The sequence below is a fragment of the Poecile atricapillus genome, chromosome 3, assembly GCF_030490865.1.
Source record: "Poecile atricapillus isolate bPoeAtr1 chromosome 3, bPoeAtr1.hap1, whole genome shotgun sequence".
NCBI lineage: Eukaryota > Metazoa > Chordata > Aves > Passeriformes > Paridae > Poecile > Poecile atricapillus.
In genome coordinates this window covers 99,408,114-99,469,061 of record NC_081251.1, presented here as the reverse complement: position 1 = coordinate 99,469,061, position 60,948 = coordinate 99,408,114, and the positions used below count along the sequence as shown (strand labels likewise).

Below are 60,948 nucleotides of genomic sequence, written 5' to 3'. Positions count from 1 at the left end.
GGCCTGACCTTAACAGCTGACCTTGTTTTGAGATGAAGGTTAGATGAGGCTTGGGTTCATTCCAGCTGGAATTTCCCTGCAGTCCATTTTATGAGTTTGATTCTTCACTTTAAATATCATGGACTAAACCCACTGATTCTTATTTACTTTAAGAATTTGCTTTCCTTGAATCAATGTCAGTCCTAGAACATCTCAGCCCAACTGAAGCCGCTTTTCTTTGATGTCTGCCACAAATGAGAAATGGCAGATGTGTTTCCCTAGTCAGGCTGGTTAATTTCAATGTTCTTCACTGGGATACTGTCCAAGGAAGGAATATGTCCCAGGACAGGAGCAATGTAATCCAGAGGAGGGACTGAAGGGTCCTGAGCACATCTCCAGCTGTGTAAGCGTTTCCTGGCACTCATCCAGATGTCTGCTCTCTCTGAGGTCACCTTAAGTCGCTGACGTGCATGTGTGGAAGAGAGAACGGATGTCATGCAAATCACACTCGGATTAAGATTGCTGTGAAAACCCATCAAACACCGTGCAAGCCTGGGGAATTGTCCTTCACCACCAGGGACAGACCTTGTTCTAAGTGCTGAAAGAAGTCACTTTGGAAACAAAGATTCAGTGATTTGAACTAAACAAGAAAAACTCTGCTTTATTCACCCCCAAGCCTCCCCATCAGAAAAGATACGGAGTCATCTGAATCTCACACGTCATGTGAAAGAACACAGCGTTTGCTTTTAAAGCAGAAGGGACTCACTGTTCTCCAGGCGATGTAAAAGGCTGCATTTGATGCATTCGGTTCAGTTAACACACCTCTTTATATGCAAAATCACTGCCAAATGAAAGAGTTGTAATAGAAACTTAAAAATCCTCATAGCTCATTTTATTGTATAATTCAAAGCAGCAGTCTGGTACGGCTGTCTTTGAAGGCCCAAATTATATGTTTGGTTTCAAGCTGCATATTTTATCTAAAATGGCACTAAATGTATTTAAAATAATAAGTAATTATTATGGTAGTAAATAAGTAATTTTAAAAAAAAGGGGGGAAAAAGCAATCATCTGAAGTACATGTTTTTTCCCCTGGGAAAATTTTGACTTGGCATAGTAGTCCTGCACAGATGCTCTTTGGGTTCAGTGTTTCAGATCTCTGTAGAAGATACCTACCTATGTTTTATAATTATAGGGTGAAACACTAAATTAGCTAGATGGGCCTACTGCTGTAGTGCATAACCGTACCACTTACCTTTTTTCTGCAGTTTCATGTGCCACTTGTACATGTAACTTATGCTCTACAGCAGGAAACACGAGAGAAATGACACAGCAGAACACTGCTGGACCTTTATGAAGCCTGTTGAGCACTGCAAACCAAACTGTTCTCAGTGTTACGTTTCAGAGCTGCAACAGCATAAACCCAGCACAGCTCAGACTATTTTAATAGAGAGCAATTGTTGTCTGAGCAGCGTCTGAGGTTTTCATTAAGGCAACTCAACAGGACCGGCGTTCTGGTACAGTATATTACACTCTGGGAGCACTACAACAGGATCTGCTCGGGAACAGAAGAACAAAAGGCACAAAGCAGCTTAAGGCTGACCTAAATAATCCAATATATTCCTTTTTAAAAACTCTTGCCCTGCCATCTGGGGGGTCGATTCCCGACAGATTACTTGAAACTTCCTTTTGTTCGGAAAGCCCCTGGCTGCAGGGCGGGTAGGAGCAGGGCGAGAGCAGCGCTCAGGAAATCATCGGGGACGCAGGGACCGCCGCTGCCAGCGCTGTCATCGGCCACAGCACAAAAAAAGTCCAATAAAAAACTGAACAAAACCCCTGGCCGCTCGCCCCACACCTCTCAGGTGCCACCAGCTTGTCCGGGGGGCCAGCAGGGGCCGGATGAAGTTGTAAGCGGCGCTGCAGAGGCTCGGCCCCGGAGAACTCATTTCCTGCAGAGCGGGGCTGAGCCGCGCTCCAGGTCCGGCCCCTCCTGCAAACTCCGGCCGTGAACTCGCTCTGAACCTCACTCGCAGTTTCCATACTCAGCGTCTCCTCTGGTTTTCAGTAGCAAAGCCCTCCTTGATAATCCGAGGGCTGGGGAAGAGGCTCTGAATTCCGGCAGCCCAGGGGGAGCAATGGATGGGGAGTCCTGAAGGTACGGCTGGTGCCAGTACCTCGGGTTAGCTGTGCTTTGGGAAGGTCCTGCCCTGGTTGTTGGAATTACAGGAATTTAAATACGTGATGTTTAAGTGTGTGCTGTTTATTCTGGGGAACGGGAGGAAAGCAAGCAGTAAATGACCGTACTATGGGTATACCTGCACACAGAAAATCACAGGAACTAGCCTCTGTTCCTTTTTTCGGAGGCAGGTTCTTCTAGAACTCATGCTGCCCTGCTGCATATTTACCTAGAAATATCCCACTGTGAATGGGATACAATAAAACCTGGCAGGCTTTGGGGCATAGCATAAAATGCTGTATCTCATCCCAAAATCAAAATATGCACAAGTTGCTACCAAGTGCAGCTGATGAGGCCACAGGTGTAATGTTAAAGGGATGTTACTGTTTTTTCATGTGTAGCTTCCAGTATGTTAAAACTTTTAATTTTCTGAACACTGTCAATGCTTTAAAAATCTCTTATATGTATTTCAATAATCCAAAGTTAAATAATCATTCTGTCCCCTGAGTCTAAGGTTTAAACAGAATGATTCCCGCATTTTTGCCTAGCAACCTGAAAAACCTTCCAGAGAAAAATTTACCCCTGAATATATAAATCCATATTTTAAAATATTTCTAGTGCAGCTGAGGTCTGAAGTGATCTAGCTCAATTCCACACGTGAAGGAGTGGGGTATATGGGTCTGTTGGTAGTCTGAATTAGAGCTAGTCCTGAATGTGTAGATTATAGCCGAGATTGCATTTGAATTAAAATAAATGCCAGCTTGATTCCCTCCTGAGTTATCTTTCTACTCCTCAAAGCACATTTCAATAACCCTCTTGTTATCTTCCTCCGAGTTCCCGTATGCTATTATTGTTCCTGTCTATACATTCCCTTGATTATGGCACTGCCCTCTGAGCCTGTCATCTCTGTGGCTGCTTCATAATGCCTGCAATTATTGCTCTGTGGGCTGCCAGACCCACTAATGATGCTGTGTTGGCTGTTGGTGCTGTGAGAGGCGAGGGCTGCGTGCTCACCCTGCAGAACGTGCTGGGAGTGGGAGTGTGGCTGGGAAGAGCAATGTAGGTCACAGCGGTGTTGGGATCGCTTTGTGGGGGCAGTGATGGTGCCGAGGGGGGTTTGCATTGGGTTCACAACAACTGATTCCCTTGGAGTCTCCTGGGCTTTCAAAAGGAGCAGATTCCTGTGTGTTTATGCTGTACCTTTTGATTCGTGCGGCACCCGCAGCTTCTGCTGAGATCCCTCGGGGTCCTCAAGACTGGTGTTTTCATGGACTCTCTTCAGATAAAAATTCATTTGCTTGTTCAAAGTGTGCTGTTCTGAGCTGGATGCTGTTTCCTGATGAAAGAGTGTGCCCAATTAGTTCCTCCAATTTTCCAGCCAAAGCAGCCTTCCCTGCTTTTGGCACCACGTGGAAGCTGAGGGTGGATCCAGTAAGCACAAGACCAATCCTTTCTGTGTTGCTCAGCATCTTCACATGTGCATTAGCCTGTGTGCAAACAGTTAACCTCACAATTGTGAAATCACAGACAAAAACTGGTTCCTTTTATCACCACAGGCTGAAATTACTCTTGTAGAGTGGTAGACAAATATTTCTGTGTTTCAGGTCATCAAAACCATGCTGCAGAAGTACCATATAGTAAATAACACACTGGTGTTGTGGCACAGCAAATGCAGGCTTTGCTCTTGGAGGCCTTTAAGGAGCATCAAGTACAGGTTGGGAAGGAACAGACCATGGAAGAAGCATCAGAGCAAGATTTTATACTGTAAGTTATTTCCCACAAACAAGGGTGGGAAGGGAGAAGGAGCAGGGATGAGAAGTATCTTAGCCTTGGTTTTCTTTTTTTTGGAACAGCCTGTTAAAGACCAGCACCTCGTAAATCAGACTCGGTTTTACTTGGCTAAGTGGGGCATAAACCCAAGAACAACATCTAAAGTAGGCCAGGACGAGGTCACAGCTGTGTGCTGGGGAAGGCAGCACAAGCCCTGGCTCCCAAATACACCACACACACACATTCTCTCACAGACTCCTGGCTTTGGAATCGAGCCCAGGGGTGCATCGGGAGACCACTGCAGGGAGTGAAACCTGGGCCATGCCTTGGTGGCAGCCAGGTCAAACCTCTTTGCAAGGAAGTGTTGCCTTTCTCGGCCGATGAGCCCTCGGTGATCTGCCAGTGACTGAAGAAAACATAGAGGAAAATGAAGAAATTCAAGCCTTTTGTTCAGTCCTCCCTCTACGAAGCAGTGGCTTCCACTTCCACTGAAAATAGGAAAAAAAAGTTGAATACCGTGAGATACCTTGTGTCCAGCAAGTACTTTCTCCCCTTCCCAGGAGAAGGCAGGGCTGGATGCCTTACAGCAGCTTTCCTCACAGATAATTAGCATGCTAATTGCGATGTGTTTAACACACACCTAGTGTGAGAGGTCACAGCCTGCACTGATTGCTTTCCCCTGTCTAATTGCAGCCTGTCAAGCCAGAAACCACATGTTCATGGTTCGTGCTCCAACGTGCAAGGCAGGGTCTGGTAAATAGTCTCTTGTGCTCTGAGAGTGTTAGCCTCTCTGGTTTTGTGTGTGAGGATGCTGTGGATGAGGGCTTTGCTGAGAGAAGTGTAATTTACCTTGAACTCTCTCAGTACTGTGTGGTCCTCCATCAGAGAGGGCTGCTAATGATGCAAACCCTGCCCACAGCCCTGATCTTTACAGCCTGGCTTCGTGCACACACATGTGAACTGCTGATTCCTATGGATTTTTAATGAGGGGAGTGAATCCAAGAATGAAGCACAGCCTTGGCCAACCTGCTGCTTGGCAAGACCCAGAGGCTATTGCAGAGTGCTGGTATTGGACACAAAAGCACCCAGAGAACATCTCTGATCCCCACAAGAGCTTTTGAAAAGAAAAAACTGTGAGGCCATTTCAACACTGGGAGGTATTTTTCAGTTAATAATATGTTAATAGCACTGGCACAGAGCAACATTTCTCAACACATCCCATTGCTGTATCATCAGCTTGTTAGATGTACACAACAAATAAATCCTACTGTTTAGGTAAAATGTGAAAAAAATAGGTTTACCTCTGTCTTCCTCAAGTTGCACTTGAGGTGGCTTTCAGATGGCTTCCTCAAAAAAAAGATAAAAGAAATACATATATTGAGAGGGCAGTAGATGCAGGTTCAGAAATCACATCCTGAAGTTATCCAATTATGGCTCTGCAGTCACTGAATTGTGTGATTTTATCCAGTGATAAATATTCCCTGCAAGCTTTAGTAATGAGAGGTCTTTGAAGGGAGAGTTGCAACAGACACCAAAGCTGTTACAGATGGAATTTGCTGCTACAATGTCAATAGATAAAATGGAAAGGAAACTTTGTTTCCTGGAAAATATAATTTATCAAGCTAGTGAAACAAAGCCTTTTTTTTTTTTTTTTTTTTTTTTTTAAGTTCCCAACAATTCCTGGGGTTGTCCAGATATTGGGACAAATGAACTGTGGTGTAAGAGTTGCTCTCTTTCTTCTTGTCTCTGTGAAAGCTTCTCCAAGAGGCCTCAGATAGCCCAGGAGAAGAAGAGCTGACTGTGGCAGCAGGAAGATGGATCCTCGCCTAAACCCAGCGAGTGCTAGTTCAGAGCCAAAACCCTCTAACAACCTGGTCCTGCAGGGGACAGCTGAGAGGTGCAACTTTGAGGAAAGGAGAGGGAAGAAACCAGAATAATTTGTGTATGCCTTTTCCTTCCAAGCAGTGAGCATTGTGCGGGCTGCTCATCCCTAAAAGAAGCTGCCAGCCTGCAGCAGCCAATGTCACTAGGTCACCAAGGCAGGCAGGCCCTCCGTGTAGGCACATAAAGTAGACAGGTGAGGGGGCTGTTGGGATCTGCTCAGTGACAATCACACACAAACTACAGCAGCTGAAATATGTATTCCAAAGGAACGAGGAATTATCCTAGTGAGGCATGGGGTAGCCCACAGTCTTAATGTCCTGTTGGATATGGATGATGCTCCCATGTTTCTTATCAGCATAGTACTCCAATTTAGGTGGAGGTCTTATTCTCATTGCCAAAACCAGATTCTTCCTAATTGATCTGTGTATTTGTTAATTTTACCTCTGCTATTTTAAAATTATTTTGTTCTGTATCCTGTATACCAGAGAACTAATACAGCCTAGATTAGACTGCATGGACTAGACTGCAAAGGTGCCACAGCTGTGAATAAAGTAGCTGTGTGTCTCGGTTTGGAAGACAGGTGCTTGCTAGGGAGGGCAGGAGCCTCCCTTGGAGTGAAAAGTGTAAACCCCCTTCCTCCGAATTATAGTGATTTTGAAATCAAGGGGCTCTCAGGCAGAGATCTGGGGATAAGAATAACAGTTCTTCACTAGTATGTGTAACAAGACAAACAAACAACAATAACTACAGCATTAACAACAAAACAGAACCAGGGACCCCATGACAGCCTTCTCGGCCGAGACGGGAAGGGATGGAGGAGAGGCTTTGCTTCACAAACCCCCTCGGGCAGTCAGTGCCGGCGCTCCTACAGGACACTGCCGGGCTCTGCGGAACAACCGGCTGGAACGGCAGGAATGAGCAGAAATCCCGGGCGAGTGAACGAGAGAGATGCAGCAGCAGCTCCGCGGCGGTGCCTGGCACTCCGAGAGTGTCCTGCTTTGAAGCCTAAGAAACCAGCCAGCACCCAGCTGCCCCCGCCCTCCCCCATCCCCTGTTCCCCTTTCTCCCCGGGCCCAGCCAAAACTCCCAGGCACCCAACAAGAACCAGCAATCAGGTTTCCCCGCAACTATGGGCAAAAAATTTCCAAAGGTGAGAAGGGACAAAAGGAAGAACACCCAACCCCCAACGCTGTGTTTTGTGCAAAAGATGTCTAATTCATTATAGAGTTTCTCCTCTCTGCCTTGTCCAATTTTTCCCCCCACCTGTACGGTCCTGCAGGACCCACCCCCTGAGACCGCAAGGTGAAGCCCAGAGCAGGCTCGCCATGATCTTGCTGTCTGTGGTTTCTTTGAGAACATCTCTAAAAGCTATTTCTACTGAGAGGTAACAGCTTGTATTAAAAAAAAAATAATTAAAAAAAAAAAAAAAAGAAAAAGAAAAAGAAAAAAGAAAAAAATATATATCTATATAGATATATAGATATATAGATACATAGATATATAGATATATAGATATATAGATATATAGATATATAGATATATAGATATAACTTGTGGGGATGGTCCCAAGTCCAAGCCCCCCAATACTTCAGGCTGGAAACTGTATGATTGTGGTGTCACTGCAGTAATGCTGCTCTGGGAAGGTCACGGTGCTGCCTCTTCCCTCCCTGTGCCCCTGCTGTGCTCTGCAGCCCAGCGCTCACACTCTGAGCATGAAATTTAGGGAGCAGGAATGGCTGAGGGTTTGTTTTGCTCCTCACATGAAGTTACATATATCCAGAGCACAACATGAAAGCTCAGCTCTGCTACTGTGCTGCTGGCGTAGGTGTTCAGCAAGTTTGTCTGCTTTGTAATGGGATAATGAGAGGTGGGAAGAAATATGCAAACAAGTAATTAAAGCAACCAAATAGATTAAAATCATAAGCTTGAAGTGCTTTCTTTTTTTCTCTTTTCTTAATTTTTTTCTTTCCTTTTTTACCCCCTTTCTTTTTGTGTTTTGTTTCACATTTGCACTGTGCCATGTTCTCAAACGGGGTAAATTGCAGGAGCTTAGGAGAAATTGGTGTGACAGGCAGCATGGCTGAAGACTGTATCTCAGAATTGCTCTCCCTGGAGCAGCTGCTCAGGATGCCAGGGATACAATACTTTTCCTGTCTGAGAAACAAAACAATAAGGCTCAAACACATGGCTTCTGGAAACACAGGCAAACTTCTTACACGTTGAATGTGCTGAAACTATAGACTAGGTTTTAAGAGGGTTGAGCAGATTTCAAGTAAAAACTACCTTCAGGAATTTCAGAGAAGGCTCATAGCTGTCTTTATCATATAAATTTTGTATTATAAAATTTCAAAAGTGTTTCTGTTGCACACACACATATATATATAACACATGGGGGTTTTATGTTATGAATCACATCATTCTGCATAACTGTATAGTTGTGAATTCTGTAGCAGTAATATGTTTGGGATTATTTGCAATATATAACCTATATAATGAGATAAATTTGCAGTTACAGATTTCTTATGTATTTATAAACAGTTAATTGCATGTTTATAAGCCTGTAAACTCTGATTTGTTTTAACTATTGAGTTATAGACAATTTGTCTCCAGTGTATGACTCCATTCCTCCCAGGCCCCTTGTGAGTTGTGTCTGTTTGTCTGTTTGCCTGCACATGAAAAGCTATGGCAAAGCCAAAACAGCTCTACCATGCTAATAAAAATAAGGCAGAAGAAAGAGGATGAGTAGGCATAAGTCACTAAAGACTAGCAGGGCTCTCATTTTGCAAAGCGAAGTCAGTGGAAATCTTTGGTGCTGATGTACAGACACCTGGGGAGCATGGAGGGAAGCAAAGCAGAAACTGGGCTCCCTTTGGTCTTAAAAGTGATGATTTTAACTCCTTTTGCATACCCCTGCAGGGAAAGGAAAGTTTAGACAAATACAACTAACAAGCAAAACAACTGAATAAATATAAAGTGGTCAAACAAGTTGTATTTCACATTTTTTTCCAGTTTTCTTAGAGGGTGTATAGAGTAACCAGGGACAGGCTGCAGTGTGGGGAGGGATTTGATGCTTTGAAAAGAGGAAATTCCCCTCTCGCAGCAAAGGAAATGTGCTGTGCCTCAGAAGGCTCAAGGAGTGTTTGGCTGCTGTGTGCAGGAAGAGAAAAACATTTCATTTTGAACTTGAAAGCAAAACTGGTTTCCAAGTGAACAGCAGAGCAGCAGTGTCACTGGCAAAGTTTGCATTTTGGGTGACCTGCACAGTTGCTTCACTGAAATGTAAATATGTAGGCAAGAAAGGACATACAAAAAGGCTTTTCCCCAAAGTTTTCCTTTGAAGGAATGAGAGAAGCCTCTCCAGACTTTGTGCATTTATGAAACAGACCTTTCTGAAGTGAGGGCTGCAGGGGAAAGGGGGAACTACGAGAGATGCTGGATCAATAGATGTCTACAAACTGGCATTAGTGGTCTGAATATTACGGTGTTTCTGAAAAACATATTTTCAAGCCAAGTGATGCTGATTTATGCACAGAAAAAAAACCTCGAACAACTCTATGTCAAACTTGAAAATGCTGTAAAACTCCAGCTTTGAAGCAAGGCTTGAGGATGCTGGGATGATCTCCTGATTTCTGTTTAGCCTTGCCTGCTGCAGCCTGCAAAAGCAGCCCTAGCTTTTTTGCCCATGAGGAGCTGCTCCACAATTCCACCTGGATTTCATCTTTTTCTCCCTCCTTCAGGTGAAAGCTCACACAGTGTCTCAGTGCTGAAGTGGCAGGTGAAGATCGGGAGGCTGCTGCACCTCCACAGAGCCTGAGCTCAGCTAGTCCAGGAAATGTGCAGCTACCACAGCTTCACCAAAGGCTGGTGCAATGTTGGTAGAGGTTGTAACTGGGGGAAATGTGCTCTGAGAAATGTCATTATATATAGCAGAGAGGAAGGGAACAGAGAAGTAACCAAGTGAGCTGGGTATCTTTCGATTGCTGTGGTTTTCAGCCCTGCCTACCCCATCGCCTTTGCACCACAAGGCCCTCCTGCCATGTGCCTTCACCAGGGCTGTGTAAGACAAGTAACACCAGTGCTTTACAGGAATAACCTCTGAGCCACACAACAGTGGATTTTTCTTCATGAAACAAGTGAGAAAAAGGGTAAATAACTGCAGTGCAGCACAATGTTATGCACAGTTAAGATCTGTGGGTGTTCCAGCAGGTGGACTTGGGCACCACCGCAGGCCTGGCCATTGTAGAAGGAGGGATCCATCCAGACCAGGTCAGCCAGAGCCATTTTGAAGGGAAAGCATAATTTAAAAGTAAAGGCAGTGAGTCATGTTGCCTGTTGGCACAAATGCAAAGTACTTAGGAGCAGGAAGTGTCTTTGTTTTTGCGCAGGGGAGTGGGCTCAGGTCAGGTTATCACTGAGGTGCACTTCTGGCTAGCAAAATAAGGTCTTGCCCCAGCAGCCTGACCATCCTACCTGGCAGGGGGAAGCAAATTCATGCAGCTCAGTATCAGGCACCCAAGATTTTGCTTTTTGTATTTAATGCTGTATTTAACTACACTGAATCTTAAACCAGCATCCTGCCACCTACTGCTCATGAAAATGTCAGATGTGGTGTGTGCACAGCAGTCTCATTTTGGCCTCAGAAACTTCATCAAAGCTCTCTGGGACTGGTGGACTGGTCAGCTCTGCACAGGTTGGGAAAAATATCCTGTGAGCCATCTGAATTCCCCTACTGGGACTCTCAGTCAATGTAATGATGTCTGCAGCACCACCAGCTTTCTTGGAGAACAAAGTACAGTTTCCTTTTGTGTGCTGAATAAACAAACATTGTGTGGGAATTGGTCCTTACAGAAATCTATTTTTTTTTTTTTAAATATCCAAGTCACTTTTTTTTTTTATCAGAACACTGACCCTTGGGAATGCCTGTGACTGTGAAACGCAAGAGCTACAGAGGTATCCATGGTGGGAACAGACAATTATTGCAGTAACATCAGGGATAGTTCTGCAGTTAAAATTAAGCATAGAAGTGTCTGAAAACTGTCAGTCTGCCTAGTGCCAGAATTCAATATGAATTTGGTGTTTAGTATAGTTTAGGTTAGGAATGATCCTATCATTGTTCCTTTAATTAAATGAGAAGTCTGCCATTAGGCTCTGCTTGCCATAACTCATGTTTTGGGCTGAGTTTGTCCTGCCTGGTAAATGGGAACAGTGGAGAGAAACAGGGGACAGAGACAAAGAGAAGACTCTGAAGTATCTCTGTTTGCTGCTTATCTGTCTCCAGGTACCAACTCACGGAAAGTTTTCACACTGACAGTGTCCTTCAGCAATTCTGTCCCAGCTGTTGGATGCTCAGTGCTTAATCAAGAATCTGGACACAAATTTGTTGTGCTAGAAATAGTTCACATATAAAGCCATAGCCAGAATATACGCAGGTAGACTGTAAAATGTAGGGAAGAAAGGTAACAGAGGTTTGTGGAGATGGGGGAGGTGTAGGCTTGTACATACAAATTCTGCCCTGAAGCATCTTGATTCATTTACTAAAATTGCTTCTAACAAAACTAAATCTATGTGGATATTTTTTGAAGCAAGGATTTTAAATGTTAAGCAATGAACAATGCCTAAGATCACACATATATTGAAGCCCTTCTCTAACATTTATTACTAATACTTCTGGAAATGCTGAACTTGATGCGTATATTCTAGTTTGGTTTTTAGAAATCTCTTCTAAAAAGTAAACACCAGGTCTAAATCAGTTTAAACCCTCCATATTCATAAACCACAGTGGATACATTAAGCACATGTATATATATCTTAACATGTTATTAGAAAGATAGATGTTTAAATTCAAAGAGTTAATTAATATTTAAATTACTGTGTTTTAAAGAATTATAAGCAGGACCAGTTGAACAGGTTTAATCAGAGAAGAAGTCAATTTTATTGAGAGTAGATATTAAGTGATATCAGCTCCTAAAGTCAAAGTATGTGAGCTCATCGTTCACTAGATGCATTGAGCTGATAACTTCATTTATCACTTCTGGTTTAGGCCTGCATGTTTGGAGTAATTAATTTTTTTTTTTTCTAGAATAAGATGAGAGGTAGGAGGATAGCAGTAGCACCACATACAAGAGACAGAATGTGAATGCTGTTTTAAATAAAATCATATCTTTGGTGTCTGTACTCTGATAAGAATTATCACCTATTCTACATATCCCAGTGTTATAAATATTTGTTACAAATTTTGTGTCCAAATTTACCCGAGTTATTTTCCTTAAATATTCCCCCACACTGCAGTGAATTTTTAACACAATTTAGAAAACTGGAGGGGGTTGCAATATTGTGCCTTGATGCAGGGCCTTGCTTGCCACTGGCCAAGTCAGCAGCCTCACTGCTGATCCCTGCCCGTCTGTGTCCCATGGCTCTGATGTCTCTTCAGACCAGCATCCTCTCCAGCCTGTTTTTCAAATAAATACATTTGAAATGTTAGTTTCATCCTACTGCAGAGAGCTGTGCACAGCCATGGGCAGAAAAATCATGCACTGGTTGCAAAAATAAGACTGGAAAGTTAATGTTTTCTTCATTCTTTATCTATCTATATATATATTTATGTGCATTATATACACATACACATGCACATACATGTATACTTGTTTGTGTTGGCACTTCAAAGCCTTTGGGGTCTGTTTTGCATTTGCCACGTGTTTCATTTGTTTCTTTTTCCTCAGGTACCAGTGTGCCTTCATGTTTAGGGATGTAACATTGTCAGTGTGCCAGAAGTGGGGATTGAGGCCAAGTTTCTCCCCTCATGCAGGGCAGGTTGTCACACAGGAACCAGGAAAAGGTAGGTTTTGTCCCTCCTATCCTTTGGAGATCCCTGCAGAAGTCACTCTGCTCTGTAACATCTTTCTGAAGACCAAGAATACAGGTTTAAAAACCAGAAGACTTCTGGGAAACTGCTTGTGAGTCAGTGAGTACCCAGGGGATGAATGTGGCTTTTCTTTGTATTCAGAATAATCTGTTTAAAGTTTTCTATCTTTCTCTAGGAAATAAGACACTTTCTGTTTAAACATTCACAGCCCTTTCAAGCATATAACTTTGCCACAAAGAAATGGGTCTGTCTTTCCAATACTCGGAAATCCTATATTCTGTGTTTTCCATAAGTCTTCAGAAACTCGACTGTCCCGAGGGCTTTCTGCTGGAGTAATTTAACAGCCATGCTGCAAAAATGGCAAGGTAAGCAGCCCAGCAGAAGATACAGTAGCCAAAACTCTTATCTCAAGACCCATTTCTCGGAGAATTGCATCAACTTCCCTCAGTCAATAATGAGTCTTATTTATAAATTCACATACAACACAGAAAGGAAACTCGTTGCACTGTTGTGGAGATCAAAGGTTCAATGTGCTTTTTTTCTCCTCCTGTTTAGAGAACTGGAGTCAGTTTGCATGTATCTGTGTCCCTCTTCTTCATGCTGAGCCCAGCATGGTTGATAGCCTTGAGTATTTTTTTAAAGCTGTTTCTAAAGATAAACATTTTGCAAAACCTCCCAGAATGCAAGTGTTCAACTTAATTTGCCCAGAGCACTGTTTGTTAGCAGGCTGCTCCTTTATAGGCAGGTTGAAGTTCCAAGCTACACCATCAATGAATATATAATGAGAAACTTTTTCCATGGTCAAGAGTGGAATCCCTGCCTTACTGAGGTCTCTGCAAACAAAACCTTTATTGATTTAGTTAGGTAACATTCAGAGGTTAATCCCAAATCTCTTTCTCCTTTAATAAGAAGCATTCTACCACTGAAAAAATAGGAAGGAAATTACATATCCTAATGGAATAATCCCCAAAATGCCTGATCATACTCACAACGCCTTTAAGAAGTGGATCATCAGCTTTTCAGTGTTTGAGAAGCAGAGAGAAGTGTTTTGTCCACATGCAGGATTTAGTCTGCCTTCCCTTCCAGTTATGTTTTGTGATGTGACAGTGCATGTGTTCTTCATCAGCAGCTTGGCTGAGCCAGGTAAATGCTTGGCTTCATGTCAGGAACACAGCTGCCAGCCTGGAATTTTCCTCCACTCTTGCAAAAAGTAGATATATTTTCATATATGGACAGGCTGGGATGCTTTGATCAAATATGATACTAGACAGAAGGAAAAAGAGAAGCACATATATATATATATATATATATATATATATATGAATTGGTGTTTATATGGCATATGCACATAGAATATACACAGACACATATATATGAATATGTATGAATACATGGGTTGTTTAACAGACTACAAAACCCTCCACATTACTATGAGTCTTATGGGTGTTTTCTTCCACTGAAGTAAAGGCCTAATCAGGAGAGGAAACAGAAGCTTATTACCCCACCCACCCTGTAGCCTCTGCTAAAGCCATTTATCAGAATGTTTCTCAACTTTCTTGTGTTGGCAGCTTTAGGTTTTTGCAACTTTTTAGGGGTTATGGGTGATTATCGCGGTGCTGGGGTGATGACTGGGTTAGGGGACATTGAAGAGCTCTTCCAACTTTGACAATTCTGGGATTCTCATTAAAATTAAAGGCTAGAGAATTATTTTCTTAGTTTTACATTGTGGGATTGAGATGCCTTATTAGATCTTGGCAAATTTCAGACCTAATTTGCAGCAGATAATTTTGGTGGTAGTGACGCTCACTGGATTTCACACTTGTCCCATTTTTATAGTTGTCCTGTGATAGTCCCATAAATATTTCTGAAATAATCTCTTAAATGTATACCAATTATCACTGACAGAATTGCAATAAACTGTTCTTAGTGTCCCAAGAGGTTTCTAATCCACTTTCAGTAAACAATCCCAAATCCAAACCATTTCTCTGAAGGCAAGTTTATCCTCTAAACAAGACTTCAACTGAAACCCTTCATATTTAAACATGTTAATTGTAGGCCTCTGCTGCCAATAAAATGAAGCAGGCTCATTCCCAGCAATACCTGCTGTAATTCAGACTGAACAGCTCTTAAAATTATAGTTGTAAACTTTGCAATAGTAAATAAAGCAGAAATCTTAGCTTGAGCCAAAATATTCATTATCTGAAACCAGAAATTAAGCTTCACTTGCATTCTTTTGTGTAGTAAATTATCAAATGTCTCTCAGATAAAGCTGATTGCCTTAACACAACTAAAAACAAAATTTACTCTGACTGCTTTTATTAAAGTCTATGCTTACATGTGACTCTGCTTTGACTGAGTAACTTTTAAACTCCTTTAGACATCTTTTACTCCATCATGTAGTGAAAAATACAATGAATGCTTGACAAACTAAACTGAACCTCTGTGGTACAAAAATAGGGGAGATACAAAATGTAATTTAAAAAGAATTGCTTGCGAAAATTAAAAAAATCAAGGAGAACATAAGCAGAATAAATAGTAAAAAATATATATTTTTTATAATTCACCCAGAAAGTCCCATTTCCTGCAACCACTTAGAGAAAAAAAGCTTGCCATACTCTTAATTCAAAAATTATAGCTAGAAACTTAAACCCCAATACTAATAAACAAACAAACCAACAACCATAAAAATAACCCCCAAATATAAGCAATTATGTCTCAGACAAGTTCAGCTCATGACTACCATGAGGCCTGCTCATGTCAGTTCATTTTGGCTGCGTTTTTTTTTTGTTTTTTTTTTTGTTTTAATTTTTTTTTCATTTCATGGTGATGTTGCTATTGTTTCAGGGTTCTTTTTTATCTGAGATTTTTGCTGTGTCTGCATGGCACTGGCAGTTTTCTGTATGGGACAATGGTGATCTTGTCTTTAGGGAATTTCCCTCTTTTAGGAAGCTTTATTAGGACAGAGCATCACTTGTTAGCTAAATTTAGAAAATTTGGGAGGTCCACAAAGATATATGCTTGTGCAGGCGCAAACATGTCTGTATTTCACTGTAAAAGCATTTCACCGCTTTTAAGATCCCAACACTGGAAACAGCTTATTTGAACACTAAACCTCAATGTTAAGGACTATTTGTTAACTTTTTCACAACACATTTTGTTTCTGCCTGCTCAAGTATTGCTTCGACTTCCTGATTTCAAAATCTGTCCGGCAACTCAAATGGCCTTTCTGGAAAAGTTGCCTCAAAAGCGCAGGGGTAACCACTCCACACGCTGCTGTTTTTTAGCCCCCTTTTTATTTCCGTTTTGGAGAGAGTGGGTGTGCTTTTACTGCACTTTTATTACCGTATTTTTACCACATTTTGGCTCTGTCGAGCGCTTGAGGCGCAGGGCTGGACGGAGCACAGCCTGTTGTTCTGTCAGAGCAGGAGCACTTGCCGTCTCACTGCTTCATAAGCCTCCTCTGCTTTTTTGCCCGTTTTTATTGTTCTTTTGGATAGTGTCGGGTGTTTTCAATGCGTTTTCACCACACTTTTACCACGTTTTGGCTTTGTTTAGTCCTGGAAGGAGCACAGCCTGTTGTTCGGTCAGTGTAGGAGCACTCGCTGCCTCGCCACCTCCGCTTTTTCGTCTTTTTTTTTCTTTTTGAGCGAGAGGGGATGTTGTTTTCTGCATTTTTACCCCATTTTGTGGTTTGTTGAGCTCTGGAGGCGCAGGCCTGGAAGAAACACGGGTTGTTCTTCGGAGAGCGTAGGAATACTCGCGGTCTCGCCGCCTCCAGCGCCGCGAGTGCTCCGTAAACAAAACCCTCGGTTTTGTTTACACGGGCGGCGGGGCCTGGGTGGCGCAGGCGGTCTGAGCCTGCCCCCATCGCCACGACAGCGACCTTTCCGCCCCGCTCCCCCTCCCGTGCGCTCCGTTCCCCTCCCGCCATCACCTCTGGGAGGGGCGGGGGGGGGGGGGGGCCGAGCGCGTCCCTTCGCCCCCCCCCTCACGCCGGGGCGGGGCGGGGCCGGGCGCGCGCCCCGGGGCGGGGAGGGCGGACCGCGCCATCGCTCGTGCAGCCAATGGCGCGCGGCCACCCCGCGATTCAAACGGCGCGTCCCGGCCAATGGGCGCGGTTGGCGGGCGGGCGAGGGGGCGGGGCCGTGCGCGCGGCCGTAACCGTCGCTCGGCGGGGCGGTTGTTCCCCACAGCGGAGAGCGGCGCGCGCGCTCGGGCCCCGGTCCCGCCGCTCCGCGGAACCGCCTCCGGCCCGGCCCGGCGCGGGCGGGCTCCAGGTAACGGGAATGGCGGCGCGAGCGGGCCGGGATACTCCCACCCCCCACCCCCTCCCCTCCCCCAGGTTTTCTTTGGCGGCTTTCCCGGCGGGAAGCGCTCCGGCCTATCGCGGCGCCCGCGCTCGGGCCTCGCTCCCGGTGGGCGGACGGGCGGCGCGGGCCCCTCGCTTGGGGCCCCGGAGGTGGCGGGGCCGAGCGCCCCCGCTTTGTTCGGCTCCTCCGCGTCGGCCTCCGAGCGGCGTTAGGCCGCCGAGGGGGGGCGCGGCCCCTCCCTTCCCCCGCGGCGGAGGCCCCGCGCCAGGCCCGGGCCGCGGGCGGGGCGGGGCCGAGGGGCCGGGCCTCCGCCGGCACGTGGGGCCCTTCCTGTCAACAGCGCCCCGCCGCTCTCGGGCCCTGCCTCGGGAGTTCAGGGTCCTGCCGTGTCCCCTCCGCTCGCGGGGTTTCTGCTGGAAAGCTTCTCTGAAGGGAAGATCCTCGATTCCCAGCCCGAGGGTTGATGGGTTGTTATTTTTGCCCCGAGGCTTATTTGCGCTTATTTAAAGTGGTGAAGTTAAGTTGGCTTGGATAGGGATCGGTGCCTCCTCCGTTCTGAAGATGAAGAGCTAGAAATGTGGAGAGAGTAATGGTGTTGCTGAAAACGTCTTGCGAAGCTCTCTTTGGTGTATTCAGTAGTAACTTTCCGTGTACTGTTAGCCTTGGCTGTCAGCATTTCATTTACTTTCCTGCATTTGTTCTTGCATTCAACTGGCTCCCTCCTCTGACATCAAGAACGTTATCTAACAGTGGTGAGATGCCAGAATTAGTAAATGGAGTCACTGAGTGTGTGTGAGCTTTGCTCTTCCAAGAGGGAAAACTTGTTTAGTGTTTATTTATCCTTAAAACTGTACCCAACTTCTGCTGATGGGGTGTGATCTCCCTGTGGCTACAAGGTAACAGTCATCACTTTCTCCACGCTGAAATATCTTCCCACATATCTAATGAGAGTCGTTAAGAAGACCAGAAATGCATGCATGGGGCAATGTGTTTCTCAGCCAAGTTTCTTTTTAATTATTTCATTCTTGTTTGAGTCAGCAGAAGCTTTTATTCTTTACCAACTTTTAAGCTTCAGGGAGATTTGCATTAATTGGCTTGGTATAGGATACAAAGTCCTTTTGATCCTTTCTCTTAGACTATAGATTCTTAAAGGAAAATAGGAATGGCTCAGAAAACATAAATTTAATCTCCTGATAAGTGACTAAACTTGCAGTCAGGTATCTGTACAGTGCAGGGTTCATCAGATGAGATAATTTTCTTTGGATTCATGTTTTGAAGCCCTGGGAATTCAGAAGTTTGTGCAGAACTACTGGGAATATTAGGCTGATGCCAGCTGATACTATGAAAATGATCAGGGGTGTGTAGAGTTTGAAACAGCAGTAAATTAAAAATGTAATCTCTAAACCAATTTTTTTTAAGACTTCCTGTCTTTTCTCGATGCCAGTAATTGTGTTTGTTATCTGAACAGATGAAGGCTGCCTTTAAAAAGTGCAGCTTTTTGAAGTGGGATATAAGGAATGAGGATTGCAAACCTCCCTCACAGGAGGCACTGGGTTGCAGAACAAGGCAGTAATTTTTGATAGGGTAAGAAGTTGCATTTACTTCTTTTAATGTTTGAGCTTATGATTAAGCTGTAATATTTAAAGAAACTAATTGAAAAATACCTAAGTTTTCCAATTAATAAGATTGTACATTACTTTTAAGTCAGAAGATATTTCCACTTGTTTATTTTGGAATCTCATATTGGTGAAATCTACCTCAGGCTGAATTATGTGACACTGATTTAACTACATGTCTTTCAACCACATTTTTCAATTTTTTAAAACTAACTTCAGCTCCTTTTGAGAGCAATGTTGGAGGAAGGGAAGGTCTTTCTGCCTTTCATAATAATTAAATAATCAAATTACTTTCTCATTGGGCTTTGTGGTTGCGTACAGAACTGCTGGGTTTTGAAATTTGGCAGAGAATTGCATTTTATTATCCCATGAAATTGCATCTAAATTCTGAAGTGCTTGCTATAAATTGGAAAAAACAGTGTAGGTGTCCTTAGTAACAACTTTAAGAAAAAATGTTTTCAAAAAATCCTTTTTGAAAAAGATTTATCCTCCAAAGGTTCTGTTTTTTACAACTTTGTCTGAGGATCTGCCAGCCTTGTCCTGGTCAGGTTCCAGGTTTGCAGCTGATGCCTGAGGTGCTGCAGGTCAGGAGAAGAAACAGTTAGCTGGGGTGTAGGAAGTGCAGCAGGCAGAGGGGAAATGAAGTCATGGGTCACGGTATGACATCTGGTGACAGCCCTGAGTGCACTCGGGAGAGCTCCAGTCTTCAGACTATTTATGGAAGAGCAGGAGGAAACTGTGGCTGCAAGGGACTAGGAAAGAGTACTAGTAGATGTGGATCTCCTAAAGTGCCTTTTGGGTAGACAAGACTGGGCAAGGAGACGGAAATGGGGATTGAGATCAGATTTAAGCAGAGGTGGCAAAGGGGAACTGCAACTGGTTTAGTGAACAAGGGCACAAAAGGCAGAAATCCACAAAGACTCCAAGATTGGGAGGTAAGGAGAGAATGGAGAGTTTGAAATGAAAATGTGGAAGTCACAAGAAGCAGGGCTATGAATTTGAAGGGGTAAGCTGACTGGCATAAAAGAAAGTTGGAGGAGTGGGAATCCAGAAAGAATAAGACAGAGACAAGAAACACTAGTTAGAAGTCAGAAGAGCTGGAATAGCACATGTCTAACAAGCACAGACTAAAACTCATAATTTTTCTGACTGGCAAGTGTCAGTGAAACAAAATTATGAAACTTTTTTTTCCCCCTTCAAATATTATACAGCAAAGGAGATGGCCAGATGTTTCTGTTCTGAAGCAGTTTGGAGTATTAGTAATAAAATCCACATGAGGGAATTCTGCTGAGTTTTTTGGGTTTTTTTGACCTGGAGAGCTACACAGGTGTAAAATTTAACAACAGCAGCGATGTCAGAAAATCAAATTAATATTGATTTTAGAACCTCACTGATCCCCATCCCCCAACATGTGATGAAGGTCTGTGATTGAATATTAACAGTATTTTTTCCCCAAGAATCCTAACTTTTCACTGCAGGTTAGTTAATGTGTAATGATTATCTAGTTAAAGGCTCGTATTTACCTTAGCTTGTGTGGCTTCATGTCTTATTGATAAAGCAAACAAGTTAAAATGAAATGCTTTGACACTAACATTTTGTCGTTTGTGTTTTGTCCCTGTCCCTGCCATCCCCTCTGAGTTCCTGTGTAGGTTGTACACATGGTGCCAGTACAGATGTTAGTGTATGTTTTACCTTAGACTTTTGAAGTAGTCTAACTTGATACGTTGAGATTAAAAGTATATTCTACTTCGGATATCTATTTTCAGAAGGAAATGACAAAACACAAAGCACTTTACAAACAGTTCTACAGGACTTTACATTCAAAACCAACTTTATTTATGTTGTAGTTGTGTTTTTTCCCAGCACCTGGTGGGGTGAACCAAGGGTAGTAGTCACTTAAACCACGTTTTGTTAATATCAAGTGAAAACCTGATGGTGCAGACAGGGGGATAGAATTTAGTTTTTCAGGTTACTGTGTCATTGCTCTGATGCTGTGCTTTGTTTTCCCATGGAGCCCTGGAAAAGGCATTATGCCCTTGTGGTAAGAGAGGTGGAAAAGAAAAATATTCAACCCAGACAAGAGCTTAAATTCCAAAGTTTCCTAACTTCTGAGTGTTTGACACAATACATTGAGGAAAGTGTGTAATGTGGATATAAGTGTTGAAGAGATTGGGGATCTTTGATGTTCAGAAATCGTTGCTTCTGTCATTTCTGTAGAACCACAGAAGGCAAGGTTAGAGGACACTTCAATACCATGTAATTTGCATTTCCCTCTAGATAAGATGAGCTTCATTATGTAATTTTGGTCAAAGGTGTGCTTTGCCTGATACTGGAGATTGTATATCATAGCTCAGTACTAGTCTAATACATCTCAATGTTTTTTGAGAACATGCAGCTTCAATCTTCTCTCTATTTTAAGACTTATTTCTTCTGTCTACTGTTGATTTGGAAAAGAGATCACTGCTGTTTTCTTATCACATCGCCTTTTCCCTATTTAAAGCAGAGACTTGTTGTAAGTGTCCCCTTTTCAGTTACATGATACAGAAAGAGTAGGGGAAAAGGAAGCCTGATGTTTAGCTTTCATGTGGACTGACTGGTTTATTTTTTAGGGATTCTGTTTGGAAAATGCCAAGCCGGAAGTTTGCTGATGGCGAGGTGGTGATGGGCCGTTGGCCGGGAAGTGTCCTGTACTATGAAGTACAAGTGACCAGTTATGATGATGTTGCTCATCTTTATACTGTCAAGTACAAAGATGGAACTGAACTTGCACTGAAAGAAAGTGATATAAGGGTGAGTACACATGTATTTAATTATCAGTACTTCGACCTATGACTGGGCTGTTATTTTGCAAATTCTTATCTGTGTCTTCAAAGAATCTGCGCTAAATTAGTTTCTTTTGCGACGCCTCAAGTAGAAGTTCAGAATGACTCCATCTTTAAAGTATGATGGTTGTTCTGCTTCTGTAAAAAAATGTAATATTTTTGAGGAAACCAAATCTGATCCTTCAGGAGCTCTATAGCGTGATTTTTCATGAAAAATTGGTTTGGGTACCTTACAAAGGTAGTAATCAGTGAGTTGTTACTAATTTGATGGTTTTCCATTTCTAAATAAGAAAATTTGGTCACAAATGAGAAGATGCAGTTAAAGGTCACTGTAAATATAAACAGTGCATGCCTTTCAAGCACATACTTAAAACATCTGCAAATAGCTTTTATTGGTTTAGGTCCTCAAAGGCTTCATGAGGTATTTTGCTGTATTTATTACAATTACAAGCCCTTGAGGAGGGTTCATGTAGTATAAACGCATTCCTTCCTCTTTACATATTGTTACTATTTCATATCATTGAGGCCTTTGAAACTTGGTAGAAGTTTCAGTTGAAAATGAGTAATGCAGGAGGAAAAAACCCTGTCTGATTGTTCACTGTAGTCCATTTCCATGGCCTGTTCTGAAACTTGCATAGTTTCAAAGCCAACTTGTGTGTCTTTATGTGAACTATAGTGTCACTTCTTGGTGGCAGTGTCCATGCCCAGTAACTGGCCTTGTCTTTTGGGACCAAAACGTTTCTGCCTTGCAGTACACAACTGTTTTCACTGTTTTAAGACTTTCTGACTTGTTACTTCTGCATGCAGGTTAGCAGACTCAAGCTGGGAAATGCCTTTCTTTGTCATGAAGCATTTATGCATTATAGAAATTGGATTGTGGGAATTTTACATGGGGAAACCAGCATCGTAGACTTCACAGAGAAATCAAACAGTGTTTTTGGAGTAAGCTGTTCATGAAGATAGTTACAAGATACAGTGAAATGCTTAGGCTGACTTGGGTTTTTTTAGTGTTGATTTGCTCTGTGTTGCCTCACACAGATGATGAACCTTGCTATCTCAAACGTATTAATAAAGCTGAGTAGTGGAAGTGAGAGCAGCCTCTGAGGGCTTAAGAGACTGCTCTCGATTCCTTTCCCTATGCACAGGATTGAGAGGGTGGTGTGCTTAACAGCTTGGTGCTCACTTTGGTAGTTTACATCCATATCCTCTTTTCTGTAGCTTCAACAGGAATTGCCAGCAGCAGTTGGACTTGGAACAGGCTTGTTTGGGAATTGCCAGCAAAATGAGTATTCTGCAGTTGCTCTTTCTCAACAGCCTTTGTAGAGCATCGGTAGAGGAAATACGAGACAGATCTATAGAACTGTATGCCAGAGTCCTCAGCATGAAAACACCCATGTTTCTAAAATTGTTCTTTAGGACGTGGATAAGATTTTGCTTTCTTTCCATCTTTCTTTTAGTCACAGTCATCATTCAAGCACAGGAAGAGCCAGTCTTCTTCAAGTTCTCCCTCCAGAAGAAGCAGCAGTAGATCTCGGTCTCGGTCTCGGTCTCCTGGTCGGCCAGCAAGGGGCAGACGTCGTTCTGCTTCCCAAAGCAGAGAACACAAAGATGACAAAAAGAAAATCATTCAGGAGACCAGCTTAGCTCTACCGGTATTGGTTTTGTTTTTTTTGTATGTGGTTTTGCTCGATTTTTTTTATTAAAAGAATCCTCGGCTATTTGTGTAAGATTGGTTTAATGCAGGCTGGGTTTATCATTGTAAAAGCCAGCTGCAGTTCATGTTCCCTGGACAGCATAATTACCTGCAAAAATATATCTCATAACTGCCTTTTTTTCTTTAGAAATAGGGTTTCTAGCTTGCAAAGTTTGAGGAAATTCTTGAGAGGTAAACCAAGATTATAAAGTTCCACTTGAATTTGGTGATACTGCAAACTTCTCAGAATCCAAACAAACACATTTTTTTTTTATATTTAATATTGAAGTCATTAGCCATCTGCTTCCACACGTGAAATGGGGCAAAAGGAAGTTAGCTTACTTTTTGGTGTGTTAATGGGTATGTAGCAGGTATGTATTTGGATTTGAAATAAAATTAGTTCTATTATCATATACAGTTTATTACAATAATAGTGGAAAACATGCAGTGTGGAATATTTAAATACAGTCTTGCTGATGGATAATATTGCAAAACTGTAAGGATTTCTAAGTTTACCAAAATCTGGTAATTTAGCTGAAGTTCATTAGGTTTGTTCTTAGCATTTTTGTTAAGATTGAGTGCTGAAAATGGTTCTGGTGATCTTTATGTGAAGAGGAGTAGAGCTATCAAGCGACAAACAGCATTTCTTCTGCCTCTTGTGCCCTTGAGATGGCTTCTCACTTGTCTGAGGCACAGTCCCTTGAAATGGAAATGCATTCTGCTGATTTATTGAAAATGATCATAGTTTATTTAGGTTTCAGCTAAACTAAAGCAGATTAATATAAACTAGCTAGATAGGTTTAGTAAATTGCTACTCTTAGGCACTGAGACAGTTGTGGGGTTTGTTTTGCAGTAAACTCCTTTTGAACTGTGTGATCCAGTGCCTGTGGATCACAAGCTAGTTGTAAGTAGTTTTTTAGCCAGCAGCTGCTGTTTACTTTTTGTACTTTTAACCTTTTGGGATAAAAGGGTTCAGAAATCTTCGGTGGTCTTGTCCTGGATTTTATATGAGGAGTAGGATTGATCTGTTGGCTCTTGTATGACCAGAAAGAGCGGGTTCTCTTCAGCAAAACTTTGGTTGAAATAAAACATCTAAGTCATGTCTTCCCAGAGCTGTGTAAGCTAGACTCATGAGAAGAATTTTTATGAGAGAATTTATTTCTTCAGAGATATTTTATAGAAAACCAAAATTTCAGTTTCGCAGAACAGTGCAGTGTACAGGACCCTGAAAGCTTAAACTGTGTTTCTTCCTTTAACCAGAAACCAAGTGAGAATAACACCAAGAGGTACAATGGTGAACCTGAAAGTACAGAAAAAAATGACACATCCTGCATCATCTTGGAGGTAGGAGCAAGGAATTTGCTCTTAGCTTTTTGTCATGTTCCTAGCTTGGCTCTCTCAGAAATTCCTAGAAAAGGGCAATGCAATAATCAAGCAAAAATAGAAGGCAACATAAAATTTAGAGGTTAAGTAAATTTGCTACAGAAAGTGATTTTTTTTTGCCTTAGTCCTGATTGTGCCCAGGCATATGGCAGAAGGGAAAGGAGGAGGGTGGCAGTGGATGATCTGTACTGGAACTGCTGATGATCTGTAATTATGGCCCAACAGGTTACAGTGCCTGGTTATAGCAGTTTCTTTATATGAATGGATAATTGTATATTGATGCTTTATAGTGAGTAATGTCCTCTGAAATATACAGTATTGAACTAGAATAAAGTGAAATCACTGGGCAGCTCTTTGGTAAATTATTTTTATTCATTCACAGCAAAAGTTAAAACCAGACCTGGAAATCAAGCGTGTGCTTGAGCAGTACAGTTTGCGTTCGAGGAAAGATGACAAAAAAGAAGAGATCTATTCAGAGAAAAAGACTTTGGTGGCTGTAAAACCAATTGAGAAAGTACCAACAAAAACAAAGGAGCTGGAATTTGGGGGAAGAATTGGTAAGTGCGCAAGTCATCTTAATAGTTGAAAATTAGTACTATTTTATGGTTTTTACTTACTGACCATACTGTTGTGTCAACAACTGCTTTTTGGACCTTGGCTGCAGAATTCAGAGTAAAATTGTTGTGTTTCATTTGATTTGGTGGCAAAGAACATTTGTTGCACTTAGTTCTTGCATGAAGTACGGTGAAGATATTGTGCCTTTCCTTGCACACTGAGATTTATATATTTCTAGATTAAAATTAAGAATAACCAGCAAAGCTTTTACATTTTCAAAACTTAGCTGCTAGAAACTTGACAGTAAAGTATTTTTTTGACAGTTTTTTGATTGTTTTTGAGGGATGTAATGAATGTTATCCTGTGGTAGATGACCTTGTATGGGAGTGAGAGGAATGTCTCAGTGTCCTGCAACATGACTTTGGCATCACTGCTGTCTTGTTCAGGAGAAGATAATGACAACCTCGTCTTTGTTACTGAAGTTAATACTGAGCTTTTTTAGTGGGATTTAAACAATTTTTTAAATTTTCTCTGCTTACCTTCTAACACGCCATGATGTCTGTTTACAGGGACCTTCTTGCTGATATTTCTCCTGCCTGCTACTGTATTCTACTTGCTGTTGATGTGCAAACAAGATGATCCGAGCCTTCTGAACTTCCCTCCCCTGCCAGCACTTGAGAGTCTTTGGGAGGGGAGAGTGTTTGGTGTCTTTCTTCTGTGGTTTTTCCTTCAAGCTGTGTTTTACTTGCTGCCAATTGGAAAGGTAGGCTGTTGGGAGCAATTGGGTCTTCATGGGCAACTAAACTGTGTGTTAGGCTGGAAGGTGGGGTATGTTCTAAATGCAGTGAATTTGAAAGCAATTTAATGAGTTTTTCATAATAAACTGGAATATGGCTGCTGCAGACTTCTGTAAATTTAAAACAGTGCAGCTGCTTAAGAATTTTTGTGTTTCAGAGCCTTTCAGTAGAGAATGCAGAAGGCATTTTATAGGCATTCAGATCAAAGTGTGGATAAACTTTGCTTGATAGAATTCTAGAAAAATTTTAGGTATCTGAGTTTTAAATTCATGAACTATTTCAATACTCAGTTTCTTATGGATATATCCAGCATTTTGGAATGTAATCTTTATTTACAGGAAGCTATAAACCATTCTAGCCATATGCATATGAGGCAGAGGCTCTCCTTCCCTCTCTTGTGACTTGAGGGTTACTGGCAGATTTCGAAAGGACACTGAAGTAGATCAATCATGTTTTACTGCTGTACATGTTCACAATGATTGAAGCAGTTGTGTTTTCTTCAAGGTGGTTAGAAAGAGATTTATTTTTTAAAATGTTTTTATTTGAATCTGTTAATCTTTTTCATTTGCTATCCCGAGTGTTTTTTAGAACAGTGCATGAGATTCAGGTTTGAATGTTTCCAGATGGTTGCTTTGACTGAATGTCTTTCTGGCAGAGTTGAGCTTTTCCTCCCCTGAAGGGCCCACAGAAGATACTTTGTTGAACATCAAGATTTTATTCTTCCTAGGTTGTAGAAGGCCTGCCCCTTTCCAGTGGAAGGAAACTGCAGTACCGGATAAATGGTAAGCATGTTGCAGTTGATTATTCTAAAAGTGATTCCATTGTGTGATTTGCAGTGCTCAGCACCGTGAAATACAAATGTTGAAAGATAAGGTTTGACCAGAGGATGTATCTGCTGTAAATCTTGGATAAAATAGGATGAGCCTTTTCTTGGTAATCATCAGGAACTAAGTGCCCCAAGAGCAAGACGTTACACTGTACAGGGGTGGTAGTGGAATCCAAATACCACATGAAAAAGCTGAGTTTTGTCATAGTCTGGTAAGATGCACCATTTTAAAGTTGGAGTAGGGCTGTAAGTAATAGAAACAAGGAGAATTACATCCTGCAGAAGTGAGTCTCACCGAGGCTGTCTCATACCTGTCTTGGTTTTGGACTTCTCTCTTTCTTGTTTTGTCTTTCTCTTTTTTTTTTTGTCTTCAGTTGTGCTATAGTGCTGCTATTCTTTCTGCATTCAGGTAAAGGGAGGAAATAAGCTATGTCATTTGGATTATAAAAAAACCAAGCTACATCGTCTTGGTGCTTCAAAGGCTAATTTTTAAAGCAAATTTAGAAGCTTTTTTGAGGAAAGGTAGATGGCCAGTGACAGGACAGGAGGCACTGGGACACAAAGTGAAGTACAAAAAGGTTCCATCTGAACTAGAGCAGATGAGCTCTGGAGGTTCCTTCTAACCTCAACCCCTGTGACCCTGTGAAGGGATCCATAGAAAGTTCTTAGCTGAGAGCAGCAGAGAACTACCTGCTCCTATTTGGGCATCAATACATTCTGCATGATTTTATACTCTCAATGTATGCAAAAGGTTTTGTGTTCAAGTTATCACTTGGTAAATCATCTTAATACTTTAATTACTGCTATGTGTATCAAGGTATATATGAAGATAGTTCAGAGATGAGAATATGGGTGTCTCAGCTGTCCCACAGATAAGATTTTGTGACCTGCTATCATTATCCATTTGTCGTGTCAGTGTCCATTTTTCCACTAAAATCTGAAATTGGATCCTATGGCATAAAAAATTGAGAAGTATTCGGAGTGCTCTTGCCTCTTGTCCTTTTGATGAGCAGTTTCAGGGCTTAGAGTCTCTTAGTTATATTGCTGTGCCCTAGAAGTCTGAACTGTGGGATTTCCAAGATGTTACTGGGATACAGACAAATATCATAAGAAGTAAAAATGCAGGAAAGTTGGATTAGGTAGGGTCCTATTAGAATAATTTTTATTTTTTTTTAATTTTGACTAATTTGCCTTTCTTCTACATCCTTTAGGGTTTTATGCTTTTATTTTGACTGCTGCAGCTATTGGAGTTTTATTATACTTTCAATTTGAGCTTCATTATTTGTATGACCACTTCATGCAGTTTGCAGTGTCAGCTGCAGCTTTTTCTTTGGCACTGAGCATTTATCTGTACGTTCGATCCCTGAAAGCACCTGAGGAAGAACTAGCACCAGGTGGAAATTCTGGTGAGTTAGAACATTCTGGATAACTTCTTTCCAATTGTTTGTTGTAGTTTCATTTTTACAAATTGAAGGCTAGATATAGGGCTGGTTATAATAAGACCGTGACTTTTACTTTGTTCTGTGAAGTGCTTTTTACTTATTTATATTTATTCATTTTTATTGTAATCCCAGTCCCACATATCATGAAGTCAGGGCATGATATTTTGCTTCTTGTCCACCTTTTTTGATGGATGGGTAATTGTCACAGCTGAAAGGAATTGTTTTTCCCAGACAAAAGCAATTAAATAGAAGAAAATGTATAAATTATTAAAGCCATATGATGTTTATAGATGTTATGTTTATAGATGCTGTGGTGTGAGCTTCAGAATAAGGCTGAAAAGAAAGAAGGAACAAGTGTCAGGGAGAACTTTTAAAGTGCTTAGTCTTCCTAATAAATAGGGCATCTTAAAATACAAACTATGTAGATTTTGTTTTATATTTTGCACATACACTTGAAATTTTATTTTTTTTTTCCCAATCTGAAGACTTCTAAAAATCTGTAATGAGAGAACATTAGTGGAAAGGGGGATTTTACTTATGGGGAGGAGTGTAGTGGCAGATAAAAAAAGGAAGAGTATTGCTAACAGAGGTTGTGTCTTACCTGCAGGATATTTTATTTATGATTTTTTTACTGGACATGAATTAAACCCTCGTATTGGCAGTTTTGACCTCAAATACTTCTGTGAGTTGCGTCCAGGATTAATTGGCTGGGTGAGTCAGTAATCTGAGTTATTTTATTTGCTAAAATATTACACAGAGGTATTTTTACACACACACAATTGATATTAAGGAAATGCATATGTATGTATTTATAAATACTGTATATATACTTATAATGAGTACTGAAAAACAGCTACACCTTGCTAGTTTTCTAATGACCATTTTTATTCACTTGAAGGAATTTTCTACCTTTGTTTTGTGGCAAATGAAAACTCTTTTTAAAGTATTAATATGTTGAGATTATACAGCTTCAGAAATGTGGTTAGTTGCAAACTGACTTGTGATATAGTTTATTGTGTTTTTAAACCTAAACATTGGTCAAAAATACCTGTAGTGTAATAGTAAAGACCACCTTCTTTTACAAGTAATTTTAAAATTAAAATATTTTCTAACTTAGGTTGTTATAAACTTGGCAATGCTCTTGGCTGAGATGAAGATCCACAATCTCAGTGTGCCATCCCTGTCCATGATTCTTGTGAACAGCTTCCAGCTTCTCTATGTGGTGGATGCTCTTTGGAATGAGGTAAATGTCAATCCCCTAAAACTGTTTCCATTTCTAATTACAATGTTAAGAGAGAGAGGCTTTGGAAATGCTAAAATTCTTTCCTCCTTGTTTCTAGGAAGCCATTTTGACTACAATGGATATTACCCATGATGGATTTGGATTCATGCTGGCATTTGGAGATTTGGTGTGGGTTCCATTTGTCTACAGCTTGCAGGCCTTCTACTTAGTGGGTCATCCCATCACAATTACTTGGCCTGTTGCTGCTGCAATTACTGTTCTGAACTGTAAGTTATAGTAAATGCCATTGTTGCTGTTGGTTACAACATAGCTGTGAGAGGTGAAGTTTTAGCTCAGATGCAACAATCATTGTCTGGCTCCTGTGAAATACAAAGAATATAATAAATTCATAGCAAATGAAGGATAGGTGAGACTCTAAGCACCTAATTGTTCTGTGAGAGGCAGCTCTAGGTGGGTGCTGTCTGGAGTTGAAGAAGTGACTTCTGAGTTCACTTTTAAAAAAAATAGTCAGTACCTAGTTGGCAACGCTCTACTGAACCTAGGGAAAAAGTAACTATTTGCATCTCCTTCCCCAATGACCACAGTTACAAACACGTCAGTAGAAAACATCTCTTTTCATCAAAGCTTAGTGCTTTGAGAAAAGATCTCACATCTTTAGACAACCTTAAATTTGCAGCAACATAGCCTTGTTGTCTCTATTATCTGCACAGGAAACCCAAAAAAACCCACTCATATTTTGTAGACATGACAAAGAATTGGAAAAAATGAGAAAATGTACAACTTAATATGTGCAATACTGAAAAACAGAAATTGTTTTTTTCATCTTCACCTAATGTTTTTTTCTTGGGTTTCTATTTATTTTTTTAAAATCTTTATTCGAAGTATGTTGTGATCATCTTTTTTCAATGCAGCTTTGGCAAAAGTAACTTTAAGCTGTTGTGTGAAAATTTTGGGGGATATGAATTTCAGACCCAGATCATTCATTGCCTTGTTCTTTTATTATCATGATCTTGTAAATGGGAAGTCAGTTTATGGAGTAGGTGCTATAACAAAGTGCTAGGCTGCTAAATAGAGCTGTAACCATACAAAGTTCAGCACATCACCGTATGTCGGCATTACATTAAAAAGCTCAGGTTCTACAGAGTCTCTTCAAAGTTAGTAACTGTCCTGGGGTGACCTAAACCAGGACAGTAACAGAAAGGAGCACAATGCAGGTTTCCAATGGTATTTCTATCTTGTTAGAACTCTGAGAACCAGAAAATATCACTTGAATCTCTGGGGAAAAAACTTCGATGGAATAAGTGTGGCAAAGGGCATGTGAGTGCTTTTGTTGAATCTGAGAAAACTGGAAAATACTGAAAATGCAAAATACATCATGTTTATTTTCAGGTATTGGGTATTACATATTCCGTAGCGCAAATTCTCAGAAAAACAATTTCCGACGGAATCCAGCAGATCCCAAATTGGCCAGTGAGTAAATTTTTTATTCCATTGGCTGTGATTTTATTTGATGGCTCTTTGTAATATTTAAATGCATATTTCAATCACTGCATTCACCACAATGCTTTGTTCACAGATCTGAAATTTATACCCACTGCAACTGGAAAAGGGCTTCTTGTCACGGGTTGGTGGGGTTTTGTTCGTCACCCTAATTACCTTGGTGACATCATCATGGCTCTGGCATGGTCCCTACCCTGTGGTGAGTTTCTGAGACTAAAGTGAATTTGAGCAAAAATGCTTTTTTGTTTTGTATCTGACTGGGTTTGAAATGCCAAGTGGTAATTATTTGAGATAGCAAATGGCAGATTTCTGTGTCATACGTCTAATGCAATGCATTTTCTCTTCCATTTTACTCTTTCTAACTTGGTGCAGATTTGACACATACTAAAGCTTTACTCATCTTTCTGACACTTTATCATTCAATAACCATGGGACTTATTTCCTAGTCAGCTGTTCTTCAAGTTTTCTAGGCTAGTGAGTGTGTTTTCAGCTGAAATTCCTCAAAAGTGGGAGTTTGCTTGGAGACAAGGGCTACCATATACAGGGATGAATTGAAGTGAAATACATTTAAAGAAAGGTCATCAAACACAGTGAAATTATCTTTCAAAGTGTTTGTTAGTAACACAGTGTTCCTTGTACTGGGGACCCCGGAGCTGGACACAACTCTCAGGTGGTGTCTCAGGAGAGCAGAGTGAATCAGAACCTGGTGCCACATTCCTCCTGATGCAGCCCAGAATACAGCTGGCTTTTTGGGCTGCAGTCTCACATTTCTGGGTCATTTCCAGTTCTTTTCATCTGCAAGTCAAGTCAGGTGCTCTGAGCAAAGCTGGGCTCATGTCCGCAGCCAAAGTAGGGAAACCCTTGTGTGGGGCAGTTGGGTGGTGCAGAGATTTGGCCGGAAACCCGGTTTTGGTAACTAAAGAACTTAAAATGTGTGCCAGCTTTGCATGTGTTGGGGGTGAAATTGGTAGATTTTGTGACTCTTAAGTTTTAAGAATTACTCTCTGTGCATTTATGGGTTTTTTTCTATCTGCATGTGAACATACCTCACAATTTTTGCACTGTCCTGTTGAATATTTGATGCTTTAGGAGTATAAAATGCTTCAGCCTTGAACAAGTGTCATCAGCTTTAAACATGTTAATAGCTACCATCTCTAGATTTTTGTCCTGTATCTAAGTTAACTTTCTCCCTTTGCAGGTTTTAATCACATTTTACCCTATTTCTACGTGATCTATTTCATCTGCTTGCTTGTTCATCGAGAGGCTCGTGATGAACACCACTGTAAGCAGAAGTATGGCTTGGCCTGGGAGAGGTATTGCCAGCGCGTCCCGTACCGCATCTTCCCTTACATCTACTAGAGCACTCCAGGGGCCTGATGGGCAAATTATTGCTACAGTTAGTTTCCTTGCAGAGAAAAAGATACCTCTTGCCTTTGCACTTGGTCATTTGTTATTTAGGCTTTTAAAGAAAACAAAACAAACAAAACCCGACCAAATGTTGGAGTGCGTCAAAGGTGTTATTTACGAGTAAATTTTAACATGTAAGTTATGTGAACTGACTGTCTGTGACTTCAATTTTTAAAAAATTGTGAATTTTCAAAACTCTTTGAGCCCTAATTTTTCAAGCTAAATTTTATCTAGAATTCTAAGTTTACATTTTTTTATTGCATTTAATTAAGCACTGTGATGTAAAGTCTATTATTTTCTTAATACAATAAATGCTGAAATTCCATCCAGTTCATTTTTTGGTGTTACTTATACCATCTAACTTCAAATGTCCAATGTAGTTGCCTGAATTGGAGGAGCAGCAAGGTCTTTTTGGTCAGTGGAGCTGGAAACAGGATTTGACTCACGTGAGGGGCCTTGCAGCCCCATGGCCAGAGCTGGCACAGCTCAGCTGTATGGTTGTTCCCCTCCTGGCTTATAATTGATCGCATTTTTTTGGTCAGAGAGGCTCAGCTGGTCTCTCCCGCCCTGCACCTGCAGGAGGACAGAGATGGAATTGGGAGAAGGGGCACAGCTGTTCCCTTCTCCCACCCCACATTGAGGCAGTTCCAGCACAGCCTGGGCGCAGCTCTGAGCCGCTGCCTGGCAGTGCCCCGGCCCTAGAGATGGAAACTGTGCTTGTGGCTCACTCTCCTGGAGGGAAACACTTCAAACACTTGCTGTGGCTGTGGAAGGGAGTAGTGAACCTTCAGCTTGCCTTTAGCACTGAACACGGGGTAAAAATTGTGCAGTGTCTGCCTGTTGGGCACAAAAGGATAAAATGACCACAGCTGGCTTCTTCTGATCTTTGTAAATTAAGTCTTAATGTACCATAGTGTTTACCAAGTGTGTATAATAAAGCCTCCAACTTTTTGCTGTACAGTGTTTGGATTTGAAAAATGCAACAGCTTTTTTTAGAAACAGGAGAAATCAGTAACTAAACAAATTTCCAGTAATTAAAAAAAAATAAATTAATTGAATAAAGGGTTTTGTAAATTAATGTAGTTAATTCTTGAAACAATTGAAGTGTTCATTTAAATATTTGTATTGACAGATATGCTTATGAAAATATAGGAAATGCTCCTCAATCCAAAGTTGTTTTTTTGGTTTCTTTTTGTTTTTAATTTGGCATTGCTACCTCATATGTAGGTGTTGCCTTTTGTACTGTTGCAGATAGAGAAATAGCTATTTTTTTGCTATTGCTATTTAAAACAACATTTTTTACATGAGCCTGTGGTTAAACTCAACCACTTTCTAATATATTTTTGTATATATTTGACTTTTGAACTAATGTATGTGTTCTGGTCACTAGCTGTGTTCTTTGTCTAACTGGCTGTAAATGAGATGCCCTTGTGGTATTTACTTCATAAGTAGAATAATTTTACTGAAATACTCTTGCTTAATTAATTAGCTTTTATTCTGTTGTCATAAGTAAGAGCTTTTCACACACTTTGTACATGAGGTTTATAGCACAAGTTGCCCTAAACAGCTTATTAGAATATTAAATATAGTGCAGATACTTCTGCACTTGCTTGCAGGAGTGTTCCTAATAAATTGGAATGTTATTTATCATTTTTTTCAGTTATTTTAAAATGTTGATGTAATTGAAATCTAGCATGTGATTTTTTTTTTTTTAAATAAAATAACCTATTTTGTACACGGGCATTTTTTAAAGATAATTGTACAATTGAAGTGTATATAATGTAGCTTGATTGTTGGTGTTGTAAGGAAATTATTTTAAGACAAGTACTTTGATTGCTGGCAGAAAATAGCAGTGCCTCTAACAAGACTCGAGAGAATTCACTCGTGAGAAGCAGCAGATTAAACTGGGATATTGCTGTTTTCAATCCTCACTGAGTGAATTTATGGGAAATGGAGAAATCATTAAATGGCCCTGGCGTGCAGCTGCTGTTTTAAAATCTGCTGAAGGTGGGGGCACTTTGATTCCTCAGCCTGTAAAACAGGAGCTGCTCCTGCTGCTGTTCCCAGTTTTATCTGTTGCCACCCAAGGTTGTTCAAATGTCATTCAGAGCACTTGTCTTTCAGAACCTAATCCTGACCAATGACAACTTCAATTCATTTACATGCTCAATTTTATGTGAATTTGATTTTGAAGTAACTGTTTTTAATACAAACAAGCCTATGAGCTAAAATAAAGGTTTTGCTTAAAACTAAGTGTAATTTTTTTCCAGTTTGTGGGGCTATTTGATAAAAATGACATTGATTTTTCATATTTAGTACAGGTGTGAGTTTGCTGGAGTTCCTATTGTACCTGTGCTTGTGTGCTGAGTGTTAAGAGCTCATGTGGGGTGCTTCTCTTAGTCTGCCTGGGCATTTTTTCTTCTTCCTTCTGCTACTCCAAAAAAACCTTGAATCTGAGCTGCAAAAATACAGAATTAACAGAATTTGCCTATAGGATATTGTATTTTCCCCCACAGCCTCTAATAGAAAGTTAAAACCAAAACCAATTAAGCTGTATCCACATAAAGTGTTACTGCACGGGAAATAAATATAAGTTTGACCTACAAGACTGTAGTGGAACAGGAATGATAGTTTTCTTTACAGAAGGATATTTACCCTTAGGTAATAAAAATGTTTGCTGAAATTACATTTACCAGAGCTCATGAAAACCTTCCTGAAGCACAGTTCTTGCCTCTTGGGGAGTGAAAGCTGTTTGGGGGAGTGGGTGGAAATCCTTTCCTGTGTGTGGATGGAGAACATATTGCACTGTCTGTACAGAGCTGTTTTCTGCTGGGGAAGTTCCCTTCAATTAGAAGGAAATACTTTGATAGAGCTTTTACTCTTAATATTTTAAAAAGAAGTCTTAACCAGCAAACCTTTTAACAAGTATTTTTCAAACATCTCTACCTTTTTGTATATGTGAGTGTCAGCAATAACAGCATTCCCAAATGTCATGAGAAACATTGTGAGAGTGGGGAAACCTTTAGAAGGAAAAATTGGAAGTTGGCCAAACTGGACTGGTGTTTATTTTTTTTAGGTAAGAGTGTGTGTGGGGTTATCATATTCCCATCAAGTCAACATCCCATCCATCTTCCTCAGGACGCGATCCGGTGCTGCAGCCAAATGTCTCCAGTAATTTTCCTTCTGTACCTCGAGGTAGTCTGTTCCCCTGCCCTCTGAGTAGGGATGGGGAATGCCAGAGCCAGGGATTCCAGCAAAACCTTTTCCCGTCTCCCCCAGTGCTGCATCTCAACCTGCAGACGCTGGGTGGAGCAGGTTATTTACTTGTTGCTGCACGCTGTCAGCTCTGTGTTCCCAAGGAGCAGCACCCGCCTTGCTGCTGGAAGAACACGTTTTTCCACGGCAACCATCGGTTTCCCTGCCCTCTGCATAAAGGACTGGAAGAGGGCAGCAGTTCCCTGTGTCCTTGTGCTCTTCAGTTCCCTCCTGACCCTTGGCTGAAGAAGGGAAAGACGCTCGTGCATAAACTGGGGGACAGCACTCTCGTGGGGGACCTGGGAAATGCAAATGGAAGTGACTTGGTGCTGTGCTCATCACAGATTTTTCTGCCCTTCCTCTAGGAAAAGCTTCCCAGGACCTTCTTGGGCTTCTGAGCTTCCTTATGCCGCCTTTATTCCCTGTTGGAGCTGGATTTCACTGGGTTTAGTCAGCCTGACTTAAGCCCTTCTTGCTCCTGTATTTCAAACTGCAGAAACTTTAACGTTAATGAACTGACCAGACAGGGGATCCACCTAAAGCTTAGAATCAGATGAAGTGAATTCCTGTGAAAAGAGCTCTAATAAATGGTAGATCCATTTATTAGATGGGGGATATAAGCAGAAATTAATGCCCAGAGGAAGGGAAAAATGTTGAACTCAAAGCCACATTCAAATTCAAACCATTTGCTTTTGGCAACATAGCTTAAAAAATCCCCCTCATATTGTAACTATTAATGGAAAAGCCTTTCTAACTGGCAAGGCAGATGATGCTCATGCAAGGCTGCTCAAATGATGATGTAAAAAAACCAAAGCAGAACTATTTCATGCTCTTTTCTGTGTGTAATTTTATAATCTTGTCAAGACTCTGAAAGCAAACTGATCCTGCAGACAAAAGGTGAACACTGGAATCATACAGCGATTTCTGCATGTGTTTATATCTGCTTATCACAGCCTTCAGGGAATGGAACCTAGCCAGGCTGAGAACCAAAATAAACCTTTGGGAAGTTTCCTGTGAGGAGCTGAGAGTTTATGGAAGTGTACAGTACAAAATTAAAGGCTTGTTAACCACCACTTTTGGAAGTCTATGGTATAAATTTAGGGGCTCCTCAGCAACACCTTTTGAGTCTCAATAGTGGGCTGCTGCTGCTGCAGCTGAATGACCACACAGTAAAGAACAAGAGCTCCTGACCCATGGCCTGGTGGTTTTGTTCAGCCTGGTGAGAATTTATAACAAATAATCACAGCCCAAGTGATCAGTTGTGACATATCCCCCTCCCCGCACCCCCTTCCTAAACTAAACAAAATCAAAATGAAAAATTTTGTTGTACAGTTCCCACAGGGCATTCCTGAAACTTGAAAGCTTTGGTGGGTTTGCTTGCTTAAGTTAAGGAGGTAAAAAGAACAACTTTAATGTCTCCTAAGCTTTGGACAAAAATGCTAATCTTACACCTCTGAACCTCAGGTAAAAACATTGTTATAATGAGGTAAAGACATTGTTATAATCAGGTAAAAACATTGTTATAAATGTCAGTGTTCCCACACTGACCTAAAGAAATACAGATACTTTCCTTAAATATTAAGACAAAAATTATAATTTTTGTATTTATTTTAATAGCAAAGCCCCACATTTCCAGTCCCTGCTTAACCTCATGTCTTTATGTGCTCAGTTCCTTTGATGAAGTTAGTATTTTACAGAGCACTAGGAAACAAAAATTGCTCAGCATCCTCTTCATTTTCATCAGCAATCTAAGCTGTAGTTTACCGCAAACCTCATTAACTTTGGAAGAAAGGGCCTGGTTATATCATTTGAGCCACATTAGCTGTACCTTATGAAGTTCTTTTTGGCTGCAGTTCTTCTCCAATTGATTTTTCATGGTCCAGACAATTTACAGCAATTTTTGCCTATAAAGAGCCATTATCTGAGCTGTAAAAGTCTGCTAGCCAAGCATCTTCTGTCTGAAATTGTCACCTATATACTACTGTAATGCAGAGTCCCCATTTATCTACATGGCTCCAATAGCTTATAGATGTGTAAAATACATATTCTGCTGCATTCATTAGTATTTCTGATAACATATGTCTCTATTCACAGATGTAATTCGGAAAAAAAGAAGTGATACAAAAATCCAATCTATTCCATTATAACCATTTTATTAAATGTACCTGGTGTTGCTTTATGCCATTTAACAAATGGAACCAGATGAAAGTATTTCCTCATGACTTTATAAAAACTCCTCATTAATACTGAAATGATAATTATGCTATAGGTGACATGACTTACTGAATTACAGCAGTATGGCGTTTTCTATACTGTGTTTAAGACTGCATCAGGTCTCTCCATGATACATTTCTATTTTGAGAAAATACAGAATATTCCATGAGGGATTGATTCATAAGCTCTTCCACGAAAATGCTTGCCTGAAATTTCTTCCATCAAATTAGTCATGTGTTGTGCCTGTGTGTGCACTATTACAGAAATACACGATTTTCACAGCTTCTTCTAAGTGAAATAAGTGAGAAAATAAGAAAACACCATAAAAAAAAAAATCCCATCAACAAAACCAGCTTCTAAGTAGTAACAGATTAAAACAGCAACAGGCAGAGAACCTGTGAAATAGTTGCTGAAATCTTACATCTGGTTCTCCCAGCCTGCCTCTTCTCATAAAGGTCTTTGTGCTTCACACCTGCTTTGTGCAATTCCTTTATTCTCAGCTGCTGTTCCAGGGAGCGTCCTGCAGCCTTCCTCCTACATCAGGGAAGTATCAGCAGAGGACAGGAATGTGCTTTATGGTCATGAAAAAGAAATTGGTCTCCAGTCTGACAGGATACGTTTGTCACTGGGTTTGGATAACTGTAGTAGTTGCATGCTGGGACAATACACATTTAATAGCAACATCAAAGTCTACAAGATTTTGTAATCCAGAATAAAAAAAAAAGATGACCAAAATATTAATATTTTGCAGAAAATGGACATAAGGATGAGAACAATTGCTGTCAGTACCTGGATGATGAAGATGTGTTGCTCACGTACACACGTACATCCAAATATCTCTTCAGTGGAAAAAGAGCAGCAATGGTTCCTGCTGAAAGATTTTTACTTCCTAAACAGAATTATAGGGTGTGTATGGAGTTGAGGAGATTAAATTAAGCTGGAGCTGTCCAGGAAAAACCAACAGCAGATTCATTCCTGACTAAGATAAAATTCACAGTCCACCATAGGGAGAAACTGAGGATGCGTCCTAATAATAATCTTGTCCCAAATGAGCAGATCAGCAACAGGAGGATCGATTTTTGTTGCTGCTTTGAAAGAGGCAGCATCAAGAAAGGACACTGGCAAGTGAAGTAACAATGAAGGGCTTCCCCATGCTGGCTAGAAGAAGTGAATTTGAATTTCCTGAGAAGGGATCCTAAACCGGTTTGCCTTGGCTGTGGATGCCCCCAGGGGGTCTCACTGTGGTCAGGTCAGAAATGTCTCTCTCTTTCCATCCTCAGGCAGGTTCTGAGCAATGTGAGTGGAGATGAACTTAGCACAGCTAATGAATAATTGCCCCAATTTTAAGTTGCCCAAATAGAACTCAAGAAGTGAAAGGACCTCCCCAAGCACCCCAAAACCCTCCTGTGTGGTCATTTAACTGCACTTCTAAAGCTACACTTCAGGCTTCTTTCCAGGTGCTCTATGGCATTTGACATCACAAAAGGGAGACAGAGTGATGGTTTAACACTGAGGACAAGCCAGCACCCTGACAGGAGCAAAGCACTGGGTAAAACTAGTCCTGATTACTGTGAATTCAGGTTTAGCTTGTTAAAGCTCGGTGGGAGCGCATTGCAAATTAACAAATAAGTGGAGTTTCAAATGGCTGCTTTGCAGTTTCCACCTGCAGATGCATCCCACTGAAGGAAAGTGTCAGTCCCGTTTTTGCCTGTGCTCTTCTGAATGAGCCTTGACTGGTGCAGAGGGCTCCTTTTAATGATCTTGTAACATGTTTGCACAAGCCATTTACACCACAGAGAAATTCTCTTTAATGAAATATGTAAATCTTAGCACATCCCACCATCTGACACTAAAAGATAAGGAATGCCTTTAAAGGATTTTGTCCTGTTGCTATAAAAAGATAAAGCAAGGCTGGTACTCAGTGTATGACAGCAAGCTCCTGCAGTGGATTCATAAGGGTTTGGAGGAAATCACAGACAAATTAATTTTGTGACTCACTTGGAATACAGACACATGCAAGGTTCTTGGAAGGGTCCTGAGAGTTATTTCAGCCTGGAAAAAAACCAACCCAGTGTAAAGAAAATCAGTGATCAGAGATTTGATAATTTCCTTCTCTAGGAAATAGAATTGCTCTCAAAAAGACTGATAAAGATTGATCATGAGGTCCAAAGTTAAAGTCAACTAATGATATTATGTAACAACTTCACTTGTCAAAACATCCATTTAGGCAGCTTCGTGCTGATTTCTGTGCCACATGCAAAGTTAAAAGTTAAAATAGAGCTGATAAATCACCACTCTGACTTTCTTTATTATTTTATTATATCTGTAACATTCCACCACCATCGTTTGCCTAACTGTCAAAAAATTCTAGATGTCAAAGTTTGTTTTCTCAGCTCTGTTATGATTCTTTTATGGTTTCCAAAATGACAAGAACTTTTATCACTGCTTTTAACAGAAAACATTTTCAATGTATTCCTTATCAAAATTACAGCTAAGTAGGAAAAATGAGTTTTTAAATAACCACTTGCACTACCATTTGCATTGGTAGTGCATTTGCATTGTCACCTACATTGATTTATCTTAGCAGACCATAAAGCAATATTTGTTAAGATTTCTGTCTGATACACCATTCTGTGATAAAATATGAGGTACTGTAGAAGCAGCTGGCTACAGAGTGAAATTTTAGTGATTCCAAGTCTCACGTTAAACAGTTGTGGTTTTCTGTATGTAGGTAAGAACTGATCCATGTCAACCCCTCATATTTATTTAAGCTCTGCTGAAAATTAGAGAAACAGAACTCACAAACCCCAAAAAGCAATTGTTTCTGTTTTTTTCCCTCTAGGGTTGGACAGAAGCAGAAGATCTGGCAGAGTCTTTCAGGAGCCTTTGGAGCTCAATGTCAGAACACTGTCAGTTTGTCTGCCATGGTTAGGTCAAAGAAAGAGCCTTCACGCCTTTGCTCTCTCGTGTCTCAGAGAGAGGAAGGAGAAGGAGCTGAGTTAAGCTCCCAGCTAACCCTGGATTTCTCCAACACACAGGAGTCCGTGAGGCTCTGAGGGCTCACATGAATAAATATGAAAAGCTGCTTATGATGAGGAACAAGCAGAATACAGATGATTTCTGCTTTATCCTTTCAGCTAACTTTGACCACGGTGCCATTGCAGTAACCCTTTGACACTGATCATTTTTGGATTTGAGACCCAAAGAAGTGAAGTAATTTATAACCCCATGATTTTACATACAAGTCTAGAGGCAAATGTGAGAGCAAAAGCTGTAATTCTCATTGAAAATCAGATTTAGAATCCAAGTGTTTTTCAGATTCTACTACCAGTATTTTTTATTTGGACATATTGGACTATGTGAGTTGTTAAACAAAACTTGGAGAAAATTTATTAGAATTTAATAATCTCCTGCTTTGAGAACGATGTTCATCAAGCATAAAAAAATATCCATCAAAGTAGAAACCATGGCTGATATAACCCTATTCTCTACCTATTCTCAACCATGCTATTAATTTGGATATGACTGTGTCTAATCCTTATAATGACAGATGTGGTTTGTGGAAGATGATCTGACACTGGATTTGAAAGTAGAGAGAGAATTACTTATTGGATTTTCTTCTTAAATGTACAAAATCATATTCAGATGAAAGGCCTTAAGAACCAATCGTACATATTAATTGAAGGCTTTGGTCTTGGAAAAATTGAATAGCATAGCAGAAACACAGTACTGCTGATGAGTGACATGTAGTATGCTTCATATACATAAAAATATGAAGGGATAGTTCTTCAAATATGTCATGCACAAAATTATTAAAAGTTATTCTTGTTTTTTTATTTTTTTGGTCAGAGTTTCTTGCAGAGTGTTTATGCAAAGCAGAAAATCATCTTCATTCTCATCCTTTTATCCCAAAACAACTGTAGTTGCCAAAGTACATGTAAATAGATAGGAAGTTTTCCTGATAATGACTGCAATTCATCAGGACACTTTTCCAGTCCCCGCCCCCCCCCCCCCAAATTAATAAAGCAGGAGAAAAGAAGTCAATAATATTCAAATATTTCACTGCAATAAACTAATAGAAAGAAATAAAAGTTGTAATAGATTACAACTTTTCAATACATTTCACATGGTTTTGTAAAAATATACAGTAATTGGCTGGTATTTTTGGAATATTAGAAGCCAAATAGAACATGAAACATTAAATCAGTTTTAAGAGTAAGAGGGTAAATAATTTTGCCGTCATGCTACAGAAATTCAAAATGCATGGAACCCATGGGTTATGATATTAATTAGCCTTCAGGTCAAACAGGATCAATTTCCTGGATGCAAAACCCAATTCTGAAACTTCTGTAAAGCTGTCATTCATTGGAAAATATAAGCAGAGATCCAGGAGTTCCAGACATGTTCTTGAACCTCCATGTGTGGGTTAGGGTCTTAAAGAAAATCCTTCAGCTACATCTGGGCTTCACCTTGATTATCCCCCAGCACACTTTGCAATCTTTAAATAGCAAGGCTACCTAGAAGGTGAATCTTGAATGAAAACTAGATTGACTCAGCTGAAATCACCAGACACCATTTAAATGTTTACTGCTTGCTTAAGCTGTCCAACACCACCATCAGAGACTTTTCACAATCTCTAAGGAACAGAAATGTCTGCAACATTTTTTTTAATTTTTTTTATTTTTTTGTGGTTATAGAAAAAGTTTTGTCACTTTTCCAAACTTTGTTGAAGCAAATTATTAAGCCTGTGTAATGATTCTGTGGAGCTTTTAACAGGCTTTTCACACTGAAGGGTTCCCATCCTTCACTATTTGGTACTGAATATTTTTCATTGTATCTTTGACTATATTTACAATCTGTGTAAAAATATACATATGGCTAAGCTTTTAATTTTTAAATTTTATTGTTAAAGATTCCTAAAAGACCATGAAAAAATACAAGTGAACAGTTAGACACCAGTTACTCTAAGTCACTGCATTAATATTTACTTTGTAGTTTCAACCAGTAAATGGAAGAAAAAAATTGGAATAAGACTAGATTTAATCATGCTACCCCCTTGCTGCAACATTTAATTGTCCCTCAGGGCATATGGATTATTTTTTATAGGGGGTAAACAATAAAATTACTGCATCATTTTGCAGTAAAGACACAGCAGGACAGGAGTGCAACACTGAAATACGTCCTTGAGTGACCATGTTGTCCAGTGCTATTTCTGGGATGACAGTTTTGTCTTTTTCCTCGATGAATTTGGTGATAGTTTTGCTCCACCCAGCAATGTAATCATAGAAATGTGCAAGTGTAAAATTGTGGAAAAGTGTAAAATTGTGGAAAAAGAGATTATTAAATTTAAAAACAACCCCACATATATTTGTCAGAGCAAAATGGGAAATCATAAAAACCTGAAAACCCCATTAAATCAGAAATTTACTTGACACTAACATTTTGTTGATTTCTACAGTTTCAATGTTTAATGTCAATAATAACCTATTGTTAAAAATGCAGGTACATCTATCACAAATATATGTGATAAACACACAGCAGCATCTGTCTATAACTTAACAGTCTTATTGGGATTGCAAGTAAACTATAAATCATTCTTTGATTACACTAAAAATGACTGTTCTACCAATCACCTATTTGATAGCTTGAAGAATATACAGAAAACTACAGTTTTGCAGAGCAAAGAATGCCTTTAGTATGCTTCTTTTACAGAAAACCATTTTTTTCTAATACTGCCTTTAATTGAATGTCATGTCCTAAGAGAGATGAGACACATCATAAAATGAAGATGTCATATTTGTCTCCGTCAAAAGAAAAAACCCTGCATTTTAACAGTTTCAGGACTTTAATTTAAAAATGCACTTGTCAGAAAAAGCTTTTTAAAAGCAAATTAAATCCTTCTGCTGGGTTTCCTGCTTGACAAGAGAATTCAAGCTTTAAATTTAGTACATGTGATATTTCAGTCACAGACTTTTTCAGCTTCACTTCATTATTGTTACAAAAGTTTGCTGTTGGAGCCAAAGTCCATTAACACATTTGCTGAAATAAAACTTGTTTCTTTCCAACTTTGTTAGTTTTACTAGAAGTAAGTTTTATAACACACCTTATAATGAATTATCTCAAATTTATTTCTCATATTTATTATATTCATTCTCTATTTAGGTGATACCAAATGCCATAAAGGCACAATAAATTGTGGGAGGTCTTGCAACTCTTTATACAAACATAAACCTTGATGCCCTTTTGCCCAGCACAGCACTGACCCTGGCTGACATATTGATTACTCGAGGGGAGCAGAAATCCAGATGGCTTCTCTGGATATAATGAGGAAGGAATGAACCCCCAAGACACAAGAGACTGTAATCAGCATTTATCACAGCCTGAAAGGGAGGCTGAGCAGGAAGCTAGGAGAGCTGTCTCTGGAGCTCAATGATATAACCTTAAAATGTCATGACATTAAATTTAGATCTGGCAAAAAGCTTTTGATAACGTGCGAGTCTGAGCTTAAGAAATCAAAGGAATAAACCCAGTGTGTTTGGTTGCCTGAGTTGTTCTTGTGTGACTGTGCCCTTTCCCTCACTGCAATTATTAATCACAGTGAGGGGAGAGCGCAGGAAACAGGAAAATATCGGTAATTTCCACGTAGATCCAATATCTGCCATCCAGTTATTTGGCACAGAGCTCAGTAGGTAACCTGTCAAATTTGGGGCACAGTTTAGGAGACAGTCAGCTTTATGCTTCCCAGAAGTGCTAAAATCATCCTCTTCTGGAGGAGGGATGCTATTTCCAAAGCCAGAGCATACCAGCAGGCAGCCTCCTGCCAGATGGTTGTGAGCACAAAAGGAGGGACCAAGGCATGGATGGCCTGGCATCAGGAGCTCTGTTGTCATTTTTGCTGCTGGGTAGTCCAGGTTTGGAGCAAGCCCTTTGTCAAGGGTGTTCTCAGGTGCTGCCAGCGCTGCCCCACACTGCACAGACCTGAGCCAACTCCCTTTTCTGCCATCCTCAAACACCACTGAGCCACCTGCAGTCACAATGGACCCCATAACCCGGAGACAGAAAGGTTTTGGTCTGTCCCACTTAGGCATGTTGTTATTGAGCACCCTATGCACAATTCAGAATATGCAAATATTATTTAGAAGAGTCAGTCACAAAATTTAATTTTTCTGAATTCCTAATTTCAGCATTCTTGCCAGAAGTATTTCCCATCATCTTGTGGGCTACAGCTGTCAAATGGAAAAAAACCCAACTGTTGGAGGTAGAAAAGGTTATATCATATAATTAGGACTGCTAATTCTAGCCTGTGCATAGAAAAACACCCCATAAAATCAAACCATAACAAAGTAAATTATATTAATCTTTGCATTTGAGTTGTTAATTACAGTTAGACAGTGCTTCCTCTTCACATAAATCTGGAGTGAGCTGCAGCAAATTTCCATCAAGTCATCGTACACGCAAAACTGCATGGCCAAAGAACATTCTTCAATGGGCAAGATGCAAAAAAAAAAGTTTATTTGCATTCTTCTATAGTAGCCTGATTTTTTTCCCCTCCATATGCATCACTTGAACAATTTGATTTTCAAAAGATAAGCACAAGAATTGGAAACTCTGGAACACAATTTTCGCATCTGCATTTGAGTTCCCGTGATGAGCAGCATAACAAAAGATCATCATCAGGAAAAGTCATGGCAGATGTGCACATTTCTCATTGCCAGACATTTCAAGGTTTTCTTTCTACAGCATGAGCTACTAGCTCAGAATTCTGCACCCTTTCTGGAGGTTTCCTTGAATACAGTAGTAAGATGGAAAGCGCTGTCTAAGTGCTGATATTTCCAAGTGAAAATACAAGAGGAGCTTCTTATTCTCATTCCAGTCCTTTACAGCAGACTGGATGGATGGAGCAAGCAAAGGATTTAAGTTCAGGGCCTCATACGAGGCTGAGAAATTCCCCTGTGCTTGAAATAGAACAACCAGAAACATTTTCTTTGAATTTTGTTTCTACAAGTTTTGGCAAAGTTGATCTGCTGAGGCAGAACAGGATTACCTGGATCATGTCTACAATCCTGGAATTCTGGGGTCCCAAAAGATACAGACAACTCTGGGGAGCCTGATAATTAAATTATTAGGGACCATAATGAAAATAAGCTCTCAAGTCTGACCAACACTGAGATCCAGTAAGAAAACAAAATAAAATCTTACAGGCAGTCTTAGCACTCCTCATAAAGTGCAGAAATGTTTCTACCTCCATTTTGTGTAAGAAAGGAGCTGCTCAGATGCTTAGGCACTTGCAATGTCTGCACCTATGCCTAAAAATGTACAACATGACAAACACCTGCAGCTTTCTGAAGATGAAATATTGATTCCACTCTAATAAATAACAGAAATGCGATAGGTCTTTGGTGGCACAATAGGCTAATTTATTAGATTAACTTCTTATTTGGAAGAGCAACCCCCAAAATTGTCCTGTGTGATAGTTGAAAATAGATTTGAATTGATCAATCTGTGAAATTTCTAAGCTAATGCGGTTAACAAGTCAACATTAAGTTATGCAGGACCCAAACACTGAACAGCTCACTTGGGAAATTGTTCTCATTCCATTACAGGAGTATCTCAAGCAGAATCTGTACATTGGAACAAATTGTGATTTAGACATTTATATATACACATACAAACACAAACACAAGCAAGTGCTTGCAGATTCTCCCCACAAGGTCACTTCCAGGATGTCCTCAGGATGTCACACACTGCTCATTCCTCTTCCATTCACTCTTGTGCAACTCCTTTCCTCATCACAGCCGTCATAGGGTGTGGAATTAAAGTATATTTATATGGCAATGCATGCATGGGCAACCTAACTAAAAAGAAATGTTGATTTCTAGCATTTTTTCTTAATGTAAAATTCAAATAAATACGTGTTACTTTATTTACTTTAAAAACTGTTTCATAATTCTGCATAGAACTGGAATTTGGTTTTGTTTCTGCAAAGTCACCCTATTAAAACTGTAAGCAGAAAATATCTCAAAACTTTATGTACAAAGCAAGCTCAGCATCTGATCTTTTTTAAGAAAACAACTCTTAATACGTAAAATTACAAAATATTTTTTTAAAAATCAATCAATTTGAAGTCTTCCCTCCACCTGCAAGGCCAAAGCAATATTATACCAACAGAAGTCAGAAAACAGATTGCCAATACTAATTAATGTGGTATTGAAGGAACATCCAACATGAGGTTTTCCTTCTATTTTATTGAAATCAGTGTCTTGAAACAATTCTGAAATTAATCAGGTAAGAGCACATAGAGCTCCCAGTTCTGTTTTGGAAAAACACTCAAACCTCAGCCAACAACAGAAAAAAAATTTTAAAAAACCAAAAACAGGTGGTTTTTTTTTTACTAACTCAGATCATGGATATGACAACCACATAATCCGCATCCAAAATATCAGGTAGATTTAGTGAAAAAAATTGCTAATTATAAACAGAAATTCTTAGTTTTTAAATGCAACAGATCAGGCAAAACTATTTCAAAACACAGGTCTCAAATAACATATAAATGCCTTAAGTCTTCAGAGCTACACAGTAGTCTGGAGTCTTCTCCATACCTGCATTGTCAGGAAAGAAAGTCCTGATACATATTTTTCTGGAAAAAAACCCCAGCAATCCCAAGCCTCCCCCCAAAAATAACCCACTTTTATTTTAAGGAAAAAGATTAAAAAAAAAAAATCACAGGAAAAGGTTTTTAATCATGTCTTTTCTTATCTCATGCCTCAAATGCATGGCATTTCCTTTGTTAATAAGTGTTAATATACCTTAATGGCAGAAATTTAAATACAAAAATATTGATGCTGGCAGTATGCTGTGTCCATGTAAACTAATTAAAGCAAAAATAAGCCAAATTTTGATGTTAACATGCATTGGATTCCACTGAGAAGACACTAAAATCTGAAATTGTGAATAGCTATTTGCTAACCCCAGTGTGTGCTTTAAAAGAAGCGCAGCTAAGAATATAATGACTTATTGATTTCATATGGACACAGGTTCCAAAACTGGATTGCAAAGCTCCATTAACTGCTCTACCTGGGCTGCCCAGCTACAGGCAGCAGTAATTGCTCTCCTTGCAGTCCTGCATGTACCAATTTCTGAGATTAAAGAAACAGTACTGTTAATTATACAGTGATATTTCAAAACCCACCTACAACTGAAAAGCAACATGCTATGTTTTATTCAGATTTCATTAAAAAGTCTTGATAAAGAGGCAAAAATTTCAAAGTATAGGTCATATTTGAAAAGGTATACTGTTATTCTTGAAGAACTCATTCCTTTTACAATGCAGTAAGCTATTACATTAGAAAGTTAAAAGACACCCTTGAATAATTTTGGGATTTTTGTAAATTTGAAGTTGGCAACAAAGAGAAGAATAACATCTGATGTCACAGAATATGCTGAGTTGGAAGGGACCCACAAAGATCACAGAGCCCAGCTCCTGGCCTTTCACAGGACACCACAAGAATCACAGCATGTGCCTGACAGTATCGTCCACACAACTCTCATCCTTCAGAGTATCACACAGGGCAGAAATACAGTTTCTACAGTGTTTAAATCTTTATGTGGATTTGCTATGAAATGAGCAAAAAAAAAAAGCAAAGTAAAAGCCAGACATGGAGGGACTGCTGAAAATAAGCAAGCAAGCAGAAATCCCAGGCAATGACAGGGAAACTGAAGCACTCTGAAAGATAAATTTATGGAACACTGTGGGAATTTGTGATGATGATGAAAGTGGGAAGTGGAGTGCAGTGCTTTTATCACTTGCAATTCCTCACTCTCCCTGGGATTTCTCCTTGAAGTATCAGAGCAGGGATCCATAGGCCACCCTCTCTTGTGGCATGCACAGAGATACAAATAGGGCACATACAATGTCATTTTAGTCTTAACACATGCAGAACCACAAATATATCATTTATTCTGAGATTACATGAGGCAGAGAAGAGGAGGAAATGTAAATGTACCAGCTTCAAAGAATAAATTTACTGGCCATAATTGCCTTGAGTGATGTGCTTTTGCATGGTGGATGGTTCCAAAAGGAAGCCTTTAGACAGTTGTGCTAGGGTTCTGGAATCCTTCACTGAAATAATGGTGGGCCCACTCTGTGGAGTTCTGTATTTGTGCTGGATGGCTCCGAAATGATTTAAAGAAGGGTTTTAGTCACACATGCTGATAAAGCTAGACATGAAATGATAGGTCAGGACTCTGTAAGTGAAAGGATCTGGAATGACTCTCTTATTTCTCATGTATTAAAGTGAAAAGAGAGTGAAGCATCAGTGTGTCCATCACAGGCAATCCCAATAAAAAGTCTTGACAGACACTTTGCATGTTCACGTTCTGAATTTGATACAGGCTATCATACCAACCTCTTTGAGACAGAACCTTTCGCAGCACAGAGTGCCAAACACACATTAAAAATGTCTAATGACATTGCTGTCAAGAAACAGCATTTGATTTCAAAGTATCACTGAATTTTGAATATGAAATACAATCACATAACATATTCTCATTTATCTCCATCAGTGTTTATATCTTACCAGATATATATCCACTCAGCTGAAAGAGATGTGAAATAATTTCTTCAAATTTATTATTCACAGACAAATGGAAGACTGTCAAAACGCAGAAGGCAGCCTTCTGATAGTTAAAGCTTTCAACTTTGATCATGTGGATGTGCTCTTCAGTAGCCATTCCTACAACTTACAGCAGAGCATTTATGTAATTACCTAGAACATTCTTGAAATCTTCTGAAGTCACTTCCTATTGTAGTGTTGATTTTGATGCTTGCAATTATTCACCATGCTGAGATAATAATATAAATTGTCTGCTGAAGGATTCTGCTTGTACCATTCAACTACAAAGAGACAGAGAAGTTGCCATCTGCAGATTTAACATTGCAAGTAGAAAAAACTGTAGGTTTTATTCTGTACATTAAAAATGTCTAACTTTTAACTGCAACCAATTGTCTACTAAGAATTTTTAGGACTTTTTTTGGGTAAGGACCACATTAATGTATTCTACATGCAATTGCAGTGCTCTTGAAGGGTGCATGGTCATATGCAAGATGAGATACAATAAGCAGCTCAATTTCCAGTGATTACTTGAACACACTCTAAACTGCTTCAGCTCCAAGAAGCAGAGTTGTCAGAGAGGCAAAATGTTATAAAGAGCACACAAATGTGTTTTCTTACATTTTTTTCCCACTTGTTATTCTGTGCAATCATTTTAAACTATTTCAAAGCCTGCCTGAAAATTCTTGGTTTATGATATCAACATTTTCATTATCGCATCCCTCTTGGGGTCCCCCTTGATGTTTTGTTATTATAATGTTAGCTTTTCAGGACTGATATTGCTTCACTTTCTGCAGCAACATACCATCTTATGGGACTTAAATATAAACTTTCTGAAACTGAACTTCTGCAGTTCAAACACCATCACCACTTGAGATCCATTTCTTAATCTTGTGACACCTGCAATGTTTTGGTAAAATAAGTCTGTTCCTACAAGTAGCTCCCAATCTGGTCATGGGCTCAGACACTGTTTTCACCCCTTTTCCTTACAGCCTCCATAGTAAAGAACAGTGACATGGGTTTCTGTAGAGCTCCTCAAACCAGATACAGAAGGTTCACACAGCAAAAACTCCAGCCTGGCCTCTTGGGGAATTTTGTCAAGGAATTGCAGTGATTCTGCAGTAAGTATCTTTTACCTTACATAATCTCCTCTCTTTTTGCACATCTTCTCCATGTGAAATGAGCATTTTGGTCTGGAGCAACCTTCAGGGTACTGGCTGTGCTGTGAATGTTGCTGAACCTTCATCAAAGCATGTGAAAATCAGGTTTTCTTCCTTCCCTGATCAGTGCCCTTGCCATGAAACAAGGGTGGTTGACATGGACTGCACATAGATCTCTTGCTGAAGCTGTATCACAAGATCACGGTGTTTACATATGGGATTCAATATAATTTAAATATTTCACTGTAGGTGGAATGAGTTTTTTAAAAAAAAAAAAACAGTCTAGAAAGTCATAGTAAGCAGGGGTAGCACATACCCAATTCACACATCTTAAAAAAACACCCCTAGGAGCGCATCACAGCTTCAAAATTCAAGATAACTGAGACTGTTACACTCAAGACAGAGGACATTCTAAACAAGAACAAAGAATGACGATGGAAGTGGAGGAGGCAGAGCAGCAGAATGACTGTTCCTGAAATGTTATACCCAAAAAAACCCACAGGAAAATCTGTGCCATTCATCAACCTCAATGAGCAAATTAACTGCACTGAAGTTGTTTCCAGAATGTTGATATAATGGAGCAGTAAACAGAGAAGGAGAAAACTTGTAAAATCTTGTATTTCTTTCCTGATCTGATTCTTGTTAGAGGGGTAAAATAATTGCCTCTAAAAAAGGCTGCAGATGGTGTCATTTTATTTTAGACTAAGTAGAAATATTTAGAGGTCTTAAACTCTATTTAAAAGTACACAACATTCCTAGGAATTTCAAAATGGAGGAACTTCAGCTGTTTCATCTTTGCCAGCTTTTCAGATAAATGGTGTGAGAAAGATCTGAACAGCAGAAATGTCAGAAGATTTTAGTTTTCACATGCAGGGCTACCTCCAGTACTATTTTTGACAGAAGTTAAGTTTATCTGTAATAACAAATTTTAATTTCACCTTCCAATATTATGGAAATTTTTAAAGTGAAAACTCAGGAGAATCCCAATTGATAAAATCATATAGTGTTTGGAAGAAAATAATTTGATATTTCTATTTGTATGGATTATTTTCTTATTAGCAGGTGTTTTTTTTCCTAAAGAACTCCTTTGACTCTTTTAAGTTTTTATTTTTACTTGTATGACTTTGTTGCATTTGTCAAGCTCTTTCTGAAATCTGGAAGGAGATGTCTTTTATTTCTGAAAAAGGGGTCTTGTCAGTTTTTCTGGTGAAGTTCCCATTAACAGACGGCCTGGTCAACCAGGTCAGAAGTGAAAATAATATCCACTGGTTAAAGTTTTTTAGATAGTAGCTTTGCAAGTGGGCAGACTGCTATGAAACCCTGTTTAATAGAAATACAGTTTTCTTGTGTTTATTCATCTGAATTATGTTCCTTCCAGATCAATCCCTCATGGCTGACGAGGGAGGAAAACACGTGGTCAGCAAAGCAGAGCTTAGCACTGATTCCATAAAAGAGAGCAAATGCTGATGCTCTCAAGGAAGCCCTGAGATGGAGCAGAATGTGGCTGATTGTGGCACTACAGGGGCACAGTGACCAATTATGGGCTGGATATGGCCAGTTATGAACCAGAGCAGTCACCATAAATAACAGCACTCTGGTAATCAGCAGGGGAATTATCCAGGCTGAAAACACTCTCCCCACATTTTCCAAGGAGAACAGTCAGAGGCAAGAGAGCTCTGAGATATCAAAGGATGTCCTGGTGGCTTTTTTCATCAGCTGCTAACGGGTCCTTGGGGAGCTGCCCTTCACATCAGTCAGTCCACAGAAGATTTACAGACCTTGAATATAAAAGGCAGCGACTGGAACACCACTGCTGCTTTGCTTTTGACATCCTTGATTCACTTTGTTGTCTAAAGGTTTTAATTTTTTTAAAAAAAGTGAAGGACAGTTTCTTAATGCATATAAAAATCCTTAAGCAATTAAATATGGAACTTTTTCCAAGAGGCAAAGTCTTATGTTCTACCCTAGCAAGTCCAGTTAGCTGCTAAGTGTTTGGTCTTTCCTGGAATATTTGTTTTATTTTTAATTTACATAAGATTCATTTAAACTGTCTCTACTCTTTGAAAATAATTTATGTAAATCTCAGATGATTTTGTCTGTATTAATATAACCACTTGTTCAATGGCAGGAATAACTGGAACCATGAGTAATCCAAAAGCTGAGAATTTAGGACAACTGAAACAAAACCAGAAATTCCTGTGTTTTACAGATAATTCCTTTAAAATAATACCATTTAAATATGTCACACCAAGTAGCAGGAGGTGAGTAAGATGGTGAGGAGCAGCACTGGGTTTTATGCCTTTGGTAGCAGCACTGGGGTTTCCAGAGGGAGGTTTTCTCCTCAGGTGATGCCCTGGTAACAAAATCTTCAGCTCAAATATAAAAATAAAAATATAAAAATTATTCTATATCTATATCTATATCTATATGTGGGCTAAGACATTTTTATTTTTTATAACACTCTTTTATTTTTTATAACAAAGCCATTATGTGATCTCAAAATCAAAACACTCTTTTTGGGGTTGTGATTTGTGTGTGCACCTTGGTGTAGGAGAGAGAAGACAGTAAACAGCCAAGATCCATTTCAAATGTATTTGCCTTTCATTACCTGTGTTTGAAGTATTCTTGTTAAAGATTTTAAAATGAGGATTAGCACAATCAAACCTTATTTATTGCATGAATGAACTTCAAAGAACTCGCCTCAATATGACATTTAAGAAATATAAAGAATTTGAACAATTGCAACAAAAACCCCTTATAATGGCTTTCCTTAATACATAGTTTGTAGAAGGGTTAACATCTAAGGTCATATGATTTCAGGACATTAAAACACTTCAAAACACAAGTCTGATTTTGACTGAACACACTAAAAATATTCTGCAGTCAGATCATTTAAAGTGCCCCAACTAAATTTTGATGAACTTGCCACCTACAAAAAATCTGTTATTAGGGAAAACACTTTGTACCTGCTAAGCATTAATGCATGAATTAATAAAAATGGCTATGACTAATGCCAAGCAAAAACAAAAAATTATTTTTTTTGTCAGAAGCTGATGCATCATGTATTGCTTTTAATGATGCATTCCATAAATGTCAGGTTTTCAGACTTTATGCAATTAAAAACTCTGTTTACTCAAATACTTTTCCTATTTCAATAACTTTAAAATCAGACAGAGTCTGACAGTTGATGCCTTTTCCTCTTCTCTGTTCAAGTGGAAGAAAAAGTCCAGCTGCCTTTTCCAGTCCCTTACCCCTAGATCCAACCCACATGCTTTCAACACAACCAAACCCACAGAAAGGAATCTCTTTCTAACACAAGGACTCATTTAAAACCACTCAGAATGATCTCAACTATAGGATACATTTCCACTAAAGGGGAAAGCAATCTCTTGTGAAAAGTTAACAAGTCTTTTTCATCACCAAACCTACACAATAAAAATATTATTTACCTGCTACTAAAGGATGGTCCAAAGGAGAATGAATAGCTGAAGTGTGATGGGATTTTGTTAACTTATCTCAACATAAAGATTTTATTCCATCTTCTCATTCAGCCCATATTCATCCTGAATGTAGTGCAACTACTCTCATTTTACACTGGAACACTGTATTAGTTATTATTTTCCTCTTACTTACAGCACAAATCCCTAGTCATTAAGCAGAGTTTGTGTTTGGCACTAGACAAACATCAAAATAAAGCTCAGGCTTCCCCAGATTAAAACTCTAGGCTCCTACACAGCAAGATGACAGGACCTTAAAATTTTATCAGAGTAAGTGTTCCATGCTGTTATCAACAGGTACTCTGGCATTTGTATGATGGTCTTTGTTGATTTATAAAGGGAAGTAAGACAAAAATTGGTAAAATGTATGCAGAAGATGAAACAATCTTTCATTCTTTTTTCCAGGAAAAAGCTGCATTCAAACTGACTTGGCCTTGTTCATCTTGCTTCCTCTAACTTTGGTTTTCCAGACTAGAAAGCATTTTTTCATCTCAGTAGTAGCAGAAACAATTTTTTAGTCATGTGGATGTCACAGGCTGTCCCACCTGCTGTCACAACAGCTCAATAACAGCACTTGGGCTGTTGGGAGACAGATGCAGTATCCGGCCAGTTCCTGCTTTCCAAACCTGCTCCTCCACTGGCCAGATCCATGAAAAATATTGTTGCCGCCTGTTTGTTTACTTTCATTTAAGTCTGTTCACTTTCATGAGGTTTAAAGTTGGTTTACCCCGGTTACTCCCCCTTTATCCCAACATGGTTTGTCCCTAAGTGCCTATCATTGTAAACCCCTCCCCTCTTTCCTGAACCTTCCTTGTCTATCACCCTGTTCCTGCCCCTGAACCCCATCAATCTATGTAAACCCCACCTTTTGTTCTAGCTCCTTCCCTGCCATTCATCCCTCACTCGAAGCCCCATTGGCCTTGCGGCTGCCGCCCCTCCCACATGTTACTCCCATTGGTCCGCAACATTGTAAACCCTCCCCCCAACTCCTCCCCTGAGATGCCCTGATTGGTTCCTGTGTTTGTACCCTCCCCACCTTAAATTGGGGCGCACAGAGGTGCTCCTTGCTCAGAGTCCTTGGGTCCCCGTGTGCCTTTCCAGCCCTCGTCCTGTCACCGCTCCCTCTCCCTTAATAAATCCTGTTTCTGGAAAGCTGCTTGGACTCTGGGTCTCCTCCATCTCCTTGCCGAAGCCCACGACGCCGAGATCCGCAGAGCCCTGTGTGGCAGAAAGGCTCTGAAGGTTCGGTCTGGGGAAAACAGCTCCCAGACCGTTCCCCACTCCTGGCACTGCCAGCGGCCAGTGGACAGAGCTAGCCCAGGCGTGACGGGCCGCGGGGGGCAGCGTCAGTTGGCGCCCAACGTGGGGGCTCTACAGCCCGTGGAGACCCCCGGAGGAGTCGTTTTTTGGATTATAAAGACTTTTGGGCGGCAGCTACCCCGGTTGCAGCAGGCTGGTTTTTGTCCAGCAGCGCTCCCGGGGGAAGGAGCGACAACCTCTCTGCGCACGAGGGACCGCTCCTGGGGCTTTGGACATCTCCTGCAGCTCCTGTCAGGACTGGGTGAGTATTCCCCAGTGGGGGAAAGGGGGGAGTGTGTGGTGGACCCCCTGTTTGGTTGTGGCTCCCTCGGGGAGGGAGAGTGTGTTGTAACCCAGTCCTGACCCTTATTTTTATTTCTTTAAGTTTGCATTTGCTGCTAGGGGGTGGTGAGACTGCGGAGCCGGGGGTGTGAGAGATGGGTGCGCGTTTGTCGGCTCCGCAGAGGGGGATTTACTTCCAAGTTGTGGGTCTCCTTGAGGGTGGGAAACATAAGTATTCAAGGGGGTTGGTTAAGAGGCTTGTTCGTTGGCTTTTTCTGCATTTTCCCCATGTGTCCTCCGAAGATGTTCTTTCTGTGCCATTCTGGAACTCGGTCGGGTCCAAATTAACAGCTTTGGTAGTTCAGGGGGACAAAACAGCTGCCAAATTAATCCCGCTTTTTGTTCTGATTCGGACATCCCTAGTTGAAAAGAGGGAGATGCAGAAACAGCCAACGCAGCCTTCCCCAGTTTCTACAGTTTCCCCAGTTTCCCCAAACCCCTGCTCCTCGTCCCTTGTCCCTAAGTTGGGGGAGACTTGCGGAGCAACCCGTAAAACGCAGGGCTCCGAAGTCGGCAGTAGTCTCCCTGGCTCCCCAAGCCTCCCTCAGAACCCTTGCCCCGGTAGCCCTGGCCAAGCTGCCGGAGCCCTTACCCATTCCCCTACTTCCCCAGTTAATAACTCCAAGTTTTCCCCTTTCCAAGTTCAAAATCCCCAGTTTGATAAAGCTCTTGACCCCCAGTTTCTCTCCCAGAACCCTGGTTCCCCTATGTCCCCTGATTACCGGTGTTCCCCTAAATCTTCCCCTAAATCTCCCCATGCCTCGCCTGATTCCCAAAATGGCCCCCGAGGGACACAAAATGGTGGGGACCGCATGGTCGGACCCCTCCCTTGTGCTCCTTCTTCCCACAATCCCTTCCTACCTTCAAAGTCCAACCCCTTTCTCCCTAGCCCCTCCTTCCCTTCCTGCCCTGACCCCTCCCATGTTCCCTCAGGTGATTCCTCCTCCTCGGGGGTGTGTCCCCCAAGTGTTGCACCCCAAAACCCCACCCCTTCCGGCCGCTGCTCCTCCCTCCAACCCTCCCTCTCAGTCGGTCCTCCAGCCCCGCCTCTTCCGGCTTCTGGTTCCCACGCCCCTCCTTCCGGTTCCCACGCCCCTCCTTCCAGTTCCCACGCCCCTCCTTCCAGTTCCCACGCCCCTCCTCCCAGTTCCCACGCCTCTCCATCCGATTCCCACCCTTCGGAAACTGGAAGTAACAAGCCTGAGGGCCAGAACCCGGAACAGATCGTAATTCCCTTTGCCGCACCGGTCAGTTTTAGAGGAAAGGGGGGGAGGTTCCGAGAATGGGAACCCTTCTCTTTCCAGACAAAGAGGGAGCTGTGCAAGGCTCAGAAGGAGTTCGGCAGGAGAAGTGAATATTTTAAGGGTTTATTAAAAGCCACTTTCTCCGCGAACGAGATGGTCCCCCACGATTTGAAGGAGTTGTTTGCCTGCCTCCTTTCCCCAGCTGACTATAGGCTGTGGAAACAGAGGTGGAAGAAGTCGTTGGAGGCCATCCTTCCTGAGCTGCTGCGCAGCGAGGATTCTGCGGTTGACGCGGATGAAATCCCCCTCACAATAGATCACCTGTGCGGTGAAGGGAAATGGGGAAAGCCAGAGGAACAGGCCAGGGTCTTATCCCGGTCTATCTTAATCAAAATAACGGAGGCCGCTGAGAAAGCTTTCAACATCTTGCCGGGGGGTGAACCCCTCACAAACTTTTCCAACATCAAACAGTCCCCTAATGAACCCTTTAACATCTTTATTAACCGACTGCAGGAACAAATAGAGAGGCAGGTGGACAGGCCAGAGCTGCAGGAGCAGCTCATCCTAGAAATGGCTAAAGCTAACTGCAACGATGTTTGTAAGCAGGTCATTTTCAGCTTGCCGCTATATCCGGCGCCAACCTTGGATGACCTAATAGACGCCTGCGAAAAGAAGGTCCCATTGATGGGGGCGTCCAGGGTGCCACCACCATCACAAGCTGCCAAGAGACCACCCATGGCTGCAGTGACCCAGCACCCACCAGGCCAACTACCACCACCACCTAGAAGGCCTCTGCAGTGCTACCGTTGCGGGCGGCTGGGGCACATGGCCCGAGATTGTCCAGCTGCACATCCCTGCCCTGAACCTGCGAGGGGCAACATGGGGGGAAAAGGGGGAGAGGGAGTTTTAAATAAAAAAAACTAAGAGCGCGGCGCGAACCTGCCCCGCGCGAAGCGACAAATGGGGCAGGTATCGCAGAGGGGGGGGAAAACATCAATCGGACTTGGCCCGTACACCGGACGCGACGCTTAATAAATACTAGGGACATCCTCTTTCGGACCCAGCACTGGACAGTGGTTGCTGTGGATCCACTGGAGGGGGAGAGGACAAACACTGGACGTGACTGTAAGTACATCGCCATCGGGGACACCAAACACACACCCCCAGAGATTGAGATCTCCCCGATCACCTTCCCAGGTGGTCCGGAAGACCTCATCCTCTTAGCGCGCTGCATTCACCCACCATATTTTCTCCCGAAGGGGCAAATCATAGCCCAATACATTCCTGTCCCGGAGGGGGTCCCGGTGGACGACCACGCACCAGGCGTCTACTGGGCAGAAGTGGTGGGTGAAGACAAACCCATCATCGACTGCAGCATCAAGCAGGGTGCCAATTCTGTTCACTTGAGGGGTCTGCTTGATACGGGGGCAGATGTGACGATCATCCCCCAAAGGAGATGGCCGTCACAGTGGGAGTTGCAACCCGTGGCGGGTAAAGTTCAGGGTATAGGGGGCACACAATTGGCACAAGTATCAAAGGACATAGTACAAATTACGGGGCCAGATGGGCAATTGGCGAACTTACGCCCATTTGTTGCAGATTTTCAGGTCCCTTTGTGGGGGAGGGACCTTATGTCACAATGGGGGGTAAAGATCGAGATCCCGAAAACCCCTCGGGATTTTTAATGGCGGCCACTGTGGAGCGCCCCTTCCAGAAGCTCGATTGGACCACTGATGAAGCAATCTGGATTGATCAGTGGCCGCTTCGAAAAGACAAATTAAGGGCGCTCAACGAGCTCGTGGAGGAGCAGTTGTTAAAAGGTAACATAGTAGAGACTACCAGCCCTTGGAATTCCCCAGTGTTTGTTATCCGAAAGCCGGGGAAGGACAAGTGGCGACTCCTCCACGACCTTCGTGCCATCAACAAGATCATTGTGGACATGGGGCCCCTTCAACCAGGGATGCCTACCCCAACTATGCTCCCCCGAAATTGGAATCTGGCCGTAGTTGACATCAAGGATTGTTTCTTCCAAATTCCCCTACATCCTGATGATGCCCCACGGTTTGCTTTCTCGGTGCCTACCCTCAACCGAGAAGCCCCAATGAGGAGGTTCCACTGGCGGGTGTTGCCTCAGGGCATGAAAAATTCACCTACCATCTGCCAGTGGTATGTTTCCTCATTGCTGTCTCCCGTGCGTAAAGAGATGGGGGAGGTCATCATCCATCACTATATGGATGATGTCCTAGTGTGCGCCCCCCATGACGATTTACTTACCCGATCACTTGACCGAGTGGTTAAGGCTTTAACATCTGCAGGCTTTCAACTCCAGGAGGATAAAGTTCAACGGATGCCACCCTGGAAGTATCTGGGTCTACGGATTGCTGAGAGGACCGTTGTGCCTCAAAAATTGGCAATAAACAGCAATCCGAAAACCTTGTCAGACCTTCACTCGCTGTGTGGGACATTGAACTGGGTCAGGCCTTGGCTGGGCCTCTCTACTGAAGACCTAGCCCCCCTCTTCACACTTTTGAAGGGGGAGAAGGAGCTAAGTTCTCCCAGGACCCTGACTCCAGAGGCGAGGAAAGCCCTAGAGAAAGTGGAGGATGCGCTTGTCGAAAGACAGGCGCATCGGTATGAACCTAGCCTGCCTTTTGAATTCATCATACTCGGGAGAATGCCACACCTCAGTGGGCTGATTTTTCAGTGGGACCAGGGCTCCAAGGATCCCCTCTTGATTATAGAGTGGGTTTTCTTGAGCCATCAAAGGTCCAAAAGTATCACCAGGCCACAGGAGCTGATGGCTCAGCTCATCGGGAGAGCCCGAGCCCGGCTTCGGGAGATGTCTGGGTGTGACTTTGCATGCGTTCGAGTACCAGTCAGCTTGTCTCGGGACAAAGCGTCTCCAGATAAGCTGACAAAAGAAATGTTTGATCAGCTACTTCGGGAAAATGAGGCACTCCAGATTGCTCTAGACAGCTTTGAGGGCCAAGTTTCGGTCCATGCCCCTGCCCACAAATTCTTCAATTCCAAATTTGAACCAATTCCAAAAGAAATGCGGAGCAGAAAGCCCCTCAAAGCACTGACCGTGTTTACAGACGCATCCGGGGCATCTCACAAGTCTGTAGTGACTTGGCGAGATCCCGAAACTCAGCAGTGGGAAGCAGACATTGAATATGTGGAGGGATCTCCACAGGTTGCTGAGCTGGATGCAGTCGTCAGGGCCTTTGAGAGATTTTCTGAACCTTTCAATTTGGTCACTGATTCGGCCTATGTTGCAGGAGTAGTTGCCAGAGCAGAACATGCTGCTCTGAAGGAGGTCTCAAACCCAAAGTTGTTCGAGTTGCTTTCTAAACTAATATATGCTGTTTCCCACAGAAAGCAACCATTCTTTGTAATGCATGTGAGGTCGCATACGGATCTCTCTGGCCCGGTAGCCGAGGGAAATCAGATGGCTGATTCCCTCGCTGCCCCTGTTTCCATGGCTCAGCTCCCCGATCTTTTCCAACAAGCTAAGCTGAGTCATCAGATGTTCCATCAAAATGTGCCTGGTCTGGTCCGCCAATTCCACCTGCGGCGAGATCAGGCCAGAGCCATTGTGGCCACATGCCCACATTGTCAGACCACTGCTATGCCCTCTCTGGAGTCAGGAGTGAACCCCCGAGGCCTAGGGAGCTGTGAGGTGTGGCAGATGGACGTAACTCACATCCCTGAATTCGGCAAGTTAAAGTTTGTACATGTTTCAGTAGACACTTTCTCGAGAGCAGTCTTTGCTTCTGCCCACGCAGGGGAGAAAGCCGAGCATGTCTGTAAACACCTCATGCAAGCTTTCTCTGTGCTGGGGGTCCCCAAGGAGATAAAAACGGATAACGGCCCAGCATATACTTCCAGGAAACTGGAGGAATTCCTGCAGAGTTGGGGAGTGACACATAAGAGAGGCATCCCACACTCCCCCACCGGCCAAGCGATCGTGGAGCGAGTTCACCAATCGCTCAAGCGCGTCCTCAAACGCCAGTGGGATTCCATGAAGGGTTGCGCCCCTCAGGATAGACTATCAAAGGCGCTATTC

At 41.4% G+C, this 60,948-nt stretch overlaps 1 protein-coding gene and 1 long non-coding RNA gene across 2 annotated transcripts; one reads left to right on the top strand and one right to left on the bottom strand.

Annotated features, from left to right (window-relative positions):
• Window positions 1-1,107: 1,107 nt before the first annotated feature.
• On the bottom strand, window positions 1,108-16,618 carry LOC131578192 (uncharacterized). The gene is made up of 3 exons (XR_009277403.1): window positions 16,011-16,618; window positions 13,658-13,931; window positions 1,108-3,639 (listed from the first exon to the last, which is right to left on the bottom strand). It is a non-coding gene; the product is annotated as an uncharacterized LOC131578192 (long non-coding RNA).
• A 168-nt stretch (window positions 16,619-16,786) lies between these two features.
• On the top strand, window positions 16,787-34,515 carry LBR (lamin B receptor). Its single transcript, XM_058835167.1, has 14 exons — window positions 16,787-16,945; window positions 21,204-21,384; window positions 22,874-23,068; window positions 24,370-24,453; window positions 24,875-25,049; window positions 25,617-25,810; window positions 26,572-26,626; window positions 27,882-28,076; window positions 28,720-28,823; window positions 29,230-29,355; window positions 29,453-29,621; window positions 30,745-30,825; window positions 30,932-31,054; window positions 32,054-34,515. Exons 2-14 carry the CDS (start codon window positions 21,220-21,222, stop codon window positions 32,212-32,214), a joined length of 1,827 nt encoding a protein of 608 aa, XP_058691150.1. The 5' UTR covers window positions 16,787-16,945; window positions 21,204-21,219; the 3' UTR covers window positions 32,215-34,515.
• Window positions 34,516-60,948: the final 26,433 nt, after the last annotated feature.

Coding starts and splice junctions, on each gene's coding strand:
- LBR (XM_058835167.1), top strand. CDS start 21,220: ATGCCAAGCCGGAAGTTTGCTGATGGCGAGGTGGTGATGGGCCGTTGG. Junction 21,385..22,873: donor TGAAAGAAAGTGATATAAGG/GTGAGTACACAT, acceptor TCTTTCTTTTAG/TCACAGTCATCATTCAAGCA. Junction 28,824..29,229: donor GTCCAGGATTAATTGGCTGG/GTGAGTCAGTAA, acceptor TTTCTAACTTAG/GTTGTTATAAACTTGGCAAT.